The 65,474-nt window shown below is 44.7% G+C and overlaps 2 protein-coding genes across 3 annotated transcripts in view; both read right to left on the bottom strand.

Moving 5' to 3' along the window:
- Positions 1 to 5,666: 5,666 nt before the first annotated feature.
- LOC130107250 (arf-GAP with GTPase, ANK repeat and PH domain-containing protein 1-like) lies at positions 5,667 to 51,806 on the bottom strand. The gene is made up of 20 exons (XM_056273760.1): positions 50,678 to 51,806; positions 39,514 to 39,572; positions 39,254 to 39,341; positions 39,058 to 39,143; positions 38,298 to 38,439; positions 38,079 to 38,213; positions 37,832 to 37,953; positions 37,523 to 37,684; positions 28,874 to 28,957; positions 28,487 to 28,591; positions 28,213 to 28,367; positions 27,200 to 27,204; positions 26,726 to 26,851; positions 26,498 to 26,635; positions 26,120 to 26,179; positions 21,784 to 21,935; positions 20,274 to 20,364; positions 7,144 to 7,366; positions 6,581 to 6,887; positions 5,667 to 5,951 (listed from the first exon to the last, which is right to left on the bottom strand). The coding sequence occupies exons 1-20, from the start codon at positions 51,804 to 51,806 to the stop codon at positions 5,667 to 5,669; spliced, it is 3,654 nt and encodes a 1,217-aa protein (XP_056129735.1).
- A 7,993-nt stretch (positions 51,807 to 59,799) lies between these two features.
- Positions 59,800 to 65,474, bottom strand: part of cdk4 (cyclin dependent kinase 4) — a 27,466-nt gene continuing 21,791 nt past the window's right edge. Inside the window, exons 6-9 of one of the 2 annotated variants that reach the window (XM_056273043.1) lie at positions 63,502 to 63,552; positions 62,239 to 62,374; positions 61,130 to 61,273; positions 59,800 to 60,171 (exon numbers count right to left, since the gene is read on the bottom strand). In XM_056273043.1, coding sequence (XP_056129018.1) covers positions 61,175 to 61,273; positions 62,239 to 62,374; positions 63,502 to 63,552 — 286 coding nt within the window. In that variant the 3' untranslated portion in view covers positions 59,800 to 60,171; positions 61,130 to 61,174. Of the gene's footprint in view, positions 60,172 to 60,207; positions 61,274 to 62,238; positions 62,375 to 63,501; positions 63,553 to 65,474 lie in introns of those variants that run through there. The other variant, XM_056273042.1, reaches the window with a different exon arrangement.

The following is a 65,474-nucleotide window of genomic DNA, read 5'->3' as shown; positions in this document are numbered from 1 at the left end:
CCTTCATTGTTCTTGGCAGAACAAGCAGCAACTGTGGTGAACACAGTAAGATATCTGGCTCACATCATCAGGAATGATCTATGTGATGACGATGATGTGCAGCGCCAGTGTTGCAGACTGTATGCACAAGCCAATATGCTGGCACGCACGTGTCATATGTGTACAGATGATGTTAAAACTGCTCTTTTGAGGGCCTACTGTACCGCACTCTATACTGCCCACTTGTGGTGCAGTTCTAGCAAAGCAACAATGAGGAAGCTGCAGGTAGCACATAATGATGCCTTCAGAGTCTTGCTCAAGCTTCCAAGATGGACAAGTGCAGGTCATGTGTTTGTGACTAGTAATGTTCCCACTTTTCATGCTGTGTTGAGGAATTTATGCTCAAATTCATGTGCCGATTAATTGATTCCAAGAACGTAATGATAATGCTGTTACACTGTGGGCTTGTGAGCTGCTGTTGGCTATGTTATTGTTTGTTGTCCTGTGTTGTGTTTTTGTTTGTTTTTGTTGTTTTTTTTAATATGGACCTACCAATGTGTCTGAATAAAGTAAGATTTGACATGAGTCAAGAAACCGTGTCTACAGTCATCTCGAATCAGACAGAATTAACCTCCATTTTTACAGAAATAGTTGATGCACGTGTACATCGGCAAGGAATTGGTCTTTTGCAATAGAAAGCGAAAGTTATATTTGTGAATGCTGGGAGAGACCCGTCACCCCCCACCCCACACACACACACACACACACAATCTACAAAAAAAATGCACCACGTGTTGGACAGTAGCCTAATTCTTTTAATAACCAATGCTCAGTGAATCACTGTATGGGTAAAAAAATACAAATGGAAGGATGTGCTCACATCACAGACATGTACAACCAGTGGAAGTTTTCAAGTTAAAACAATGATTAAAAAATACTGCAGGGGTTGCCAGGTCTTTCAGGCTCGATTCTGCAAAACCATCACGTAGCTCGTCTTCATATTAAAACACATTTGTGACATGTGTATGGATGTTGTCATCACAAAGCCAAATGTAGAAGAAGTCTCACAAGTCTGAGAGCTCTTGGGTTCATCTATGACTAGTTCGCTTGTAAAAGTGGAATAACGTTAGTATGGTGAAATGATCAGGCGACGCACCAAATCTGTGTTAGCAGGACTTCAGATTGTACACCTTAACATCTGAGGAAACACGTGTTTTACAGCTCCTCGTGGGAAACATTCATTCAAAATCAAGGCGTTTCATTTGTCGGTTTCCATGACAGCATATTTGCGAGGACAAAAGCTGAGCCCAGACTGCTTAAACTACAAACTGCAGTCGTTGATGTCGAGACTTTAACCAACAGAAACCGAGCAGTTGTAAAACTCTGAGCAGGTTTACCCTTAGTACTGTCTGCAGAACCTCCTGTACAGTTCAGATCATACAACCATCGTGAAGATGGAGTTTTCTATTTCTGCAGTTGTATTACTAGTATTTCACCAACGCGTTTCTATACAATCATGTTTGATTATTTATTAAAATATCACGCCACCCCCACACATATCCCCATGGGGGGGGGGGGTGTTAAAAAGACTAACAGCATCTTTTCAGCGTGGATCTCTGGCCCGGTGACTGTTTGTGCTAGATAAAACACACTTTATACATTCTACATGTTCAGTAAAAGAGACAAACTGTCTTTGACAATTAGATTCAAAGGACTTCGAGACAGACTGAGACTGACAGAAGACAGAAACTACCTGTTATGTATCTAGTAGTCAGTGTTTCCCCTGGGATGTTGTCCAGCAGCAGTGCTGTTGAGCCACCGAGTGTCCACCAGCACACCACGCCAGCCCTTATCCACACGCCTCACAATAGCTTCACATTTCAGCATTTTTCCTAGGATTGTGTGCACGTATTTGGCATGGGCTTGGAGGTCCTCCCCCAAGAACATTTTATGTTTTTCATTAAAAAATATGCGATTTCACATCATTTCAGACCATTATTATTTCTGTGTACAAAAAGTTGGAAAATCTAGAGCAAATAATAAATAAACAACACCCAAAAAGCTCTAAGACAAAACTTGCTAGAGAAGTCCAGTGGAGATCAACTCATTAGATGTGGGTAAAGTCATTTGATGCTCTCCACATTGATTTTACATTCATTCAGCTTAGGTGGTGCCCAAAACGGCTTGGGTGCTGCGCTTTAAGCTTGATTTATGTGACAAAGTGGGTGAGAATACAACCATTTGTCCCATCATCTCAGCTGGTACCAGGTGTTGGCTTTCCTTGCCACAGTGGTGCAGCCTAAACTCAGGTGCTGCTGATCAACTCAAGGAGTATTTAAGCAGTAGCTTTGGAGTTGTTAGTGGGCGGCAGGATGTCAGGGTGTAGATGTGTGCATGAGATGTTCCAATCATTATGATCACTCCGGTCAGGCTTCCCCACATTTGGTGGCAGCAGTGGGATCCAGGCCAGTAGGAAGCAGTGAAGGAAGTGCCAGCTGGAGAGAGGAGACTTCAGGTGGCTAGTGTGCCTGGGGTTCATGGTATCCTTGACCAGCACGGGGCAAGAGTCAACTGCCAGATCAACCAGGTTGTGCTGAACTGTCCAGTCTTTGGCGACCTGGTGCAGAAGCAGTCTGACAGGGGTGCCAGGATGGAGCAGGAAGGCAAGCAGCAGGAGCAGAGGTGGAATCAAGTCCAGCAGCAGTGTGCCCAGCTTCAGCAGGGGGTGCAGGAGGACCATCAGGAGTGTCCACAGCTGTTGGAAGGTGCAGCAACCATTTCTAACTCCTCCGCCAAGTTCAAGGCAGAAGACTCGAACAACCAGGCTGTTCAGGAGAGGCCTGATGCCCAACCATTGGGGGTGTCCAGTGGGGAACATTTCAGTCAGGTGAGGCTCCTTTACTGGAGAGGTCAAAGGATTCAGGATGTTGTTGACTTTGTCCCGTGACTCTGAGGAGTAACGGTCTTGGGGGGGGGGGGGGGGGGTGAAAGTGTGGGGAAGCCTGGCCTGAGTGGTCATAACAATTGGAACATCTCATGCACACATCTACACCCTGACATCCTGCCACCCACTAACAACTCCAAAGCTACTGCTTAAATACTCCTTGAGTTGATCAGCAGCACCTGAGTTTAGGCTGCAGCACTGTGGCAAGGAAAGCCAACACCTGGTACCAGCTGAGATGATGGGACAAATGGTTGTGTTCTCAGCCACGTTGTCACAATTTATCCCTCTGTGTAGAGCCTATGCAAGTGGCCTACACCGTTGTGAGCATTCATACTTGTGCGCTGGTGTGTCTGCGTTGCTCTGCAATTACACCACCAAAACGCTAGTTGACGGTGGGGTTTCTATGCAACCGTGAGTTTCTTAGAGAGTAGAAGTTTCTTTGTGTACTTCAAACAATGGTGACTGAAACTGAACGGATCATGTTGCCGTTCGAGCTAATAAATATTGAACAACGGTTACTTTTACTGAAATTCATGCAACGCAGAAAAGACAGAAGACGTAGGAGGAGATGGCGTGTACGACCATTGAACCAACTGAGGCAGACTGAAAGGGAATTTTCTGTGCTTGTCCGGCCACTGAGAGACCTGGACGAGGAAATGCGATTCTTTTTTTTTTCTCTCTAATTGTACTTGGCCAATTAGCCCAGTCTTCCGTGCTGTCCAGTCGCTGCTCCACCCCCTCTGCCAATCCAGGGGAGGGCTGCAGACTACCACATGCCTCCTCGGATACATGTGGAGTCACCAGCCGCTTCTTTTCACCTGACAGTGAGGAGTTTCACCAGGGGACGTAGCGCGTGGAAGGATCACGCTATTCCCCCCAGTCCCCCCTCCCTCCTGAACAGGCGCTCCAACCGACCAGAGGAGGCGCTAGTGCAACGACCAGGACACACCCACATCCAGCTTCCCACCCATAGACACGGCCAATTTTGTCTGTAGGGACGCCCGACCAAGCCGGAGGTTACACAGGATTCCAACCACCAATCCCCATGTTGGTAGGCAACAGAATAGACCGCCACGCCACCTGGATGCCTGGAAATGCAATTCTACCACGTGGACCAATCACAGTTGTTGCAGTCTGCGTCGCTGCCACGTGTAGTTACATTTCCGGGTAGGGTACGCGGCTACGCCTTGCAAAAGCAGTACCTACGGCATAGATTCTACGCCTAAGGACAGATTGGCCTCTACTGTACTTTTACTGTCAGACACACTGTAGCCTCTACTGTACTTTTACTGTCAGACACACTGTAGCCTCTAGTGTACTTTTACTGTGAGGCACACTGTAGCCTCTACTGTACTTTTACTGTCAGACACACTGTAGCCTCTAGTGTACTTTTACTGTCAGACACATTGTAGCCTCTACTGCACTTTCACTGTCAGACCCACTGTAGCCTCTACTGTACTTTTACTGCGAACCCTTTCCTCTGCTCCGCTCGCATTCACCGTCACGTTTCTGCCACTCGCTCAACCACACACTTTCCACACCACCCTGTTCCTTAGAGGAGCTACGTAACTCTGATAACAGCACCTTTCACGCAGATGTCCTGTGAAGAATGAGGAGCGGGAGGATTCTGGGATTTGAAATGCTAGTCAATGACTCATAATTCCACGCTAACGTATAGGGTATTATCGTGTTTGCAGAATGTGCGAGTTAATGATCGTGTGAATTTTTTTGTTGTTGATTTTTTTTTTCCTCCTCAATTGTAACCCTCCATTTACCCCATTCTCTTGAGCTGTCCAGTTGCTGCTCCACCCCATCTGCTGATCCGGGGAGGGCTGCAGACTACCACATGCCTCCTCCCATACATGTGGAGTCACCAGCCGCTTCTTTTCACCTGACAGTGAGGAGTTTCACCAGGGGGACGTAGCGTGTGGGAGGATCACGCTATTCCCCCCAGTCCCCCCTCCGCCCCGCCCCGAACCGAACCGAACAGAACAGGCGCCCTAAGGAGGTGCTAGTGCAGAGACCATGACACATACCCACATCCGGCTTTACCACCCGCAGACACGGCCAATTGTGTCTGTAGGGACGCCCGAACAAGCTGGAGGTAACACGGGGATTTGAACCGCCGATCCCCATGTTGGCAGGCAACGGAATAGACCGCTACGTCACCCGGACGCCCCCAGTCGTGTGAAATTTTAGCAGCGGCGCTCATAATTCTGCAGCGGGGGAAACACTGAATAGTAAATTATTGCAGTCGTTTCCTCAGTTGTATGTGGAACATGAATCCTCATCACGCAGTGTGAAGAGCAGCTCGTGGCTCGTGGACGTGGCCGCTGGAGCATCTTGGTGTAAATCTATTTGTCCGTTTCACTGTCTGTTTATAAAGTCAAAAAAACAGGGAAAAGAAACACTTTTTTTCTTTTCTTGGAACGACGTACTCAGATCTGTGGTTAGCCTTCGCCATTTGCAGTAGGGACTTGCTAACCTGCTGGCCAACCTCCACCCTGACACAAACTGTCAAAACTGTACCCCAGCAGCAGCTTGCTCTCGTCGGTCCTGTGGTCTACAAGACACCAGTTTATCGATAATATTTCAGTGAACACTGCGGGGGCGAAGCCACATGCTCTGTACTGGCGTGCATGCGCGCGCACACACACACACACACACACACACACACACACAGACACAAACACAGAGACACACACACACACACAGACACACACTGCACCACACCATACTGTGATTATGACACTGCCCTTCTAGTGCAGCTACTGTGACTGGAGCCGGAGGCACTACTCTTGTGCGAGATCTTGAGGGTGGTAGAAACTGATGGGCCCGGTGTCATGGCAACTGAGAGGCTGGGTGTCGCAGTTACCGAGAAGCTGGGTGTTTTGGCGAGGAAGGGGGCTGGTTCATTTGGGCATCCATATTGGAGCATAATGTCAACACACTCCTGGCTGCCGGCGCTGCGGGCCGCCGCCAGGGCCGTCTGTCCCAGCGCATCACGATGCCGAACATCACAACCGTACTGCGTTTGATGACAGGAAGACAGGAAGACAGACATGGGGAGGAGAGGGAGAAACAAGGAGGTCATATCCACTTCCTGTATTACTGTTACATTTACTCATTTAGCAGATGCTTTATGCTTTTTTTCCCTCCCTTTCCCTCCCCAATTGTATCAAGCCAATTACTCCACTCTTCTGAGCTGTCCCGGTCGCTGCTCCACCCCCTCTGCTGATCCGGGGAGGGCTGCAGACTACCACATGCCTCCTCCCATACATGTGGAGTCACAAGCCGCTTCTCTTCACCTGACAGTGAGGAGTTTCACCAGGGGCACATAGCGATCACACTATTCCCCCTCCCCCTCAAACAGGCGCCCCAATCGACCAGAGGAGGCGCTAGTGCAGTGACCAGGACACATACCCACATCCGGCTTCCCACCTGCAGACACGGTCAATTGTGTTTGTAGGGACGCCCGACCAAGCCGGAGGTAACACTGGGATTCGAACCGGCGATCCCTGTGTTGGTAGGCAACGGAATAGACCGCCACACTACCCGGACTCCCCACTTTTATGCTTTTTCAGACGCTATCTAATAATAAATGGATGAGACCTCCGGTAAGATCAGCAAATGCGGAGAAGTGGGATGAAAACTTACCCAAACAAGAAGCTGTGTCATAACCACGTCGGCCAGCATACAAGCAGCGTGCAGGGCCGTGCCTGGGAGTCTGGCTGACATGGGGGATGTGGCGGTGAAGGCCAGGTTGGCTGGCGGAGTATTGATATCCTCCTTGGTGCAGTGGGCCAGGAGGAGGAGCAGTTTCGGCAGATTTCGCTCCATCACAGCCAAGAGCAAATGGCCAGATAGTGTAATGTCCGACCTTTCGCTCGGTGAAAGAGGAGGCAGCTGGGCCACAAACAACTTCTGCACATATTTAGCTCGGATCCATGACTCTCGTTCCTCTCTGGGCCAAGAACAACAACAACAACAACAAAAAACAGTAATAAAATGAGGGTGAGTTTGGGTGGAGCAGGAGGCTGTAAAAAGGGACAAGCTATACAATAGGAGATTTTTACAGTTACTCCTCCATTTTGTGCTGCCGTTGAAGCAGAAGGTCTATGCACTGTACGTGACTAATACCTATGTGAAAGTTCACAAAAGCAGTGTCACCCACAAGGTCATCGCAATACTGTCCCTCTTAGCTGACCCTGTTCCCTTACCGTGTGGCATCAGGTGTTGGTTTATGGTGACCTAGTGTGCGCCCCTCCCAGATACTGTTGACCATGTGGTTGCCAATGGCACTGAGAACCAACGTGAGCTCTCGTGGAAGGTCATCCAAGTCAAGGGAACGAACACGTGACAGGTGGGTGCCCAAGTTCCTGTGGATCCCAGAGCACTCAATGCATATGAGGGCTCCGAGGTTCAGGCTGGCCCATGTAGGATCTGGTAGGAAGAGGACATGATAGCGCCAGGGTTAAGTCTGTTTCTATTTGAAATGACCTCAGGGGAGATTTACTGAGAATTTTCCTTTTCTTTTCAAGATGCCAGCGAGTGAAGATGGGAACACATTGGGTGGTTTAAAGTTCGATTATAACACCAATTTGGATATTGCAACTGATTTTCAAGCTCATGGAGCATCCGCACCAATTTGCACAAAATAGGTCAGTTCTCTATGGACAATCGGCACACATTATCTGGTAATGTGCAGCGGTTTTAAGATTCAAACCACTCGCCTCTCTTTCAAGACCTCAACTGTTTGGAGTCGTCACAACGATGTCAAGCATTTGATTTTTACAACCGAAATCTGGACAAGACCAAGCTCATCTCTGATGGCAGTCAGAACAAATGTGTCTGCCTATGAATGTAATCTGGGAAAGTCAGTTATCAGATGTGTGACACCAAGTCTGTTCCCAGTGGTTTGGGACTTTAAAAGTCTCTAATGTATTCCCAGCTTTAAAAGTCGTCTGTTCGGACTCAGTGCTGCAGTGCACCTTTGTTCAGAAGACAACTGCATATGAATCTGACGTATGAAGTGAAACAGTGAAATTCTCTCTGCATGTCATCCAAGCAGGCCTACATACACTAGGTCCTGCAGAATGAATTCGGTCTTCCCCAAAACCTCTGGCCCCCAAAAATGTTGCGTTGAAATTAAAAACTCACCATTCAATCTATTTATATATTCAATTTAACAACATCTAAGACGGTGAGGGAAAATGTCTCAATGAAAGACATTATAAACATCTTGATCATGAAAATAACAAGTCATCAATGTTGTTAAATATCATTCTACTTAAATTAAACATTGACAGAACATCCGGCTACGCCAGGGCTTAAGCTGATGTGTGAATACCCAGCTCTGCCAGACCCATAACTAAAATAGCCTAAAACAGAGATACAGTCAATACAGTCTACTACTACTACTGCTTTCGGATGCTCCCCTTAGAGGGCGCCACAGCGGATCATCCGTTTCCATCTCTTCCTGTCCTCTGCATCTTCCTCTGTCATACCAGCCACTTGCATGTCCTCCCTCGCCACATCCATAAACCTTCCTCTTCTCCTCTTCCCTGGCAGATCCATATTCAGCATCCTTCTCCCAATATACCCAGCATCTCTCCTCCACACATGTCCACACCACCTTAACCCACCTCCACCTTCCCACTTGCCTGGTCTTAACCATCCCTGTGTCCACAGCTTCCGTGAAAAGAACGTTCTCAGTACTGAAAAGGGTAAAACGTACAGAAGAAGCAGCACTGGACAGGCTCGTCTGTCAGCCTTGGCTTTAGTCTCAGTTGAGAAAGAACTTCTTATGGAGTTGAGGTCAAAGGACAAACTGTATGACCCAGCAATTGCACCCTTTGTTAAAAAGGGTCGCAGGATGGACTTTATTTTCAAGTGATCTTCATTTGGCGAGTACGCAGCTTTTTCAATAATTGGCTGGTTTTCTATTTCTATTCTATCTCCAAATTATGCCACTTTTGCTGGTATCTGCGTTTTTATTTGTAAGGAAAAGTTTCAAAACGCGACTCGACCCCGGAGAGGCAGCTGATGATGAGATGAGTTTGCTTTTTCTGTTTTTAAGACAATCTGCAGGACAACTAAAAGTTCCCCGTTGCTTACTGCAATGTCTAATATTTAAGGTTCAATCATTTATTTGTTCTTAACATTCAGCGTTCTTCGGCAAACATGTTTATAAAGATGAAAAACACTTGGATTTAAATTTATACATGGCAAAATTATAAGGTATGGCATAAACCAAAACATAAGAACTCTTGCAGGATTGATAGTTAATTTAACAGTATCAGGATATGAACACACTGAACGTTATTAGTTCTTATATCCGTAAAGAGGAAGAAAATTATTAATCCGTTAAAAAGACAGAATTGTTCAGTAGCATTACTTCTGGAGACCCATTTGAATGACAAGGAACACAAGAAGCTGAGAAGGAATGGGTGGGGCAGGTTTTAAAGTGCATCATATGAAAATGGAAAAAAGAGGGGTCGCAGTTTTGTGTCAAAGATCATCAGGTCTTCTCCCAGAGAAAGTACACGAAGAAAAAAAGAGGCGGCATATCATGGCTGTAGGTATAATTGGGAATATAAGTATAACTATTTTCAATTTATATGCGCCGACTGAAGATGATCCAGGATTCCTCAAAGAAACTGCAGCACTTCTAGCACAGTATGCAAAGGGAGAAATAACAGTGGGAGGGGATTTCAATTGTATTGTGAATCAACGCCCATCTGAACGAGGATCTCACATGCAAAAAGCTTAAGTACTACACAGTATGATAGGGAGCTTGTGCTTGCAGACGTTTGGCGCTTAAAACATCCTAAGGGGAGGAACTTTGCATTTTTCTTAATAGTGCATAATGGCTGCTCCCAAATAGATATTTTCTTTGTTTCGAAATGAGATGCTCATAAAGTTACTGAGTGTCACACTGAACCCATAACCATTTCAGATCACGGACCAGTGGTAATGTCAATACATTTGGAAACAGAAGGGAGTGTCCAGGTGGCGTGGCGGTCTATTCTGTAGCCTATCAACATGGGAATCACTAGTGTGAATCCCCGTGTTACCTCCAGCTTGGTCGGACATCCCTACAGACACAATTGGCCGTGTTTGCAGGTGGGAAGCCGGATGTGGGTGTGTCCTAATCGCTACACTAGCGCCTCCTCTGGTCGGTTGGGGTGCCTGTTCAGGGAGGAGGGGGAACTGGGGGGAATAGCATGATCCTCCCACGTGCTGCATCCCCCTGGCGGCACTCCTCACTGTCAGGTGAAAAGAAGCGGCTGGCGACTCCAAATGTATCAGAGGAGGCATGTGGTAGTCTGCAGCCCTCTCTGGAACGGCAGAGGGGGTGGAGCAGCGACCGGGATGGCTCGGAAGAGTGGGGTAATTGGCCGGGTGCAATTGGGGAGAAGAAGGGGGAAAAAATAAAAATAAAACATTTGGAAACAGAAGCATTTTAAACACTGGGGGTTGAATGTTTGGAAATTAAATGATTGCAATGTTTGAAAATAATTATTTGGAACATAATGATAACAAAGAAGTTTTATTATCTACTTTATGGGATGCAGCAAAACTAGTACTTAGGGGGAAAATAACAGCACTCTCACAGGTTGAAAAAAGAACATGACAAGCAACAATTAGATTTAGAAAAATGTATACAAAAATTGGAACGAGAACACAAAAAGACAAATAATGAAACCACTCTGAAATCCCTTGGCCAATACAGATGGATTTAAATGACCTACTGACATACATTACATTACATTACATTACAGTCATTTAGCCAACGCCTTTATCCAAAGCGACTTACAATAAGTGCATTTAACGTAGGAAATCAGGAGAACTACTAGTTATCAGAGGTCATAAGTGCATCTTCTCTCTAAACAAGCATCTAAGAGCAAAACCAGTGCTAAAGTAAAAGCGCAAAAAAGAGATTTTTTTTAAATGAGTGAATACAATAAGTGCTAAGAGCAAGTTAACAGGGTAGTAGTTCTTGCAGAGGTTTGTTTTCAACCTGCGCCGAAAGATGGGCAGCGACTCTGCTGTCCTGACATCAGTGGGGAGTTCATTCCACCACTGTGGGGCCAAGACAGAAAAGAGCCGGGACCGGGTCAATCGGCAGCAGGGGCCTCTGAGTGACAGGGCAACCAGGCGTCCCGAGGCAGCAGAGCGAAGTGGTCGGGTGGGGGTGTAGGGCTTGACCATGGACTGGAGATAGGAAGGAGCTGTTCCTTTCACTACCCTGTAGGCTAGCACCAGAGTATTAAACTGGATATGAGCAGCTACTGGGAGCCAGTGTAGGGACATGAGAAGGGGAGTTGTGTGGGAGAACTTACGGCGGTTGAACACCAGACGAGCTGCAGCTTTCTGAACAAGCTCCAGAGGTCTGATGGCCGACGCCGGGGTGCCAGCAAGGAGGGAGTTCCCGTAGTCCAGCCAGGAGATGATCAGAACCTGGATGAGGACCTGTGCTGTCTCGTCGGTGAGGAATGGGCGAATCTTCCTGATGTTATAGAGGAGAAATCTGCAGGAGCGAACAACCGATGCAACATTTGCAGCAAATGACAGTTGATCATCCAGGATCACACCCAGATTCCTCGCAGTCCAAGTTGGTGTCACCACGGTGTTGTCAATGGTGATGGCCAAGTCTCTCTTGTCCAGATTGAGCTTCAGGTAGTGTGTCGCCATCCACTCCGAGATGTCAGTCAAGCACGCAGCAATGCGTGTCTCTACTTGTGTGTCAGAGGGAGGAAAGGACAAGATCAGCTGGGTGTCATCGGCACAACAATGGTAAGAGAAGTCATGCGAGCGAATAACAGAACCCAGGGATGTCGTGTCCAAGAAGAAAAGGAGAGGACCCAGAACCGAACCTTGTGGAATGCATATAGTCAGTCTGCCTAAAAAGCTGTGCCTACAAAGTGTAGGTAGAAAAGGAGAGGACCCAGAACCGAACCTTGTGGAACGCCTGCAGTCAGTCTGCCCTACAAAGCTGTGCCTACAAAGCTGAAGGCACACTACGATTTTCTAATCAGAGGTGTTATGAATCAGGAAACAGAGGGCATTTCAGTAATGTAAAGCACAAGCAAGCCAGGTAGTTCCGAAAGTTGTGAGTCCTTGCTCTGAAGAAACAGTGTCTCACCCTAAACATAGTGGAAGCCTTCTCTATTTATTACAAGGCACTCTATGATTCACCTGTGAAAGATGATAAAGCAGAAAAAATAAAACTTTACTTGGAAGAATTAATCTAAGTTAAATGAAAAAGAGTCAAATCATTATAGAACCAATCACAAAAGAGGAAATTGAAAAAGTTATAAAGAATTTGAAAAAGAACAAATCACCGCGGATAGACGGGTACCCAAGGGGATTTTACAAATGTTTAAGGAGGAGATAATACCCCTTCTGCAAAGAGTATTTTATTGTGCTTTTCAAGGAGAAAGATCCTCTTAAAATATGGTCAGAAGCAATATCTCGGTGATTCCCAAAGGGAAAGACCCTACAAACTGTGCTTAGTGAAACTTACTGACCTGTAAGTTTGCTCTGTAGTGATGTAAAGATACTGAGCACAATAATGGTCAAAAGAATCCAGAGGTATATTAATAAATCAATTAAACCAGATCAGACAAGTTTCATACTTGGGAGACAGGGAACAAACATTAGATGAACCATGAATATAATCTCAGCGGCACAAAGAATTAAACAATCTTCAGTGCTTGTCAGCTTAGATGCTTAGAAAGCACTTGATAGAATAGATTGGCTATATTTAGAACATACACTTGAGAAAATGGGATTTCATGCAGACTTATTAAATGGGTTGAATTACTGTATCCTGGGCCACTGTCAAGGGTTCAAGTCAATGGGTACACATCCTAACAATTTAAATTGAAAAGGGGACCAGAAAAGGATGCCCTTCATCCCTATTATTATTCACGATTAGCATAGAGCCGCTAGCAGAAATGATAAGGGAGAATCCTAGAATATATGGAATATCAGATGGAGGAGGATTGCATAAAATATTGCTGTATGTGGATGATGTCATTCTGTATATTAGTGAACCTCTAACCTCTATCCCAACACTTTTAAAATGTTTGAAGGATTTTGGGATAGCGTCAGGTTATAAATTAATGAATCCGAATTGGAGGCTATGATGTTCTGTGGGTAAATGGCCATCTCAGTTCGATAGGGAGGTTTCATTTAAGTGGTCAGCACAAGAATTTAGGGATCTAGGCATCATGTTCACCCCAGAAACATCACAGTTATACAAAGCAAAGTATAGTAAACTGATTGCTCAAACAAAATTAGATTTGGCATAATGGGAGATTCTCCCCCTCTCTGATAAAGATCAAACCATGTCACAAATATAGAAATGCTTACAATTACACATGTCAGGGAATACTCTGGATATAAAAGAAAAATGGGAGCTGGAGATGAGTGTTATTATTGAAAATGAAACATGAAAAGAAATTTGAGAAAAGCCCACTATAGAAAGGATTCAATTGGAAATTAAATATGAGGTATTTTAGAACTCCTTTCATTGTGTCAACAAAATATGACAAGTAAAACAAATTTGTGCCAGGGGGATAGTAAACATATTTGAGATTACACATTTTTTTGGGATTGTCCAAAATTGAAGTCATACTGGGAAAGGATTTGTGGAAATACTTGCCATTTTGAACATTGATCTAGCATTAGACCCATTGTATTATATTACTAGAAGAACCCCGCTACAATGTAGTGGTTTGGTTATCCACCCGTCTAAATCTCCCTCCTCTTCATCCTGCCAGCTCACCGCCTTCCCCCTGCCCCTAAACCCCCCCCCACTCCAACTCCCTCCCCCCAAATGCTCAGAATCATCTGAAATGCCGAAAAAAGTGGTTTACCCCCCCCCAAATGCTCAGAATCATCTGAAATGCCGAGAAAAGTGGTTTTTAGCCATTTTTAGAACATGCATATTTTGCATAATTATGCATAATTATTTTAATTTTCTGCTATTTTTCTGGTCCTCTCTGGAACAATACCTACCACCTCCCAAAAAAATTAGGATCATAAGTGCATTTTTGCAAAAATGCATATATTTTGCATAATGACAAAACATTTCTAAGTCCCAGAAATGTTTTTTTATGTAGGTGAAAAAATCAAAGATGCTCAGAATCATCTGAAATGCCGAGAAAAGTGTTTTTTTTAGCCATTTTTAGAAAAATGCATATTTTGCATATTTATGCATAATTATGCATAATTTCAATTTTCTGGGATTTTTCCCTTACTCTCTGAGACAATACCTACCACCTCCAAAAAGAATTAAGAGCATAAGTAGGGATGGGCATCGTTAGGATTTTATCGATACTACTACTCTTATAGGTACTGCTTATCGGTTCGGTACTTTATCGATACTCTTATCGGTTCTTTTTGATTATTATGCAAGAAAAAAAGACACTTAATTAACGCTTTATTATTCTATTATATAACCTTATATAAATATAAACAAATATTATTTATTCAGCAGCAACAGCAGCAGCAATGTTTTAAATGCGTCTGAATTATAGACTTTATAATCAACATTCAACAACAACAAATAAGATAAAAAATAAAAGTAGATAAAGATAAAGAAAAAAAATATATATATTAAAAATAAATTTTTACAGCAAAAGGCTAACAGAAGTTCAAACAAACAAGAACCTAGAAACTTATCCTAACAGTTCTTCTGCAGAAAAATCAACATATCTGTCTTCTCCGGCAGGAATCGTGATCTCTCCTGACTTATAGTGTCCCCGGCTATTAGCCTAGCTAACTCCGTATCTATGGCTTATATATTTGTAGCTAAACAATTAGCTAAGCAATTATATTTTATTTATTGGCCTATTCGTAATAATTCGTTATTAGCCTAGCTAACTCCGTATCTATGGCTTATATATTTGTAGCTAAACAATTAGCTAAGCACGTATATTTTATTTATTGGCCTATTCGTAATAATTCGTTATTAGCCTAGCTAACTCCGTATCTATGGCTCATACGGCTTACCTGCAGTGGACGTGGATGGAACACTACGAGCAAAGCAGTCGAAAACTCCGCATTTCTGCAGATTAATACCATGTTTCGACAAAAGATGTTTCGACAGATTGCTTGTATTGCCACCCTTACTGGCAAATGATTTGTTGCACTTGTGGCAACGAGCGTTGTTGTCATCGACTTTTGAAAAATATACCCAAACTTTTGAACGTTTAGTTCTCTCCGCCATGATGAGCACTTGAGCAGAGCTGTCTATGCGTGTGTGAGCGAGTGTGTGGAGCACAGCACAGCCCCGCCCCTCGCGCAGTAAGAGAGAGAGACAGAGAGATGGAGAAAACGGCAAACAAGATTATGTTCGCGACGTTTAAATTCCTCGAAAAACACAATTGCCACAATATAAATCTCACTCCATGATTTCTCGAGTACCTACCAACTACCGATAGCAGAACCGAAAACGTCGGATCTTAAAAATGCTCCAGTTTTTACTAATTTAGAACAGGTTCCCGTTTAGAACCGGGTTTCGGGGAGCATCCCTAATCATAAGTCCTTTAGTTTTCGGTCCCGCTATCTACACTAACACACACACACACACATTACGAAAATATAAGTAGATAGGTGCATTCCTTGATGGCGCCATGGATAAGAGAAAGGTTTACTTGCTGCATATTCTTGTATTGGTGACAGAAAAATTATAACTTCATCTTGACTCAAACCACTGCCACCCACTCAACATCAATGGCAAGACAGGTTAATGAAAGTTTACTCAATGAAAAAAACAACAGCACACTCCATGTACAGACAGTTAGGTTTTTAAATCAGTGGGTTCCTGTAATTGCTTTTTTTAGATTAATAATGTGATAAGATGCTGTACTGACTTAATTGGGAATTTGGCCAAGATTAACATTTGTTTCTTACAAGGTATTGTTACTTTATTATATTTATTTATTTTTTATATACTATACATTTTTGGACATTCCTTTCTATGTGGATGCACATAACACCAATTTACATTTCTTTGTTTGTTTGCTGAACTGTAAATAGGTTTCATGTTTTCCTGACAAAGTAGCTGTGTATAATTCAATTGTTCATAAGTATAAATAACCATTTTGTTAAAGAAAATAAAAAAATGACAGTTTATTGGTCATATCACCCCCACCCCCGCCCGCAGCCACATATACCCAAAGGTTTGGGTCAACTTGTAGAAACAGTTCATGCAGGGCTCTTTCTTTTTGTAAATTGAGGAGGTTTTAATGTGTTTGCAAGATTTTGAAATGATAGAGGGGGATTGGTAGATATTTTCCTTAAGAATAATAAAAAGTTAAAAGAGTTATTTTGCCATTGCCTGCATATGTGCTGCATTTTGAGGTGCAGATCTCTAGTTACTCTGTCTGATCTCTGTCCTTAATAAACACCTCAGTAACTTTGTTTTTAACTAACATCCACTTTAGAAACTATATTGGATAAAGTTCATCCATCCATTAACCAAGCCGCTTATCATGCTCTCAGGGTCACGGGATGCTGGAGCCTATCCCAGCAGTCACTGGGCGGCAGGCGGGGAGACACCCTGGACAGGCCACTAGGCCATCACAGGACAACAACTCTGTGTGTGTGTGTGTGTGTGTGTGTGTGTGTGTGTGTGTGTGTGTGTGTGTGTGTGTGTGTGTGTGTGTTGTCAACCCTGTGTGTTGTTCGTCATATAAATCCGTCTAGAGTTCCTGTATAAAGACTGTTTTCTAGAAGTTGGTTACACTTTCTGTTACAGAATGAACCCAACCAGTCCTACAAAGATCAGGGAAATGTAACTCAACGCTGACCATATTCACAGAAGGTTGATTCAGATCACCTGGACACAACGTTTCATCACTCAACTGTCAAACCCATGTGTCAATCAATGTTGTGTCATCTGTCAAACCCATCTGTCAATCAACGTTGTGTCCAGATGAACTGGTTCAACCTTCTTTGATTTTCTCACCTGGATTACTGAGCATGCATCAAGACATCCTGACCATATTGTTCACCTTATCCACCTTATCTCATATTTCATCTCTTTTTACTATTTCATCTCTCTTTCTTTCTGGATTCTGTCACTCATAGTGTCACTTGAACAGTGTCATCAAAACTTAACCAACACAGTTAACTTTCCACTTCACAAACTAAATCCATTCTTATTCTAATTTTGCAGACTTAGTGAAGCATTTATGTTTTTATGTGCTACTATGTGTTGATATAATTGCTATAATATGTTGATATAATTGCTATAATATGTTGATATAATTGCAATAATGTTGATATAATTGCTATAATATGTTGATATAATTGCTATAATGTGTTGATATAATTGCTATAATATGTTGATATAATTGCTATAATGTGTTGATATAATTGCTATAATATGTTGATATAATTGCTATAATATGTTGATATAATTGCTATAATATGTTGATATAATTGCTATAATATGTTGATAAAATTGCAATAATATATTGATATAATTGCTATAATGTGTTGATATATTGCTATGAGTTGATATAATTGCTATAATATGTTGATATAATTGCTATAATGTGTTGATATAAGTGCTATAATGTGTTGATATAATTGCTATAATATGTTGATATAATTGCTATAATGTGTTGATATAATTGCTATATGTCGATATAATTGCTATATGTTGATAAAATTGCAATAATATATTGATATAATTGCTATAATGTGTTGATATATTGCTATGAGTTGATATAATTGCTATAATATGTTGATATAATTGCTATAATGTGTTGATATAATTGCTATGTGTTGATATAATTGCTATAATGTGTTGATATAATTGCTATAATGTGTTTATATAATTGCTATAATATGTTGATATAATTGCTATAATATGTTGATAAAATTGCAATAATATATTGATATAATTGCTATAATGTGTTGATATATTGCTATGAGTTGATATAATTGCTATAATATGTTGATATAATTGCTATAATGTGTTGATATAAGTGCTATAATGTGTTGATATAATTGCTATAATATGTTGATATAATTGCTATAATGTGTTGATATAATTGCTATATGTTGATATAATTGCTATAATATGTTGATAAAATTGCAATAATATATTGATATAATTGCTATAATGTGTTGATATATTGCTATGAGTTGATATAATTGCTATAATATGTTGATATAATTGCTATGTGTTGATATAATTGCTATAATGTGTTGATATAATTGCTATAATGTGTTGATATACAGTGGTGTGAAAAAGTGTTTGCCCCCTTCCTGATTTATTTTTTTGCATGTTTGTCACACTTAAATGTTTCAGATCATCAAACTAATTTAAATATTAGACAAAGACAACACAAGTAAAAACAAAATGCAGTTTTTTAATGAAGGTTTTTATTATTAAGGGAAAAGAAAAATCCAAACCTACATGGCCCTGTGTGAAAAAGTGATTGCCCCCCCCCCCCTGTTAAAATATAAATTAAGTGTGGTTTATCACATCTTTGGAAAGCTGAGTTCAATTTCTCTAGCCATACCCAGGCCTGATTACTACCACATCTCTTCTCAATCAAGAAATCACTTAAATAGGACCTGCCTGACAAAGTGAAGTAGACCAAAAGATTCTCAAAAGCTAGACATCATGCTGCAATCCAAAGAAATTCAGGAACAAATGAGAAACAAAGTAATTGAAATCTATCAGTCTGGAAAAGGTTATAAATCCATTTCTAAAGCTTTGGGACTCCAGCGAACCACAGTGAGAGCCATTATCCACAAATGGCGAAAACATGGAACAGTGGTGAACCTTCCCAGGAGTGGCCGGCCGACCAATTTACCCCAAGAGCGCAGCGACGACTCATCCAAGAGGTCACAAAAGACCCCACAACAACATCCAAAGAACTGCAGGCCTCACTTGCCTTAGTTAAGGTCAGTGTTCATGACTCCACCATAAGAAAGAGACTGGGTAAAAATGGCCTGCATGGCAGAGTTCCAAGACGAAAACCACCGCTGAGCAAAAAGAACATAAAGGCTCATCTCAGTTTTGCCAGAAAACATCTTGATGATCCCCAAGACTTTTGGGAAAATACTCTGTGGACTGACGAGACAAAAGTTGAACTTTTTGGAAGGTGTGTGTCCCATTACATCTGGCGTAAAAATAACACCGCATTTCAGAAAAGGAACATCATACCAACAGTAAAATATGGTGGTGGTAGTGTGATGGTCTGGGGCTGTTTTGCTGCTTCAGGACCTGGAAGACTTGCTGTGGTAAATGGAACCATGAATTCTGCTGTCTACCAAAAAATCCTGGAGGAGATTGTCCGGCCATCTGTTCGCGACCTCAAGCTGAAGCGCACTTGGGTTCTGCAGCAGGACAATGATCCAAAACACACCAGCAAGTCCACCTCTGAATGGCTTAAGAAAAACAAAATAAAGACTTTGGAGTGGCCTAGTCAAAGTCCTGACCTGAATCCGATTGAGATGCTGTGGCATAACCTTAAAAAGGCGGTTCATGCTCAAAAACCCTCCAATGTGGCTGAATTACAACAATTCTGCAAAGATGAGTGGGCCAAAATTCCTCCACAGCGCTGTAAAAGACTCACTGCCAGTTATCGCAAACGCTTGATTGCAGTTGTTGCTGCTAAGGGTGGCCCAACCAGTTATTAGGTTTAGGGGGCAATCACTTTTTCCACACAGGACCATGTAGCTTTGGATTTTTTTTCCCCCTTAATAATAAAAACCTTCATTTAAAAACTGCATTTTGTGTTAACTTGTGTTATCTTTGTCTAATATTTAAATTTGTTTGATGATCTGAAACATTTAAGTGTGACAAACATGCAAAAAAATAAGAAATCAGGAAGGGGGCAAACACTTTTTCACACCACTGTAAGTGCTATAATGTGTTGATATAATTGCTATAATGTGTTGATATAATTGCTATAATATGTTGATATAATTGCTATAATATGTTGATAAAATTGCAATAATATGTTGATATAATTGCTATAATGTGTTGATATATTGCTATGAGTTGATTTAATTGCTATAATGTGTTGCTTGTTTTGTGCAAGAAGCAGCTGCTTTCTTTAAATTGAACATTAACTGTTTAAGTAGAAATATTCATATTTAATTCAGTAATTCAGATATTAAAGCGACACCCTTTGAAAAGGAACAAATGAAAGCTGGTGGGCAAGGCAAGGCTAGCTTGACTTGCTGCAGCATAAGAGGATGGAAACAACAACCGCCAAGTTTCACATGAAGAGCAGAAAATGGAGACGTACATGACCAGGCATGATGAACTGGAAGTAAACACAAACTGAAGGTGAAATGTGTTACTGACTTGGAGCATCACAGTCAACGCAGCTGTTGTTGCCCTTTGCGTTACGGATGGCCTGCAGAGCCACTGCTTCACTTTGGCTGTTCTTCCGAGCCTGTGGAGTGCACAGTACAGTACATCACGACAAAACCAGCGACAGGACCTCCGTGATGTCACCTGTCATTTTTATAGGGATAACTATGGGACTGTCTGCTGGGAGGGTTTGGATCCACTCGTCTCCACAAGGGTACGAGACATGGGCGCCTCCATAGCCAAATGGTTACAGCACATACCATATGACCTTCGTTGCATAGCATACCTCGCTCTCTCTCTCCCATTTTCTGTCTGCCTATCAATATCACTATAAAAAAATGCCAACAAAAAAACAAACCATCGAGACAGAAATGCATCATGGGATTGAGGTAATAACATTGTAGCCATTTTTATGGGCTAGCTGAAGGCTAAGCACACTCATGATGTACTTGGTCTTAGTCTCCCTTCTTCTTCTTTCGGCTTGTTCCCTGTTTCTCAGGGGTCACCACAGCAGATTTTATAGTTTCCATCGGTACCCTGTGAGGGCACAGCACCGATGGTGGCTGGGCCTCGACTGTTCCTGTAGGGAGCCTTGACCAGTCCGGTATGGTCTTGTCAATCTGCATAATGATTTGGCAAAATCTTATGTGGGATGCCCTTGCTGACACAACCACTATCCCTTTGAACTGGGGCACAGGTAAAGCGCTGGATGCCATCCCAGTGCACATGGACTTGGCCCATGCCTGTTGCCAGGGTCTTACTATTCTCATCAGTCTACCTATTCTCATTCCTCATTCCATTTCCCAACCACTCTGATCCTCAAACCTCGGTCTTTTATCCATCCCTCACTCCCACTGCAAAACAAAAGGTGACCACGCCTTTGCAGTTTTAGCCCCAAGCCTCCGGAACAATCTTCCTCGATCCATCAGATTTGCTGAATCTTTGGACTCTTTTAAGCGGCTTCTAAAAACCGTCTTTTCAGGCAAGCCTTTTATAGAGTCCCACCCCTGACTTCTGTTTTGTTTTCATTTTTAGCTTGGTCTGTTACTCCCTATGCCATGTTTTTATAGTCATTCAATTTATTTTATGTATTTATTTGTATTTTGTGTATGGAGTGTAAAGCACTTTGTAACTGTATGTTTTTAAAAGTGCTATATAAATAAACTTCTGCTTGCTATTCTCCCCAAAATGTTGATACCGAGCCACTCCATTAAGGTAAAGACCTCATTTAAAACTTTATTCTACCAAGCTACACGAGGAGATGTAGGGATGTAGTCAATGAATTTGTATCAACTTATTATCAATAATATGAATTTGAACCTCCCCATGGGGACGGTATACATGTTGTTCTTTCATTTTGACTTGAATATGTACACACACTCCTACTTACACTCCTACATGTTCTAAAAATGTAAAAGAGAGATTTTTTTCAGGAAGGGCTTGTAACTGCAAACAGAAGTCTGTATCATGTGTGTAGAAGGTCTCCATCGTGTTTTCTTACCTTGTTTTTGCTGCTCTCACAAAGCTGCAGGCTGGCCAGAATCTGACTCTCGATGGCCTGAACCCAGGAGTCCCTCTCCTCCACACTCTGGGCTTCAAAGTGCCACGTCTGTCCCGTGCTCGACACTATCAGGAAGTCAAAGTTATCCTCATCTAATGGAGAAGAACAAACACAGGCCGGCATCGAACCAAACATATGATCCAGGCAGTTTAAATGAACATCTCCTGCAGTGAATTTGCAAGAAGTACTTAAAGTTCACAACTACCAACAAATCTTATTTATGTAAACAGCAGACTTCTGAAATGATCAGCAGTCCAAAACAGGTCCAATGTAAATCATATAAAAACTTATTTAGAAAATGTCGGCAGATACATAGCCAACACCAGTGTACAATCTGCACTATGGACCAGACTGGGGGTCGATGGCAGTACTTCTGCTCAGAAGGAGTCGGAAGTTCAAAAGTATGAATTAAGAAATGCCTTGTTAACAGGTTTTACTAAAAAAGAATTTTTATGTCATTGTTGTAAGTAAAAAGAAAATGTAACATGACCAGGCATTTGCTTTTAATTTTTTGTAAACATTCATCATTGAAATATTTAGCTGGAAGGCAAACAAGAATCTTGAAATCACCAATATTATAACCAACGTCTACCTGGCCATAATTGAAGATGATGGACCTGGTGATGGAGGCTGAGTGCTCATGAATGACATTTTTCCACAATAAGGTATTGCTTATTATAGAAATAAAATCTTTTAACTGTGGTTTATTGAAGCCACAGTTAAAAAAAAAAAGATTTCTTGTATAAATGTTATCATCATCCCCTCTGAGAATCGCCCCCTTAATGTGGTGGAGGGGTTTGTGTGTCCCAGTGATCCTGGGAGCCACCATGTTCGAACATAAGGTAATTCATAAGTGTACTTGGTACCAGAACACCTTAGGCTAAAGATCAATGATAGACTTTGTGGTCGTATCATCAGATCTGCGGCCATATGCTTTGGACACTCAGGTGAAGAGAGGAGCAGAGCTGTCAACTGATCACCACCTGGTGGTGAGTTGGATCAGATGGAGGGGAAGGCTGCCGGACAGACCTGGCAAACCCAAACGTGCAGTGAGGGGGAACTGGGAACGTCTGGCAGAGGCCCCTGTCCATGAGGTCTTCAACACCCACCTCCAGAAGAAGTTCTCGTGTATCCCGTGGGAGGCTGGAGACATGGAATCTGAGTGGGCCATGTTCAAAGCCTCTATTGTAGATGCAGCAGGCAGGAGCTGTGGTCATAGGGTCATCGGTGCCTGTTGAGGCAGCAACCTAAGAACCCACTGGTGGACACCTTGGCGGTGAGGGAAACCGTCAGGCTGAAGAAGGAGGCCTTTCGGGCTTAGTTGGCCCGGGGTTCTCTTGAAGCAGCAGAGAGGTATCAGGAGGCCAGAAGGGCTGCAGCTTCAGCGGTCGCGGAAGCAAAAACTCAGGTGTGGGAGGAGTTCGGCGAGGCTATGGAGGAGGACTTTCGGTTGGCCTCAAGGAAGTTCTGGCAAACCATCCCGCGACTCAGGAAGGGGAAACAGGGCTTGACTCAGGCTGTGTTCAGCCAGGGAGGGGATCTGTTGACCCGGACTCGGGATGTTATCAGGCGGTGGAAAGAACATTTTGAGGAGCTCCTGAACCCAGCTAACACGTCCTAAGTGGAGGAGGTAGAGTCTGAAGATTCAGGGGAAGCACCACCCATATCCCTGGCAGAGGTCCCTGAGGAAGTTAAAAAGCTCCTCGGTGGCAAGGCGCCGGGTGTGGATGAGATTCACCCTGAGATGCTGAAGGCTCTGGACACTGTTGGGCTGTCTTGGCTGACATGCCTCTTCAGTGTCATGTGGAGGTCGGGGACAGTACCTGTGGAGTGGCAGACTGGGGTAGTGGTTCCCATATTTAAAAAGGGGGACTGGAGGGTGTGTTCCAATTATCGGGGCATCACATTGCTCAGCCTCCCTGGGAAAGTCTACTCTAGGATGCTGGAAAGGAGGCTCTGACTGATTGTCGAACCTTGGATCCGGAAGGAACAATGTGGATTCCGTCCTGGCTGTGAAACAATGGACCAACTCTTTACCTTTGCAGAAGTGCTGAGAGGCACATGGGAGTTTGACCAGCCAGTCTACATGTGTTTTGTGGACTTGGAGAAGGCTTATGACAGTGTACCCAGGGGCACACTGTGGGGGGTACTGTGGGAGTATGGGGTACCAGGGCAGTTGCTACAAGCCATCCGGTTCTTGTATAACCAATGTGAGAGCTGTGTCCACATTCTCGGCACAAAGTCAAACACATTTTCAGTTTATGTCGGACTCCACCAAAGTTGTCCCTTGTCTCCACTTCTGTTTGTGATATTCATGGACAGGATCTCAAGGTGCAGCCAAGGTGAGGAGTGTGTCCATTTTGGGTTCTTTGCAGATGATGTGGTTTTGTTGGCTTCATCAGAACGCGACCTCCAGTGTGCACTGGGACAGTTTGCAGCTGAGAGTGAAATAGCCGGGATGAGAGTCAGCACCTCCAAATCTGAGGCCATGGTTCTCTTCCCGGAAAATGGTGGATTGCTCCCTCTGGGTTGGGGATGAGTTGTTGCCTCAAGTGAAGGAGTTCAAGTATCTTTGGGTCTTGTTCACGAGTGAGGGTAGGATGGAGCGGGAGATTGACAGGCGGATTGGTGCAGCATCAGCAGTAATGCGGACGTTGTACCGGACCATTGTGGTGAAGAGGGAGCTGAGCTGGAAGGCAAAGTTCTCAATTTACCAGTCAATCTTCGTTCCAACCCTCACCTATGGTCATGAGCTTTGGGTAGTGACTGAAAGGGTGAGATCGCAGATACAAGTGGCTGAAATGAGTTTCCTTCATAAGGTGTCTGGGCTCAGCCTTAGAGATAGGGTGAGGAGCTCAGATATCCGGAGGGATCTCGGAGTAAAGCCGCTGCTCCTTCCCGTCGAAAGAAGAGAGTTGAGGTGGTTCGGGCATCTGATTAGGATGCCTCCTGGGCACCTTCCTTCGGAGGTTTTTTGGGCATGGTCAACTGGGAGGAGACCCCAGGGTAGACCCAGAACTCGCTGGAGGGACTACATGTCCAATCTGGCCTGGGAATGCCTTGGGATCCCCCAGGAGGAGCTGGAGGGCTTTGCTGGGGAGAGGTTAGGTCTGGAGTGCCCTACTTAGCTTGCTGCCACCGTGACCCGACCCCGGAGAAGCAGCTGAAGATAAATGAATGAATGTTATCATCATCTCCTGGACCAATCTGGAAAACAAGTTAAATGTCCTTAGAGTAAAAACCGATTTTTGAGAAACTCATTATGGTGCAAATCCAATATGGTGTAAATGAATGGTCCAGGAGGCAAACTGTTATGGCAAACATGAAAGGATGGATAGGTGTGGGAAATGTCTTGTCACTTAAATAAGCAGTGAGAAATAAGACTGGTTATTAAATATTTGACCTTTCAATCACAGCACCCCCTTGGGCCGGTCCGTTTCATTTTAGAAACGCTCATACACAGTGGTACTGTGATACTGGTGACCAGTCTGAAAATGGATCACTCCCAGAAGTTTTTTTTTTAATTCAGTCAGCCGTGTATGAGATATCATGCATGACATGTTTACAAAGAAGCAACTGATGGTGCCCCTACTTTGACAAAGGAGTTTAATTCTGAAAACGGGTGAAGAAATGGAGAGAAGAACATTCCCCCAGCATGTTTCAAACCCAGTCTGGGGTGTTTGAACCATCATGTATGACTACTGGCCAAGCACCTCAACAAGCTGACTCGCAACTAAATAAAGATGTGGAGACACACCCATTGCCCACCACATCCTCCCACTTTTCTCTCATTTTTTAAAGGGGGGTGGGGGGTGGGGTTGGGATCTACATAATGAGGACTGCTGCAGTGAAGGTTCCCAGGAGAGCAAGTTGAAAATACAGTCAAACATCATATTCTAGTAATGGCAGCATGTGGCTGAGATGAAATGCTCACAGGCGCTGAGAAAGACCATGTACACTGAGTAAAGATCAAAATAATAAATACACTGAGTAAAGATCAAAACAATAAATACACTGAGTAAAGATCAAAACAATAAATACACAGAGTAAAGATCAAAACAATAAATACACTGAGTAAAGATCAAAATAATAAATATGTGTGGACAGCAGTCAGTCAGCCGATGGACAGACATGGTTTAGCCATGCTATAACAAACCCACAATATTTTAGAATGCAATTTTTTGCGATGATGCCAGAAGCAAACCGGGTGACAGACAGACGGGCTGACGCCTGCATGGGACGCGAGGGCTGCAGGCTGAGAGAACAGCGTTAGTACCTGTCTTGTTTATGTTCCTCAAGCTACCAAAGCTTTTCAGTTTCCACATTCTGCGCTTGGCTATGGGGCACAACAGCACACGTCCAGGAAATGAAAAGAAGGGAGAAAAAAGAACAGTGGTAGACTGAGGGAAAAGGATACAAGCGATACACTCCATCATCCATCCATCCATCCACTCATCCATCCATCCGTCCGTCCATCTATCCAGCCACCCATCCATCATCCATATATCCATCCACCCATCCATCCATCCATCCATCCACTCATCCATCCACCCATCCATCCATCCATCCTGCTTTCTCTACTTAGATGTTATCGTTATCATGAAGTACACTGTGTAACACCGTCACATGTTCAGGAAACCAGACAAATCTTTACCATCTGCTTGACCGATGGTTGCATCCCATTTCTGGTTCATGCTCTTCTTCCTTCTGTGTTTTTTCCTATCAGTTGTCGGAGAAGAAGGACCTACGTCTTTAGTTGAGGAAGAGCTGGACACGCCCTCAACTGCAGAGTCTAGTAACACAAATCACACAAAGCACAGAGTTAACTAATGCTGTGTAATGACCACGGAGCACAGTGTCCACCTTTAGTCTCTTCTCTCACCGATGCTTGGGGGATTGGTACTGATTGTGGAATGACACCGCTGAACTGTTTTAGTTCCCCTTAAGAACAGTGCACCACCGAGTCCTTCCATTTTCTCCACCTGCAGGAGGCCGGCGCTCACGGGGACTAGGAAAGTAAAGGAAGAACATGCTAACCATGGTGCACAGCATAAAGGAAAAGCACTAAAAACAAACAACCGAGCCACCATGGTTGTGACTGACATACAATACTTAATGGCAGAAGTAAATCTGGTCGCCTATGAGGACGAAAGATGGCAAAAACAGACAAAACAAAGTCGTAAAGGGACACAGCGATTACCACTTTTCTTTCACCAACCCTTGAAAAACATCTGACCTCCCACACAGTGGTTTTATCCTCTCTGAGGGTACTTCACTTTCCCTTGAAAAAAATCATTCTGTCATAAAATGTGTCCTCTTCTCGAAGTCCTCAGAAAGCCAGAGAAGCGTGTGCAGCCAGGCCTACTGGGCTGCGGCTCAAACTGCGCCACACTGCCCTGAAACATGACAGCTGTCACTACCTGCTTCTAATTCTAAGAGTTCTGACCCAAAATGTCATGACACACTATCCATCCACCCATTACCCACCCTGCTTACCCTGCTCTCACGGTTGCGGGGATGCTGGAGCCTACCCTAGCAGTCACTGGGCAGCAGGTGGGGAGACACCCTGGACAGGCCGCCAGTCATGAGACACTGTCTTATTAAAATAGAACAAGCTTCCTCACCTAAACCCTTAAGTGTCTCTTTTGAGGGGTTTATATGCCAAATCACGGCTTTTCTTCTTCTTTTTTTTTAACCCCCTCCCCCCCTTTTTTTCTCCCCAGTTGTATCCGGCCAATTACCCCACTCTTCCGAGCCGTCCCGGTCGCTGCTCCACCCCCTCTGCCGATCCGGGGAGGGCTGCAGACTACCACATGCCTCCTCCCATACATGTGGAGTCACCAGCCACTTCTTTTCACCTGACAGTGAGGAATTTCACCAGGGGGACGTAGCGCGTGGGAGGATCACGCTATTCCCCCCAGCTCCCCCCCCGAACAGATGCCCCGACCGACCAGAGGAGGCGCTAGTTCAGCGACCAGGACACATACCCACATCCGGCTTCCCACACACAGACCCGGCCAATTGTGTCTGTAGAGACGCCCGACCAAGCCAGAGGTAACACGGGGATTCGAACCAGTGATCCCCATGTTGGAAAGCAACGGAATAGACCGCCATGCTACCCAGACACCCCAACAATTGTCTTTTAAACAGGTGTAACATGTAACATGTATAACATTTAGGAACAGCCTATTTCTAAATGGGCCTGGCGTTGTAAAACTCTCGTGAGAAAGCTCGTTCTGTTCTGTATGAATGGGAAAGCAGGTATTTGGGAGGGAACGTGCATGTGCAAGTTAAAGTCCTCATATCCTGTCATGGTGTTGAATACAACCCGCAGGGTGGTTATTCTTTGACCTGGACTGACATCCCCACCTTCCCCCCTTAGGTACCTGTAGATCTTTGACCCTACCATTGAGCCCAACTGGAGGACCACAGGCAGGTACAGCACGTGGTGGCCGCTTCCCTGGCACCTTCACAGTTACCCGGACCAGGTCTATCTCCTTCCTGGGGGCATTCTGCATGTAGTCCTGAAAAGCCAATCATCAGCAATCACAACCGACCACTCAGTGACTGGCCCTGATTTTTGAAGGCATTTCACAGAGAGCAGCTGGCCTGTATGTGGACAGATGTTACTGCACTGACTCACATTTACACTGGAATGATAGGACAGCATGCCATCACTGGACAGTGTGACATATTTCTTCTTCCACTCTTTGTTGATCGAGTTCCCGCTGCGCTTCAGTAAGATACTCTGGTGGAGGTGATGGAAGATAGGAGAAGTGCTCTTTTACTAATTTCCTGTACAGCCATCTCAAAATATTTTGGCCATCTGATTAGAAAAGCCAGCATACCCTTGCCTTGCCAAAAGAAGTACGATCTACTCATCTGGCCAGTATCAGAGAGCCTAACCCTTCATCTCTTTACAAAATTAACTTGTCTGTACACATCTAACCTACGGTCTATGTGGGACGCTCTCCGAGACAGGAGACCACACATATCATGTGCCTTTCTGAAGGTCATTCACCTACTCTACCTGTTTTATGGGGATGGCACGTCCGCTGCCCATATCCCCCTTAGCATCTGCGCTCCTTCTGTTTGAATCACTACCTCTGCGGCTCTGGGCAAAAAGCAGAGAAACAATAATCAATAAAGAGCAGCCATTGTAGTGAGCTTGCTGACATCTACTAGTTAAAACCATGTAAAGTTTAAAAGCAGGGCAGGCTGGTCTTGGTACTCTGTGATCTTAGCATAGCAGGTTAAACACAGTAGATAATGATGCAGTACATAATAATAACATTAGTAATGGATCTGTTTGATGAACCAGCACTGACAGTACTACTGACAAATATTAGTGCTGGCTCTGTCTGTCTGTCTGTCAATGCAATCTAACAGAGTCGTTAATAAGGTTATTAGCTGCAGCTGTGTTTATCCTGCTATGCTTAGATCACAGACAGGGTATCTGCAGGTTTCAGTACGTTGAATTTAAGACTTTTTAAGACCTTTTTAATGCCACTTGGAACGGAATTTAAGACCAAAATCTACAACAAAATATATACATATGGTTGGTAAGACCTAACGCCCAACAGCTGAATATTTAAACATTTGATTGGCGCGAGTGCAGTTTTATCGAAATGGTTAAACAAATGTATATTTTGTGACACGCTGATGTTGTAACCGCATTTCTTGACGTTCAGACCGAATATTTAAACATTTGATTCGCCGAATTTCGCGCGATTGCAATCAGATAAGCTGAAGTCCTCCTCCATGTTGAAAAAGCTGCCAGAAACTACACGCTGCTGTGATTGGTTGGTTTGCTGTGAGCATTGGATGACAAAACAACGAATCACAGCAGAGCGCGCAGCGGAGGTCCCTCCCCCCTCCCTCCGGACGATCCATTCTAACATCAACCTTTCTTCTTCTCTCGGCGGCCATTTTGCCACGACTTAGTTAGCGTTTGTCCGCCAAATTCTATATAGTCCATGGGCCAGAGCCCAAAATTTCCTATTTCGGTACACTCAAGGTGGCAAAACTTACTTATAATTTTTGAAAGGATCCATGTCTGTAGATGATAGCTGATAACTGTATCACAGTTATCAGCTCATGAAGTTAACCACCCCCTAAAGTAAATTGCATTTTAGACGCTGGTGCATATCCTGGTTTAGCCTCATGGTCAGGACATTTTTCAATGTTCTATAATATTGTCTTTGGTATCATTTTAAAGGGACCTTCTTAGCTTTCATTCAAGCCCTGTTGTGGATATTTCTCACAAATATAGAGGTCACTTGAGCTCTTCAACCCGTCAATAACACACATCTTTCTGCAATGTTCGCCTAAACTATATACTTTCTTTTAGCCCTGTGGCATCTAGGAATATCAGGGACACAAAACACAAAAACTGGAATACTCACAGGACTGTAAAGATTCAGGAAATGTATAATATACCCATACTATTTCATTGTGTGAGGTGATTGTGAACCTTAAATTAGAAGGGCATTATTACTAAGAAACTAACTAGACCAAAGCCAGTTAGTCCATGGGTCAGACCAGATATCGATATCACCCAAGGTGACACAACTTCACTGGTGCCATTTTATTTGGTACACTAACGGAAGTAAAATAATACATGATAACCTTTCCAAATGAGCAGCTATTTCATTTTTCTTTCAGGAAACCTGTTTCTGTGCCTCTCACAACTGTGTATTTGCCCAGATTTTTACAAATATAGCATTTCAACACCCCTGGTACTGATTAGCCTAGCTTAAACTCTGGGACAGTTCTTAGTTGGCCAACAACCAAGGATAACCAGTACTGTGTACTTCCATTCATTGTGCTAAGCTAGGCTAACGTGCAGCCAGATAGCTTTCTACTAAACACATATAGAGGAAACTGGTATCTATCTTCTTGTCTCACTCTGGAGAAGATTGTAAGCTAATTTCCCATAATGTTAGCATGTTCTTTTAATGTATATGTTAATATGATTAGTTAAAGTGGCTACTTTCATCTTGTGTTGATTTTAGCGGCCTCATGTGGACAAAATACAGCTGTTGCATAGCAACTAGGTAATGTATCTATTTGTGGCTATGTAAGATAAATAATGGTAATATGACACTGGTGAAGCAAAGTAAACTTTGTTTTAGTAGTGTTCATACACCTAAGTTACATGTATTTGTTTGTATGTGGCAGGTGAAAACTGACTGAATATGGTCACTGGTGAACAAGCAAGTTTTTACCCAATACCAAAGCGCCCACGGGTGGAGTGCATTATCCACTGTTCTGATGATACAGATAAGCTGGTTTCACTACAAAGTGTCGACTCATGGAGAACTCTGCTCAGGGCAGCTCAGATACGAAATCATGCACCAGTTTTGAAACTGGCAAAAGACATTCCTGAGGGACAGATTCCAGCAATCTACTACCACAGAAAGTGTCGCAGTATCTTCACTATGAAGCAAATTCTTGATGGCCTCCTTGCAAAAGAAAAGAAAAGTTGTGTCTCTGCTGAAGAGAAACAATCTAAGAGAGTAGCTCGACATGCTCCAAGTACATCTAGGACTTATGATGCAGAGTGCATATTTTGTCAGAAAAACAGCAAATATTCCAAGAGACAGAATACGAGAGAAGTACTGGTGCAGTGTCGAGAACTGCGAGCTGATGCAAAGATCAGGAGTGCAGCCACAAAGAAAAGGGACAGCAGAATCCTTGCCATTGTGAGTAGAGACCTTGTAGCAGCTGAAGGGCACTACCACAGGTCATGCTATAGACTTTACACCAAAGAAGAGGTTTCCAAAGGAGAGGTTGCCAGCAATGAAGATGATGATGCTGCAGCCCAGTATGAAGCTGCTGTGAATAAGGCATACAATGAGCTGTTCCTCTTCATCAGGATGGAGCTTTTTGGCAATCCTCAAGTGATGACAATGACTGATCTCTCTTCTAGACTGGTAGCTTCAATGAACTCCCAAGGCATTGCCCAAGTCAAGGAATCAACCAAGAAGCACATAAGGCGAAACCTGGAGAGTGAGTTTGCTGGAGCCTTGCAGATATTCCCTGATGAGAAAGGAAAATTCCTCCTCTATCCCGATAACTTGTCCATGAGGGAACTTGCCAAAGAAAATCAGTCTCTCAAAAGGGAGCTGCAGACCCTGAAAAGTGTCAGTGCACAAGATGTTATAGCCAAAGCAGCCATCAAATTGAGAGCAGACATTAAAAGTCAAGATGTTCCTCAAACCTGGCCGCCTGAAGTCAAACCAGAAGCAGAATGTCCTACCATTCCAGAGTCGCTCATTATCTTCCTGTACTCTCTACTCACAGGCTCAAATGATCCTGATCATGCATCCCAGAGAGTGCAGTGCCTTCTGCAGTCATTTGGCCATGACATAGTATATGCAGTGACATGTGGAAATACCAAGCCTTCCAAGCACATTGTTCTGCCATTCAGTGTCAAATCGTTGACAGGAAATGTAGAGTTGATAAACATCCTCAACCGACTTGGTCACAGTGTGTTCTATTCACAGATGGAAGAGATCAACACTGCCCTGTGTCTCCAGAAACTCTCATCATCAGGGAGTGGCATTGCCCTTCCAGCTAACATCCATCCTGGCATATTCACAACTTTAGCCTGGGACAATATCGACCGTCTTGAAGAAACTGTCAGTGGTGAGGGAACATCTCACAGAGTCAATGGGATTGCTGTGCAAGCAAAGCCAGTCAACCCACTTCCTGTCCAACCCATGCCCACTGTTCCCAAAACAAAGAAGAGAAGCATTGATGGACCCCCACCAATGTTACCAACTTACAATGCTGGACAACGGGTAGGGCCACCACAAAGCAAAAAGTCAGATGCCGATACTGCAGCCAATACTAAGCTTGCCAGAGAGAAAAACCTTCTTTGGGTCCTAGCACGCATGTCACAACAAGAAGAACAGTCAGTCAGCAGCTGGACAGGCTTCAACATCCTGACTCGAGGAAAGATGACGGTCATCCCCGACAATATAGGCCATCTCCCTACCATCAATGCTCCAGCGACACAAATGTCTACTGTCAACGAGGTGCTTAACCAGTCACTGAGCATCATGCAGTGCTTAGGCCTGAGGAAGATTGTCTGTGTCTTTGACCAAGCCCTGTATGTGAAGGCTGTCGAGATCACATGGAAACACCATGACAAGTTCCATGATATCATCGTTAGGCTTGGGGTATTCCACACCATCTGCACACTGCTGGCAATAATAGGAAAGCGTTTCCAAGATGCTGGACTCAAAGACCTCTGCATTGAGTCTGGCATGATTGCAGAAGGCTCAATTGCTGGTGTTATGGATGGCCGCAAGTACAACAGGGCAGTGCGACTACACAAGCTCCTGTATGAGGCTCTCATGCGACTGACCTTGAATGGTTTCCTGTCCTGGTTGGAAGAAACTCACAGGAATGACATGGTTCACCTGAATGAGACACTGAAGACCATTGACAGCCTTGGGAAAGAAGTCTCACAACATGCTTTGAAGGAGGTCCTCGAGAACAGCTCTTGTACACGCATCATGGATCTATTTGAAGTCTACCGTGAGTTCCTTAGAGGTGGAAACGGCAGCCTCTCGAACTTCTGGATGTCCTATTTGGACATGGTTGAAATCTTGTTGGGGCTCATCCGAGCATCCAGAGAGGGAGACTGGATGCTACACTTGGCTAGCATTCGAGCAATGATCCCATGGTGCTTTGCTTATGACAGGATGAATTATGCACGCTACCTCCCCTACTACTACGCCCAGATGTCTGAGCTGCCCATCACACACCCAGATGTGTACACAGAATTCATGGAAGGAGGCTTCTCAGTCCAACTGGGCTCCACCAATCCCTTTGGCCGAATCCCTGTTGACCAAGCTATAGAAGAAACGGTGAACAAAGACACCCAAACAGCTGGAGGGACAAAGGGATTTAGCTTGAAGCCAGGAGCTGTGACCAAATATTATCTCACAGCTGAGTATAGAAGCATGTACCTCAGACAGCTGAGAGACCTGACAGGTCAAGGCAGGTGCAAATGGTCTCATCCAGATCTACAGAGTCCAAGGATCAAGAGAGATGAAGCAGATGTCCAGTCTCTCATGGACCTTATGAAGAATAACTGGCTCAATCCTATGTCCCCTGATGAGATTGATTTGGTTAGCCTCTCCACTGGCAACATGGCTCCACCTGATGTGACCATAGATCTCTTGAGAGCTCTTGAGAAAGGAGAAGAGGCCTACCAAGCATTCCAGCAAACAAGGTTAGATGCAGACCCACCACCTGTGAAATTCCACGACAAGATGACCAAGCAAAGTCTGAAAACATTCTCCAATGTCAGCACAAAACAAGCTCATGGAAAGAAAGCACAGGATGTGGTTCTGAAGGCAGATGGAAACCTTTTCAGTCACATTATCCTGGTGGCTGAAAGCAGGAAGGTGAATCTGAAGGATGTCCTTGCCTACCCATTGGGCCCACTACCATAGGCACTGGCAAATGCTGATGGGTCCTTACGAAAAACAAACAAGGCTGCACTTGCCAGAGAGCTTGAAAAGAATGTATCTCCTGCAGAAGACATCCCAATCCCATCTACTTCCATCATTGATGGGATGAGCCTGGTCCAAAAAATGAATGGCAACAACAAAACCTTTGCACAGGTGGCAGAGTCAGCCTTGACCCAGGTCCTCCATGAGGGAGCACAGAGTGGGAGGATTGATGTTGTTTTTGATGTCTATCACCAGACTTCGATCAAAGATGCTGAACGACTGAACCGGGGTGGAGACATCACTCTCCAGTACAAGAATCTTGCAGGGGGACACCACGTCCAGCAGTGGAGAAAATTTCTGTGCAGTTCCTCCAACAAGACCAGTCTCATCAAGTTTCTGGTGGAAGAGTGGAAACTCCCACGATACAGAGCTATGCTGCATGGCAAGGTGTTGTACATGACCTGTGAGGAAACCTGCTACAAGTTGACAGAAGATGGGTGTGAGGAAGCAGCAGAACTGCACTCCACACATGAAGAAGCTGACACCCGTCTGCTCCTGCATGCATTGCATGTAGCAAATGCGGGCTCAAAGTCAGTTATCATCACAGCTGAGGACACTGATGTCATGGTGCTTTGTCTTGGCTTCCAGAAGGACATCACCTGTCCCATCTACCAGAAGTGTGGGACTCAGAACCGCACACGGTTTGTCGACATCACCAAACTGGCAAGTTCACTTGGAGACAGCATCTGTGACAGCCTAATTGGCTTACATGCCTTCACAGGCTGCGGCACTGTCAGTGCATTCGCTGGTCGAGGGAAGCTGAATGCCCTGAAGATAGTGAGAAAGCACACTTCCTGCCAAGAGACTTTTAGTCAACTGGGACAGACATGGAATGTGAGTGATGAGCTGTTCCAGAAAATTGAGCAGTTCACCTGTCGGATGTATGTTGCTAATAGCAGCACTGCTGAGGTGAACAAACTGCGTTACCAGCTCTTCTGCACCAAAAGGGGAGAGGTTGAGTCCAGCCAGCTGCCACCATGTAGAGACTGTCTCTTTATGCATGTTCAACGAGCCAACTATCAGGCAGCAATATGGAAGTGCTGTCTGCAGGCTAACCCTGTGGTGCCAAGCCCTACTGAGTATGGATGGACAGACGATGAAGGCAAGCTGGCCATTTACTGGATGCGCTCCCCACCTGCACCAGATGTGGTCTTGGAAATGCTAACATGCAAGTGTGTGCATTCATGCAAAATGCCAAGCTGCATGTGCCTGTCAAATGGACTTCCATGCACAGACATGTGCAGGTTACAGACCTGCAGTAACCAAAAACAGCAGGATGGTCCAGAACTGGACTTTGAACTTGGGGAGTCAGATGATGAGAGAAACGAGCAGCTTGATGAATGACAGTGTGATGATTCTGATGGTATTACTGTGGTAGTAGTCTATTGATGCACAGGATGTTGATTCTGGACTTGGTTACCCAGAGCTTGATAACAATAATGTAACCATATTCACATATACCCATTACCCTACCCATTACCATTACATATACCCACTAATGATATGGGATTACATGTATCATTGACTAAGTATATGTAAATGTCAATGTTGTTTAAAATATTAAAATAGTTCATTACCTCACTATGGTATTCCTTTTTATCATGTATTTTGATTGTGTATTTAAACAAATGTATAGAGACCAGTTTGTGACCTAACTGGCTTTGGTCTAGTTCTCATTTAAGGCTCACAATCACCTCACACAATGAAATAGTATGGGTATATTATACATTTCCTGAATCTTTACAGTCCTGTGAGTATTCCAGTTTTTGTGTTTTGTGTCCCTGATATTCCTAGATGCCACAGGGCTAAAAGAAAGTATATAGTTTAGGCGAACATTGCAGAAAGATGTGTGTTATTGACGGGTTGAAGAGCTCAAGTGACCTCTATATTTGTGAGAAATATCCACAACAGGGCTTGAATGAAAGCTAAGAAGGTCCCCTTTAAAATGATACCAAAGACAATATTATAGAACATTGAAAAATGTCCTGACCATGAGGCTAAACCAGGATATGCACCAGCGTCTAAAATGCAATTTAGTTTAGCGGGTGGTTAACTTCATGAGCTGATAACTGTGATAGAGCTGCCACTCAGGAATGGTTATCATACCAAAATATCATCTACAGACATGGATCCTTTCAAAAATTATAAGTAAGTTTTGCCACCTTGAGTGTACCGAAATATCGTCTGGCCCATGGACTAATATAGGCTATACCATTTAGCAATTAACCGCTCAGTAAAACCAACATCGGTATTCTTTTCGATAACTAGTTGCATTAATATTACCTACAACCGTGAGTTGCAGGTAATATTGCCATGGTATCGCATCATCCAGGTCATTTATTTGTCTATGGGGTTACATATTTGTTTTAATTACAGGGAATAGCATGCTATAGCTAACAGGTGCGGCTGATACGAACCTGGAATTCATGAAAATAGCACGTGGTGGAATGAATAAGTACCGTATAAGTGTCAAATATTATCTTATGTCAGTTTAGGTGTTCAATAGATTTCTCGTTCGTTTTAAAAGGCGTTATTTTATTATTTTTGCGGAGCTGCCGGAACGTGACTTACCACTGCTCAGAATTTTCCTCTCTGCTGTGGATTTCCGGTTTCCAGAGGCTTCTGTAAGCGATTCTATCTGACCAATAGACGTCACTGGCTGAACACGTTTATGCATTGCACCATAGAACGGTCTATTTACAACCTCACATTAGCTGCAGCGGGAAAAGCAGCCAACTCTGGTCACGACTGCAAGTAGTCACCAGAATGACTCGCGCTCTGTTCGCAACCCAAGCTACATTCATCTTTGCACAACACAAACGAAGAAGAAGAAATAGTCCTCTCCAGGACAGTTCTTTTTTAAGACCTTTGAGTAATGAATTTAATACAATTTTCCGACATTTTTAATGAATTTAAGACATTTTAAGGCCTTTGATTTAGATACATGAATTTAAGACTTTTTAAGGATCCGCGGACACCCTGCACAGAGTACCAAGACCAGCCTGCCATGTTTTTAACCTCTACATGGTTTCTAACCAGTAGATGTCAGCAAACTCACTACAACGGTCTAGGATTGGTTCATCTGTAAAACAGAGCAGTCAGAGGAACATGTTAAGAATGGGAGGGGGTAGTAACAGAACCGTGTGTACTGCAAAGCGGGTGGTCCGTCTCCGTGAAGAGCCGCGGACAGAGCCAGGGGTGGCACCATCTTGTCTCTCCCCTTTGGTCATTCTGGAGATCTCCTTATGAGTGATCACAGGGGTGGAGGGCAGAGAGGAGGAATAGTCGCTACTCTGACCTCCATTACTGGCCTGCAGAGAGGAAAGGGTGGGTGTGAGCAGGGGATGGGGTGGGGACAGGTGGTAACAGGTGACCAGAACAGAGAAACAGCCACGCATGTGATGGACGGTACGTCAGAAATACGGACGACAGGGACGCAACCGTGTGGTTTGTGGTACCTGTCCGGTGAAGACTCCTGACACGGGGGTGGAGCCTCCAGAGTGACTGGGAGAGTTAGGCAGGGATTTACAGGAAGCCAGGAGAGCCGCCTGCTTTTTGGCTGCCATTATTTTCTGTGCGGCTACGGAGGAAGAATAAGACAAGAGCCTCAAATAAAAACGCTGCTTCTCCGTGTCTTCTCCTCTATCTTGAGGTTGTCACTTCTACTGCCGGGTTTGGCTTTGAAAGGCATGCAGAGAAACGCACCGTCATTGAAGACTCGGTTCACGTTGAGGCCGTAGGTAGCACAGGTTTCATAGTAAGTGCAGCGCTGCACATCTGAGCAAAGCTGTCTGGCCCTGGCGTCGTCTATCACCCGAGGGTTGCTGCTGTTGATCTTATCTAGACCATTCACAGCAAAGTCAACCGGGCGCTCCCTCTGCTAACAAGCCTTCGAAATAAAGCGTGTGTGTGTGTATGTGTTACCTTGAGTGCCCACCACGATGAAAGGTATTTCAGTAATGGGGCGGTGAATACTCAGCTGGTGATAGTGTCTGTAGACTTCCTGGAAGCTGACTTCGTTCTCCAAACTGAAAACCAGGACGACTGCATCCACCCAGTTTGCAAACTAAAGCGACGGAGGACAGGAGGACAGGAGAGCCCTGAAAAAGTCTGCCAGATGAATGAATGCAGTTGTGACAAACTCTTTTCTTCTTTGGGATTCCCCCCCCTTTTTCTCCTCAATTTATCCGGCCAATTACTCCACTCTTCCGAGCCGTCCCGGTCGCTGCTCCACCCCCTCTGCCGATCCGGGGAGGGCTGCAGACTACCACATGCCTCCTCGGATACATGTGGAGTCACCAGCCGCTTCTCTTCACCTGACAGTGAGGAGTTTCACCAGGGCACGTAGCGCGTGGAAGGATCACGCTATTACCCCCAACCCCCCCCCCCCCCCAACAGGTGCCCCGACCGACCAGAGGAGGCACTAGTGCAGCGACCAGGACACATACCCACATCCGGCTTCCCACACACAGACATGGCCAATTGTGTCTGTAGGGACGCCCGACCAAGCCGGAGGTAACACAGGGATTCGAACCAGTGATCCCCGTGTTGGCAGGCAACGGAATAGACCGCCACGCTACCCGGACGCCCCTAGTCATGACAAACTCAACCCTGTGATCCGTCGTGGGGATTTGTAGTTTAGTTGCACACATCATTCAGTTTCCTCACTCACTTCTAAACCCACCTCAGCATCCGGGAGTCCAACTTCCTCTCTGATGACTAGCAGGTGGCTCTGTCCATCCACTAACACCTCCTTTATAAACTGTCGTCCTGCCAGACACAGAAACAGAACGAAGGCGTTACAAGCAACTGCCACACTGATGATGTCGAGAAGAAAACAAACCTGTGGACATAAAGTGACGAGACGTCTTCAAACCAACCCTCAGGATTCTCTTGGGGCAAATAACTTCCTGTTATGTGTCTATGAACCAGAGCAGACTTCCCACTGCAAAGACCTCCCAGGACACCCTGGAGAAAACACACACACACACACACACACACACACACACACACACACACACACACACACACACACACACACACACACACACACACAAAGAGCAAGGATGAACAATACAATATGCAGATATCAATAAACTGCTGTGAGCATGTGCAGCAGCAGCACGGTGTGTCCTCTTACCAGGTGAAGCTCTTGTACAGTCTGACTGAAGGTCCACTCTGGACTACTGACACATGCTGCTGGATCCAACACACATTGCAAGAAAGAAGAGGAGGAAGAAAAAGAAATTAAACAACAGAATAGATTCGTTAACGTCTATCTGCCTGGGTAAAGTGCATACTGTGCTGTCCAGACAGGCCTCCTCATCCAGGGCAGTGAGGATAAAGTAAAGCTTGGCAAACTTATTGATAATCAGTAAACAATTACAGTAGTTTCAAATGTGACAGTGATGGAGAAGAGTAAGTAGCTTTTATTTAAATCACAAAGATTTTATTTCATTCAGCTGATTAAATTTAAGACTATATTTTTATATCTTTGCATTTACATGACTGCTGTTGGCTATATGTTTTTGTTACTGCCATTTAGTCTCTTTTGGCTTTATTTGCATACAATGTGGTGTTCAGAAGTTCTGATGTGATCTGTAAAGATCTATAGTGACATTCCAAACCCAATATAAGCTCTAAATGCATTATTTGATCCTCCATGTCCACACACACCAAACCAAATCCACAACTCAATTTTGACTAACACAGGATTCTGAAATTCATCTGATCTTGGACTTGCCCCCGTCTCACCCCATAACACTTCATCCCCCACCACTAAATTCAGTTCTGGACCTGTATTACAAATTCAACGTAACTCAAAGGGTTAAAGTTATTTTGCTGCATCTACCAAGTTAATGCCAGATGAATAAAATGTCATGGAATGAACGCCAAATGTAGTATGACAGGCCGTGACCCTTCAGCAGATTACTGCATCATGTAACATCATGTGACTACATGTAACATCATGTGACATCATCTAACATCATGTAACATCATGTGACTACATGTAATATCATGTAACATCATGTGATTATATGTAACATCGTGTAACATCAGGTAACATCGTGTGACTACGTGTAACATCATGTGACTAGATGTAACATGTAGTCATCATGTGACTACATGTGACATCATGTAACATCATGTGACTACATCTAACATCATGTGACTCAAGTAACATTATGTGACTACATGTATGTAACATAATGTAACATCATGTGACTACATGTAACATCATGTGACTAATGTGACATCATGTAACATCTTGTGACTACATGTGACATAATGTAACATCATGTGACTACATGTATCATCATGTGACTACATGTGACATCATGTGACTACATGTCTGTAACATCATGTAACATCATGTGACTACATGTGACATCATGTGACTACATGCATGTAACATCATGTAACATCATGTGACTACATGTATGTAACATCATATGACTACATGTAACACCGTGTAACATCATGTGACTACATGTGTCATGCGATTACATGTACCATCATGTGACCACATGTATGTAACATCATGTAACATCATGTGACTACATGTAACATTATATGACTACATATAACATAATGTGGCTACATGTGACATCATGTGACATGTGATTACATGTAACATCATAACTACATGTAACATCATGTGACTACATGTATGCATTTTAATTTCTGGAGTGATTCAGAATTGTTGGTTCATCTAGAATAGAGTAAGTATCATCTATCTTGCTTATCAAGTTGCTATTAGTCTTATTCCAGCTGCTTGAGTATTAGTCCTTTTCTCTATAGGTCTGCTGCTGGTTCCTAGTGGGAACTAGTGGGATCGTATTCTTGCCGTAGCTGTCTTATTCGAGCTGTAGCTGTTTTTCACCTGGTGTGTCCTTAAATATTTCTTGTAGCCTAGCTGTTTTGACTTAGTTATCCTTTTATCTTATAAATATATTCCTTGGTAACTTGCTGTTTGCAGTTTTAATAGTTTTGTGTGAGGTCTGATAGCGTTTTACATAAGTGACCAGTTTCTGGGCAACAGGCCTACTTTCAGTTTACCTCTTTGGCCAATTGGGTGTTAAGTGGCCAGGGTGTGGCCTGCACTCATGGCAGACAATTAGCAATCAGTGTTCTTTAAATCACTGCTGCTACTGGGAAGGGTCAGCTTCCAAGTGACAGGCAAACAAGCTGAGGGAAAACAGGTCTAGGTCTAAAGAATGCTAGAGTGAACAAAGGCAAGCATGAATTTTTCAAGCCAAGACTTCGTCAAGCAATGACTGCCCTTTTTAGATCCGGTCAGTCATCTGCATTGTGTGTACCTAGTATAGACTATGTGTTTCCTTCACATTCCTGTCCTTTCCTCTTCCCGGGGCTGGCATAGACATTGGGTCACTCCTAGGCGCTGTGGCCCTAACAATCTCATCTATCCCACTCTCTCTACTCACGTTGAGCAAGTGGTGACGGGAGGGCTCTGGAATTGCCAGTCTGTGGTGTTGAACGCTGAGTTTATCTCTGGCTACGCATCCTTGCTCTCCCTCAACTTTCTTGCTCTAACTGAGACCTGGACCACGCCAGAAAACACTACCACACCCGCAGCTCTGTCAGATGTGTACTCTTTTTCTCACACTCCCAGAGCTGGGAGGCGAGGTGGTGGTACTGGCCTGCTAATCTCCCCGAAATTGAAATACTCTCATTTCCATTCCAAAATTTTCTCCGCCCTCTTTTGAATTTCATGCTGTTACTGTCTCTTATCCAGTCAAACTCACCATTGTGGTTGTGTACCGCCCACCAGGCCCCCTTGGTGAGTTTCTGGAGGAGCTTGACACACTTGTCTCGCACTTCCCTGTTGATGACTCTGCATTTATCCTTCTCGGTGACTTCAACATCCACACTACCAAGCTAGATCCTCTTCTCTCTTTCCTCTCCTCTTTTGACCTTCACCTCTCACCCTCTCCTCTTACCCACAAGGCCAGCAACCAGCTGGACCTTATCTTTAATAGACACTGCCCTATTTCCAATCTCTGTTACTCCCCTCCAGCTCTCTGACCACTATTTCATGTCCTACTCTCTCTCCCTCTCTTCACCCCCTCAGCCCCTCCCCCTACCCAGATGGTTTCCACCTGTAGACACCTCCGTTTTCTCTCCGCCACTGATCTTTCCTCCTGTTACCTCTATCCTCCCTACACCTGAATCTTTCTCTCTCCTACCCCCTGACACTGCTACTGATCTACTCTCTACCCTCTTCTCTGGACAATCTCTGTCCCCTCACCTCCAGGCCTGCATGCCCAACTCCCCATGCCCAACTCCACCTGCCCCTTGGCTGTCCGACTCAGTACATACTGACAGACGGAGCCCAAGAGTGGCAGAGCGCAAATGGAGAAAAGGCAAACTCTTAGAGGACCTTCGCAACTTCCAATCTCTTCTTTCCACTTTCTCCTCCTCCTTTTCTGCTGCGAAGGCTGCCTTCTATCACTCTAAAATCCTATCCTCTGCCTCTAATCCTAAGAAACTCTTTGAAACCTTATCTATACTTCAACCCCCACCTCTTCCTCCTACTCCCTCCCTTCTCTCTGATGACTACACCAATTTCTTTGACAAGAAGGTAAACAACATCAGATCCTCCTTTTCTCACCACCTGGTTAGCCCTCCTTGCAGTAGCCCACCCTCTGCACCCTCCCTCACCTCTCCCCTGACAAGGTCCTCAACCTCATCACATCCAGTCGTCCCACCACATGCTCCCTTGACCTGGTCCCCTCCCCTCTTCTTCAGTCTATAGCACTTGAACTCCTTCCCTTTCTAACCCACCTCGTCAACACCTCCTTCCAGGCAGGATGCTTTCCATCTGCCTTCAAGACTGCTAGAGTCATGCCCCTTCTCAAGAAACCATCACTTAACCCCTCTGACGTCATAAACTACAGAGCGGTTTCCCTTCTACCCTTTCTATCCAAAACTTTCAAACGTGCCGTCTTTAACCAACTTTCTTTGTACCTCCACCAGAACAACCCCCTGGACCCCAACCAGTCTGGGTTCAAGGTGGGTCACTCGACAGAGACAGCCCTTCTTGCAATGACAGAATCACTGCACTCTGCGAGAGCAAACTCTCTCTCTTCTGTCCTGATACTCCTGGACCTGTCGGCTGCGTTCGACACAGTGAACCACCAGATCCTCCTCTCTATACTTGAGGGGCTGGGTGTCACAGGCTCTGCACTCAATGTTTGCATCCTACCTGACGGGTCGCTCCTACCAGGTGACATGGAGGGGATCTGTGTCGGAGCCTCGTACACTGATTACAAGTGTTCCAACAAGGTTTGGTTCTGGGTCCTCTCCTTTTCTCCCTGTTCAAGACATCCCTGGGTTCTGTTATTCGCTCGCATGACTTCTCTTACCATTGTTATGCCGATGACACCCAGCTGATCTTGTCCGTCCCTCCCTCTGACACACAAGTAGAGACACGCATTGCTGCGTGCTTGATTGGCATCTCAGAATGGATGGCGACACACCACCTGAAGCTCAATCTAGACAAGACTGAGCTGATGTTCCTCCTGGGGAAAGGTTGCCCACACCGAGACCTGGCCATCACCATTGACAACACCGTGGTGACACCAACTTGGACTGCGAGGAATCTGGGTATGATCCTGGACGACCAACTGTCGTTTGCTGCAAATGTTGCATCGGTTGTTCGCTCCTGCAGATTTCTCCTCTATAACATCAGGAGGATTCGCCCATTCCTCACCGACGAGACGGCACAGGTTCTCATCCAGGCTCTGGTCATCTCCCGGCTGGACAATGGCAACTCCCTCCTTGCTGGCGCCCCGGCGTCAGCCATCAGACCTCTGGAGCTTGTTCAGGAAGCTGCAGCTCGTCTGGTGTTCAACCGCCGTAAGTTCTCCCACACAACTCCCCTTCTCATGTCCCTACACTGGCTCCCAGTAGCTGCTCGCATCCAGTTTAAGACTCTGGTGCTAGCCTACAGGGCAGTGAAAGGAACAGCTCCTTCCTATCTCCAGGCCATGGTCAAGCCCTACACCCCTGCCCGACCACTTCGCTCTGCTGCCTCGGAACGCCTGGTTGCCCCGTCGCTCAAAGGCCCTTGCTGCTGATCGCCCCGGTCACGGCTCTTTTCTGTCCTGGCCCCACAGTGGTGGAATGAAATCCCCACTGATGTCAGGACAGCAGAGTCGCTGCCCATCTTTCGGCGCAGGTTGAAAACTCACCTCTTTAAGAACTACTACCCTGTTACTTGTTCTTAGCACTTATTGTATTCACTCATTTAAAAAAGAAAATCTCTTTCTTGCGCTTTTACTTTAGCACTGGTTTTGCTCTTAGATGCTTGTTTAGAGAGAAGATGCACTTATGACCTCTGATGACTAGTAGTTCTCCTGATTTCCTACGTTAAATGATGCACTTATTCTAAGTCGCTTCGGATAAAAGCGTTGGCAAAATGACTGTAATGTATGTAACATCATGTGACTAACATGTACCACCATGTGACATAATGTAACATCATGTGACATAATGTAACATCATGTGACTACACATTTCCTCCAACAGTGGATGATGTACAGAGCAGGTATGTTCGCCAGCTGTGCTGTACATGTTATGTAAGCTGCTGACATATCTGGTCCAGCATCCCAGCACTCTGCATAATTGTCTTCCTGTGTCTGTTCTGTGTAAGAACATGCAGAGCAATGAAGGAACTGGAGTCACATCCCTGGTGTGTGTAGGCCTGCACACACTCGGCCAACTAAACCCGATTCTGATTCTGAAGTGACATATTCGCAGGTAGGTCACAATCTACACCTTGAGGCTAAGTTTTCATCAATCCATTATAGACATGTTTAAGTCTAGCACAGCAATCTTTGACAGTTCTGTAATTCTTAGCAGCAAGTTCAAGTGCAAACGTGTGCCAAACCCCATGGTTACTGGATGCAGAGGATGCAGCGGATGGGAGTAGCATCCTGTGTCCCACATACATCCTACAGACTTATGGAGTGTGTTCACACTGGAAAACCGACCAAATGAAGTACTTCAAAATTCAAACATGTGAACAAAATTGGCTTGACATTTGAGTGTGCAGATGGTGGCCATTAATGTCCCATAATTCAACACTTTTCGAAGCTTGAACTTTCTCTTATGAAATGGCAGATGGTGACGTGACCTGGGGCCAAGCAGCAGAAAGTGATGTGCGGTTCAGGACAAGAACAGTGTGAAGATAACTCACTGGAGCAAGTAAACACCCCAACTGTCCTCTATGGGGCGTCTCTGCCGTCTCGAAGAACAGTATGAAGAACAATCAATGAAAACATCCATCCATCCATAATCCAAGCTGCTTATCCCAGTCGGGGTCGTGGGATGCTAGAGCCTATCCCAGCAGTCATTGGGCGGCAGGTGGGGAGACACCCTGGACAGACCGCCAGGCCATCACAGGGCCCACACATGGTCCTTCCCATGTGCCAATTCCACATAATAAGGAAACAAACACTTAGGCAGGCAAAGACATCCACCCTCAGACTGCCCCATATTATTTGCATGTGTACATCCATCCTTCCTTAGCCAGGCTGATCTGTCTATCTGAGCAGCACGGGTCTGCAATGAAGACATAAAACTAATGAATCCAAAGCACCTTTTAACAACTGCTTTTGTTTGAAATTTGCTGATGTGTCTTTGTTGCAGTTCTGTTGGTGCATGTGTTGTGTCGTTCCGTTAGTACAAAATGGTTCGTGTGTGTGTATAGTGTTGGTGTGTAGGATGGATGTGGGTCACAGCCAGTCTTGGGAGCTAGTCAGACTCCAGGCTTCATTATGTGGTAGCACAGCCTCATGCCAGTGAAGGAAAGGCCATGATGTAATTTATTTTATGGCACAACTGAACGTTGTGGCTGTAGCATCACTGGTTTTAAATGACTGTGAAGACGTCTTGATGGAGCCACATACAAGAAAACACACACAGGCTTACTGGGACTACAGATGTAGATGTCCTGATGGAGCCACATACAATAAAACACACACACAGGCTTACTGGGACTACAGATGTAGATGTCCTGATGGAGCCACATACAATAAAACACACACACAGGCTTACTGGGACTACAGAAGTAGATGCAGAAGTGAACATGATGCGCACAATAAATCTCCTCAGAGCTGAGATGTAAACAAACAGCCTCCACGCCGGCACACTCCCTGGGTGGGGCTGAACGCCTCCAGATAAACAAACAACACAGTGAACACACACTATACACCCTGGTTCACGTAGCGAGCATGCAGGCGAGTCCACGAGCGTTCACACCCCCCCCCTCCCGGTTCAGCACACACTACATCAGGTTTTTCAAATCAAGACCTTCTGAGGGACAGAAGTCAGGATGCTGTCATACAATGAGCCTATTCAGTCCTGCTGGTGGCCGGCTGGACTCTGAGGTCGGCCCGCATCCCTACACCACTGACCGAACCACTGCCCCACTCCTCTCCCCGGCAAGATGGATCCCAGGTTTAAGCCCCTGCCACCCTTCCTCATCCCCATCTTTGGGCAATCCCCACGCCCACATGCCCCTCCATCAGCAGCGTCACACCACAGACCAAACAGCATCTCTCTCGGCTTGCTGTTGCCATGGCAACTCAATTTTCTAGAAACCTGCTGCCTGGTTCTCAATACACAAAATGGTCTCATGGTTACAGCTGTGTGTGTGTGTGTGTGTGTGTGTGTGTGTGTGTGACAGAGTGCACCCACAGTGCTAAGAATGTTAAAGTGAATGTTCCGCGCTACATAATGGAGCCTCAACTTTTCTTTTTTTTTTTGCTCAACTGAACTTAACATTCAGCCATATAAATTTGTGATTAAATTCTGATAAGCTGTCAGAATTATGCAAAAACTTCCTTGATAAGAAATAAAAAAACCCTTCATCTTCCTCAGGAAAACGATTAGACTGAATATATCCATATTGCCCTGTGTAGTTTGCTGATGACCTCACACAGTGTAGCTGAGTGGATGAATAGGCTCCATCCGGAGGCTCATTAACTCCACGCACAGAGCAGGAAGCGGCCCTTCCCTCCTTCCTTTGGTCCTCCCTCATCACCCCATTCCAGCCCTCAGAAGAACACGGCTCTGTGTATCCCCGGCCTTAATTATTCATGTCCCACTTACCCCCGACAAACTCTGCAGGGCTACAACAACCCCACATCCTCTACTACATCCCCACATTGATGGAGAAAACAGGCATTCTGATTGGCTGATAGTAGAGGTGTTTTTCCAACACACCACAGCTAAGCACAGTGGCGTTCCCAGGTTCTCTATTCTCTCTCATGAGAACCCACAGCTCCTATTGTTGTTATGGTCACAAGACACGTTTCACAGTTTTTTTGTTGCATAACAGCATCTCCTGTCTATTCCGTTGCCTACCAACACGGGGATCTCGGTTCGAATCCCCGTGTTACCTCCAACTTGGTCGGGCGTCCCTACAGACACAATTGGCCGTGTCTGCAGGCGGGAAGCTGGATGTGGATATGTGTCCTGGTCGCTGCACTAGCGCCTTCTCTGGTCGGTCTGGGCGCCTGTTCGGGGAGGGGGAACTGGGGGGAATAGCATGCTCCTTCCACGCGTTACGTCCCCCTGGTGAAACTCCTCACTGTCAGGTGAAAAGAAGCAGCTGGTGACTCCACATGTATGGGAGGAGACATGTGGTAGTCTGCAGCCCTCCCCGGATCAGCAGAGGGGGTGGAGCAGAGACCGGGACGGCTCAGAAGAGTGGTTTTGCTGGCTTCATGAGAACACGACCTCCAGCGCGCACTGGGGCAGTTTGCAGCTGAGTGTGAAATGGCCGGGATGAGAGTCAGCACCTCCAAGACTGAGGCCATGGTTCTCTGCCGGAAAATAGTGGGTTGCTCCTTCCGGGTTGGGGAGGAGTTGTTGCCTCAAATGAAGGAGTTCAAGTATCTCGGTGTCTTGTTCACGAGTGAGGGTAGGATGAAGCGGGAGATTGACAGGTGGATTGGTGCAGCATCAGCAGTAATGCGGACGTTGTACCGGACCGTTGTGGTGAAGAGGGAGCTGAGCCGGAAGGCAAAGCTCTCAATTTATCAGTCAGTCTTCATTCCAACCCTCACCTATGGTCATGAGCTTTGGGTAGTGACCGAAAGGGTGAGATCGCGGATACAAGCGGCTGAAATTAGTTTCCTCCGTAGGGTGTCTGGGCTCAGCCTTAGAGATAGGGTGAGGAGCTCGGACATCCGGAGGGAGCTGGGAGTAGAGCCACTGCTCCTTCGTGTCGAAAGGAGCCAGTTGAGGTGGTTCAGGCATCTGACTAGGATGCCTCCTGGGCGCCTTCCTTTGGAGGTTTTCTGGGCACAGCCAACTAGGAGGGGACCCTCGGGTAGACCCAGAACTCGCTGGAGGGACTACATGTTCAATCTGGTCTGGGAATGCCTTGGGATCCCCCAGGAGGAGCTGGAGGGTGTTGCTGGGGAGAGGGACACTTGGAGTGCCCTCCTTAGTTTGCTGCCACCATGACCTGACCCCGAAGAAGCGGTGACGAGATGAGATGCTCCCATCTTACAGTCATATACCCAGACAAGGGCCAAAGCTTACAGCACACACACTGGATGAAAATTACAACAGCAAATTTTGAACTAAAATGAGCATAAAATCATTGCGCTTTTTTTTTTTTTGGGGCAATGGATGAATAATTCAAACAGCTGCTTGCCAAAATGAAGGATGCCCATAGCCATTTCAAGGGCAATTTAAAACTGCCACCAGTTTCATGGCACTCTGCATAATTATCTTCATCCTATGAAAACTCAACAAACATTTTCCAACCTAGCTGGAACTCTGAAACACGTTTTTTGTAAGGCCCTCCACCCAACATCACACGGCAAAGGTTTCCCAGGAGGAATCTTGTTGTATGTCTTCTGTCAAGGTTCAGAGTACGGAGGCGGGTGATGTTATCTGCATAATGACCTCTAATCCCCCTGTTTCCCTTATTTTACTAATGACCCGTTACTCTGTGGCTCTGCATTATTCAGACCATCTTCATCTATGTAACAACATCTGAATGAGCCATTTATGGGACTAAAACTCTGAATGAAATCTATGATGTCCTGACCCGCTGGACCTACTGCTCACCTAACCTTTTTTGGTGAGTAGAACCTTTCTCGGCATTCAGAAACAGAATTATTTTTCAATTTGCCAAATTAGTTTAAACATATGGCAGCTTGAAAGAGCAATAAAGGAATTCAGGAAAAAGAGTGGGAGGGATCCTCTAGATCAGTGGTTCTCAACCTTTTTGGGGTCCTGGACCCCCTGCGTATTTTTGATCTACCCTGAGGACCCCTCCACCTGATCTTGGGGGAGGGGGGTTGCAATTTGATAGAAACAGTAGAAACTGCATTTTAAATCGCATTATAGCATTTATTCACTCTTTGGGGCAAAAATAAGAGCTTTCAGTTGTAACTTAGATATAGTTAACAAAACAGAATTCTTATGCAGTAACTTTCAGATATATGTAACAAAATAGAATATGTATTCAGTAACTTTCAGATATATGTAACAACAGAATTTTTATGCAGTAACTTTTAACAATGCAAACAGGAGCGAGATCTCTTATTAAAATACAATAAATTACACTTGTGAAACAGATGTAATTAGAGAAAAAAGTCCTGTTACCCTTTATAGTTTAGGTAGATAAAGGTCTCAGTCACATTTGAGTAAAATAATCCTATTTCTATAAATGTCATAGGATCTTTTTTTTAAAGATATTTTATTTTCACGGACCCCTTGCAATTACACCACGGACCACTAGGGGTCCGCGGACCCCCGGTTGAGAAACACTGCTCTAGATTGTGCAAAAAGTAAATAAATCGTCAATACATTTCTTTGTATGTTCAAGGTGTTATCGAAGGTTTACAAACAGGAAAACACCGAGACGGTGGGTCCCCACCACATAGTATTCATATGTGAGAGTAATGCATCGGTAAGAAACAGAGCAAGCTATACGGCTGTAGGGAATACTGTGCAGAGCGAGTGCTCTGCATACAGTTCAACCTACACGACTTCGCTGTACCACCACACAGCCATTCAGCTGGGTGAGGTTATGTCAGTGCTCACGCTGTGAGAGTGGCTGTCTCGTGCTCGGATTAAATGACTGTTTCACATCCATCCCATGCTGACGCCTTTATGACGTTTTTAGACAAATGGCCAATACTGTCCCTACGGTGGGATTTATAGAAACGAACTGAATATAAAGTCAGCTGGCCCACAGGTTACGCATGTGTTGGTCTGTGTGTATGTGTGTGTAACATGGCAACAGGGGATCTTACCTTCCTCCTTGTTACATTCATGCTCCACAGATGTATACAGAGTGGACACGGCGTTGGCGTTGGGTAGTCCGGCGGTGCTCTTGGTAAAAATTCCGCTGATGAACTTGAGCATCTTACGGTCACGAGCAGGAGCCCGCTGGACTGTTACTTCTCTCCCTTTCTTCAGGTCCTCAGAAAGTAAGTGCAGGTCACTGTTGTCCAGGGTGCGGCTCTTGCCTTTACGTTGCGGCTTGGACACCTGTGGGAAGGGCGGCGTGGGCAGGGAGACGGAAACCATGGTAAGCCTCTCCCCTCCGGGACCATCCCTTGGCATCATTCCTGTATAGCCCCTACCGATGGGAGCCCCAGGGCGAATGAGTGTTCCCCTGCCATCGCTGTCTGCCCAGGACGCTCTGTAGGGCCCTAAAGTCGTGGCCGCCATCACAGGGGACTGGTCCTCCAGCTGGGTCTCCCTGCAGTCCAAGGTCTTGGTGGTGCCGAGTTTACTCTGACCCATCTCCCTCATTTCCCACCAACATGCAGGGTCACCCCTGGCATGTGACCTCAGGACTTCGGGCCGCTGGCTGGCCTGCTGGGGGACGGAGATGGGGAGGCTGCAGCGTGAGCGGCTGCTGCTGAAGTCCCCTACATCCTCGCCCTTCAAAAACAGCTTGGGTGGCTCCCTATACAGCTCGGTCTTAGGGCGCAAGCTGTCCGAGCGGGGTCCCTTTCCTCGTATCCCTCCATCCAATGAAACACCTCCATGCAGTTTTACCAAGTCTCTAACAGGTGGCTGTAGCACAGGAGACTCTTTGCTTTTACCCACAAAGGTGCTCTCCTTCACCCATCCACGAGTGTCTCTCCGCTCAGGCTTTGCCCTGTTCTGGAAAGGACTGCTGTACTTGACCTGCACCGCTTCCACTTCCTCCGACTCGCCATGTTCTTCTACCACGTCAGCATAGGCAGGTCCTTCCTCTTTTTTAATGGCCCTAATCACCTTCTCCTCCTTCCCAGGACCCTCTTCTCTCTCTTGGAGAGGTGTCTTCTGTACCGGGGACACCTCTGCATCTTCAGGCAAAGCCTCAACCTTCACCAGTGTGAGGGAGATGAGGTAGGTGGTGCGTTTCTGTGGCTTGGCTGCGTTGCTCATTGGGGCAGCAGACTTCAGCACAGCAGCACCTGCTCTCTAACCAAGCTTAAACTGTGGACCATACTCACTGAAAGCAGAAAAGAAGGCTATAGCAAAAGAGACAGAAAGCAAATTTGTCAATTAAAATACAGACAGACGACCGAATCCTGCAAAACTGATCACATCTGATGTGAGAAATCATATCTTCTCATAAATTCTGTTCTCTTCGGGCTATTAAAGGCCTTGATGAGGAAATCATCAACAAGAGGCTGTTTCCAGCGGACGATGCCTTAACAGAACATATTCATAAGACTGACACATTCGTGAACCAAGTCTAGACTGTTGCATTTTTTTAATGCCTCCATTAGTCCTAGTCTAGCCACAGTTCTACTACTGGTCTCTACCACTCATTCATAAGCCTTTCCTCCTCACCCTTGCCTTCCTCTCTTGTAACATCAGGTATTCTATAAGATGCCATTCTGGAGATCAGAGGTTTCACTGTTGACATGTAGGAGTCATCTTGGAATTATGCAACAGTAAAGAAATGAGGCTGATCCATTTTGTGATAAAGACTGCTCACTATATGAAAGAGTCTGTCTGAATCGAGCCTCCTTACTACATCCCTTGGCTTTGCCTCAGATCATACCTTCGTTTTCTCTGGAGAGTAGTCATTGTACATCTTCTGTTACATCTGGTTCGCGTCCAAACGAAGATTTCCCTTGTGCGATCGGATTCTTGTGGAAATCAAACAGCATATAAGACAATGCAGACAAAAAAGAGTGGTGGTCTGTCAGTGTAGGAAAGATACAGGTGACAGTGTAGAAGGAGAGAGAAAAAAAATCAAAATGGAAATCCTTCACTTGTCACGAAGCGTCTGGCAGCTGGAGTCTCCATTCGACAGCATGTGAGGCAAAGACATGGTAATGTCATGTACGGCTCATGCGTGCGCGGTGTCAGGGTCATTGAGAACTGCTGTAAAACATCTGTTGTTGTTCCCTGAGAGAAGAAAAAGAAATGTGGCAGGTGGATCGGTGCAACATCACCAGCAACGCTTCCTTGAGCCTGTACCCTTCCTCTCTGAAGAACCTCCTCTCGGTCACCGCATCCTCTCCTCCGAGTGTCTCATCCAATTAGCAAGTCAATAAAAATGTGTCTGTGAGGCAGAGGGAGCCCACCAGCTCGGCTCAGCCCCTCCTCCTTTTTTCCCCTGCTCGTTTCCAGAGCCCTGTACTGCCACATTTTGTATCCCCGACACCGTGCGTACCCCATTGCCATGGCGTCGTGTGAATGCGCATGCATTAAGCAGACCTTGGTTATCATATTTCCACGTCACGCGAGGGAAGAAAAACTAGACACGTGAGGATTGTTAAATTGAAATGTTTTTAGAGGCTCAACGTGGTATGCTACAAACAGCAGCATGCGGACAGCACAGGCATGTTTCCTGTTGCAGTTTGCCTGCTTTCAGAATGCTAATCAGTAAAAGTGTGTTGATAATCTGAAATTACCAACGAAAACATAGTGTAAAAATGTGTTTTCCATACATGCTGGGTGTAGTGGGAACAGCAGGGAACATATTATATGGGGATACAAAATTCAGCACCACAGGTGTGCTAGCCCGCCACACAGCCAGCGCTAAAGCCCTCTAGCAAACACAGAAAAGGTGGTGAATGAAGCTCAGCGGGAGGGAGACGGAGAGAGAGAGAGAGGGAGAGAGAGAGAACGAGCGAGAGACAGACAGAGAGAGAGAGAGAGAGAGAGAGAGGGAGAGAGAGACAGGGAAAGAGATAGATGGTCCATTGTAACGGTGTTACAATGCATCTGTGGCCAACAAAAAAATAAGCTCCTGCTTCTCTCGCCCATATTGACAGCCTCCCTTGCTTTCTCCCTCTTTCAAGGCTGACTGGGCTGTACCCTCACCACCACCACCCACCTTCCCCCCCTTGAGCGCGGGAGCGATGATGGATTGGAGGAGAGAAGGAAAACTCCAGATAAATGAAAGAAAAAAATAAAGTAAGGCGGAGCAGGACCAATCATGCGTAACACAATTTAAAGTGGTCAAACGGGAGGACAAACAAACGACAATGACGGGAATGAGATGAAAAGAAAGGGCAGTTGATTAATAAGTAAGAATGTAAAACAGAGAAAAATAGGCCTCAAAACATTAAGCATCAATTTATACACACACACACACACACACACACACACGTGTGTGTGTGTGTGTGTGTGTGTAAACTCTAGCTTTACCACTACAGCATGCAGTGGCGGCTCCTGCCAAAGCCCCCGGGGGGGGGCTAAGGTGACCCGTTCAATGGGTAAATTAAACTAAGTCAGCTAGCTAACTTGACATTGTCACATTGCATTGTACAATGTTTTTTCGGTTCACCTCACGTAGCAATACCACCCGTAACCACTAGAGGTCAACATAAGACAATTATTGTTCCTTAGGTTATTTGTGAACAGCTATATCCAGGAGCTCATTGTAAACGTCTTGAATAAAATTATTTTGGCTCTACAATGACTGAGCAATCCAGTGTGATCATAAACGTCATAAATACCTTTGAATGTGACGAGGGAGACTACTTTACCATTAATCAAATAAGATTGTGTAAGGTCTTCACTCTCACAATAACCTGATTCAGTCTTCATAAGTCTTCACTAAACTTCACACAGTCGATAGGATGGCCTAGAATGTGGCAGTTCTTGCTCATTACATTATATTATACTATACATATATTATAACTTTGTTAAAAGAAACACTCACCGATAAGGGAAGTGCTCAACAAATAAGGAGCTGATGATTGATTATGGCATGAAACAGGCTTGTACTGTTTCATAAAGAATTTACTTGAATCACTGGATTACATATACTATATATATATATAAAATAGGCCCTGTGATGGTCTGGTGGCCTATCCAGGGTGTCTCCCCGCCTGCTGCCCGATGACTGCTGGGATAGGCTCAAGCATCCCCGCAACCCTGAGAGCAGGATAAGCGGTTTGAATAATGGATGGATGGGATATACATGCATACATACATACATACACACACACATATATGTATATATACATATACATATATATGTGTCTGTGTGTGTGTGGATATATATACACTACCGTTCAAAAGTTTGGGATCACCCAAACAATTTTGTGTTTTCCATGAAAAGTCACACTTATTCACCACCATATGTTGTGAAATGAATAGAAAATAGAGTCAAGGCATTGACAAGGTTAGAAATAATGATTTGTATTTGAAATAAGATTTTTTTTACATCAAACTTTGCTTTCGTCAAAGAATCCTCCATTTGCAGCAATTACAGCATTGCAGACCTTTGGCATTCTAGCTGTTAATTTGTTGAGGTAATCTGGAGAAATTGCACCCCACGCTTCCAGAAGCAGCTCCCACAAGTTGGATTGGTTGGATGGGCACTTCTTTGAGCAGATTGAGTTTCTGGAGCATCACATTTGTGGGGTCAATTAAACGCTCAAAATGGCCAGAAAAAGAGAAGTTTCATCTGAAACTCGACAGTCTATTCTTGTTCTTAGAAATGAAGGCTATTCCATGCGAGAAATTGCTAAGAAATTGAAGATTTCCTACACCGGTGTGTACTACTCCCTTCAGAGGACAGCGCAAACAGGCTCTAACCAGAGTAGAAAAAGAAGTGGGAGGCCGCGTTGCACAACTGAGCAAGAAGATAAGTACATTAGAGTCTCTAGTTTGAGAAACAGACGCCTCACAGGTCCCCAACTGGCATCTTCATTAAATAGTACCTGTTAGAGCCTGTTTGTGCTGTCCTCTGAAGGGAGTAGTACACACCGGTGTAGGAAATCTTCAATTTCTTAGCAATTTCTCGCATGGAATAGCCTTCATTTCTAAGAACAAGAATAGACTGTCGAGTTTCAGATGAAAGTTCTCTTTTTCTGGCCATTTTGAGCGTTTAATTGACCCCACAAATGTGATGCTCCAGAAACTCAATCTGCTCAAAGAAGTGCCCATCCAACCAATCCAACTTGTGGGAGCTGCTTCTGGAAGCGTGGGGTGCAATTTCTCCAGATTACCTCAACAAATTAACAGCTAGAATGCCAAAGGTCTGCAATGCTGTAATTGCTGCAAATGGAGGATTCTTTGACGAAAGCAAAGTTTGATGTAAAAAAAATCTTATTTCAAATACAAATCATTATTTCTAACCTTGTCAATGTCTTGACTCTATTTTCTATTCATTTCACAACATATGGTGGTGAATAAGTGTGACTTTTCATGGAAAACACGAAATTGTTTGGGTGATCCCAAACTTTTGAACGGTAGTGTATATATATACAGTGCATCCGGAAAGTATTCACACCCCTTCAATTTCCACACATTTTGTTATGTTACAGCCTTATTCCAAAATGGATTAAATTCCTTTTTTCTCTCATCAATCTACACACAATACCCCATAATGACAAAGCGAAAAAGGTTTTGTAGAAATTTTTGCAAATTTATTAAAAATAAAAAACTGAAATATTGCATGTACATAACTATTCACACCCTTTACTCAGTACTTGGTTGAGGCACCCTTGGCAGCGATTACAGCCTCAAGTCTCCTTGGGTATGAAGCTACAAGCTTGGCACACCTATATTTGGGGTATTTCTCCCATTCTTCTCTGCAGATCCTCTCGAGCTCTGTAAGGTTAGATGGGGAGCGTCGCTGCACAGCTATTTTCAGGTCTTTCCAGGGATGTTCAATGGGGTTCAAGTCTGGGCTCTGGCTGGGCCACTCAAGGACATTCACAGACTTGTCCCGAAGCCACTCCTTCGTTGTCTTGGCTGTGTGCTTAGGGTCGTTGTCGTGTTGAACGGTAAACCTTCGCCCCAGTCTGAGGTCCTGAGCGCTCTGGAGCAGGTTTTCATCAAGGATCTCTCTGTACTTTGCTCCATTCATGTTTCCCTCGATCCTGACTAGTCTCCCAGTTCCTGCCGCTGGAGAACATCCCCACAGCATGATGCTGCCACCACCATGCTTCACTGTAGGGATGGTATTAGCAAGGTGATGAGAGGTGCCTGGTTTCCTCCTAACGTGACGTTTGGCATTAAGGCCAAAGAGTTCAATCTTGGTTTCATCAGACCAGAGAATCTTGTTTCTCATGGTCTGAGAGTCCTTTAGGTGCTTTCTGGCAAACTCCAAGCGGGCTGTCATGTGCCTTTTACTGAGCAGAGGCTTCTGTCTGGCCACTCTACCATAAAGGCCTGATTGGTGGAGTGCTGCAGAGATGGTTGTCCTTCTGGAAGGTTCTCCCATCTCCACAGAGGAACGCTGGAGCTCTGTCAGAGTGACCATCAGGTTCTTGGTCACCTCCCTGACCAAGGCTCTTCTCCCCCGATTGCTCAGTTTGGCTGGGCGGCCAGCTCTAGGAAGAGTCCTGGTGGATCCAAACTTCTTCCATTTACGAATGATGGAGACCACTGTGCTCTTCGGGACCTTCAAAGCTGTAGAAATGTTTTTTGTACCCTTCCCCAGATCTGTGCCTTGATACAATCCTGTCTCGGAGGTCTACAGACAATTCCTTGACTTCATGGCTTGGTTTCTGCTCTGACATGCACTGTCAACAGTGGGACCTTATATAGACAGGTGTGCGCCTTTCCAAATCATGTCCGATCAATTGAATTTACTAGAGGTGGACTCCAATGAAGATGTAGAAACATCTCAAGGATGATCAGTGGAAACAGGATGAACCTGAGCTCAATTTTGAGTGTCATAGCAAAGGGTGTGAATACTTATGTACATGCAATATTTGTTTTTTATTTTTAATAAATTTGCAAAAATTTTCTACAAAACCTTTTTCACTTTGTCATTATGGGGTATTGTGTGTAGATATGAGGAAAAAAAAGGAATTTAATCAATTTTGGAATAAGGCTGTAACATAACAAAATGTGGGGAAAGTGAAGGGGTGTGAATACTTTCTGGATGCACTGTGTGTGTGTGTGTGTGTGTGTGTGCGCGTGTGTGTGTGTGTGTGCATACATACATATATAAATACAGCTATCCTGTAGCTCTCATCCAACAGTGTGGCATTACAGACTCATGAAAGCTGAAAGTTTCAGGCAACTAACTGTCCATACGCATGTTCGACGTGTTATGCTTCTTCTTCACCTTCTCTGAGAGACGATGCATGTCGGTGACACCCATCGTTGTCCAAGCAACCAGGCGGCTTTGCAACAATATAATCGATATACAAGTCCACATTTTTACATCTTCTACACTTTGACCGCCCATGGTCGTTTTGGGTCGGAGTGAAAGCCCGGTCGTTCTAGTGTTAAGAAACGGGTTATGCATTTTAACGCAACATCAAACTATATCGACATAGACGGTACCGTCTCGTCCTATACCTTGTTTGAAAACAGCTATATAAGGTAAAAAGTGCCGGTACCGCCCAGCTCAGCCCTACTGGAGAGTTCTGCTGAATCCTTGTTTGAAACCGAGACTGACAATGACGTGAGGAAAACCGTAACAGGGGCTGACACATAGGAGCATCACGTTAGCAGGTACCTACCACTTAGCTAGCGTTGGCTAGTACAAAACATGCTAGGTGCTAACATTAGGCATCAGGATCTTACCTTCGTAATTGTGGACGTAGCTTGAAATGTAAAGTTTGAAGCCCTTCTCCTTTCGGTAACGGACGTACGGCATGCTTCTTGGATGGAGATTGCATTTATATGTAACTAACGCCGTCAATCGTGAGTTTGAGTAGCTCTTGACGAGACCGAACGAAAAATGCTTCGCTGTTGTTAGTTGTCCGTGTCACTTCCGGCGCTGCCCGGAAATGATCGAGCTGGCCGAGTCGGAATGCGGAAGAGTGTGTATTATTAGCCCATTTGCCAGCTACAACTGGGGAGAAAAAGGGGGGAAATTAAACAAACAAACAAAAAAACATTGGTAAAATTAGACATAGAACTATCGTCAGCCTCTTCAAAACAGGTGCTCCTGGTATCGCTGACGGTTCCCTGGGAAGACTGGATTGAGGAGGCAAATGAGCGGAAGCGGTCAAAGTACCAGGAGGTGGCGGATCGGTGCCGGAGGAGAGGTTGGAAGGCATGCTGTGAACCCATTGAAGTGGGGTGTAGAGGCTTTGCTGGCCGCTCACTGTGCAAGCAAGCTCTACACTCTACTTGGCATCACTGGGGCTGCTAAAAGGAAAGCCATCAAGTCTTCCATGGAGGCTGCAGAGAGGGCCTCCAGATGGCTTTGGATCAGGAGTGATCAGTGGGCCAATGCTGCTGGGACACAAGCCAGGGCCTGGTTAACCCTGGCTGGGTCACCTGGGCGAGGGTGTATGATGTTTAAAGACCCGAAAACCCCGAGGACCTCAGGAAACATCACTGATGATGTGTCCCAGTGCATCCTGGGATGTGTCTTCAAATCATTCATGACGCACTTTTCTTACTTGGCAGAGGTGCGTTCACACACACACACACACACACACACACACACACACACACACACACACACACACATATATATATATATAAAGTTTCATCACATCATAAGAGAATTGCAATTACAAGTCTGATTTATTGGGCAGAAGTTCCACCGCTCAGGGTTTCCTGAGCGCCGCGTCATTGAGACAGCTTTCTGCGAATACACGAGAGATGCTGACAGATCAGCATGTGACGTCATGTCCCTGAGCTTTATATGATCACATGCCGGTTAGAGACACGGTGAGGGTCAGGGCTGGAGTTGGGGTTCAGGTTTGCTCAGCTCGGCATGCTGGTGTGTGAACGTCTCTCACCTGCAGAAGCTGGGCTGTGCTGACTGAGAGACCAACACTGAGGCACAACTTCTTATCGCATGTTGAGAGAAGTTGTGTTCTCTCTGAGCCTTGCCCAGGACTTCTCTAAAGGATACAAAAATCTTAATGTGGGGAAAAGTAGAAAAAAACCTGAGCAAACTTCAGCGTCGGACACCGGAGCAGATGTTAGTCCATGCATTAGCAAACAACCGTTTAATTTAAAAGTCTCTTTATTTTCATTCCCTCACTTAAAAGTTAAACAATCCCATCCACTGAACATGCATGTAAATATTTTCACCTCTCAAGTTTTTTGCAACGGCCATCGTGACAAGATCCTAAATGCGTGGTGACATTATCTACACACCATAACTTTCTTCACTTCTTCTACCAAAAGTCAGCTTACTGGGGACGTGCTCCCTGGACAGAAGCACCTGCAGGGGTCTTTCACCAGCTCACGTGACAGGGCAGATAATCAAGACTCATGCTGCTGGTACTCTGAAGTCTGGTTTTGTTATCCCTTCAGTGGGTCTTCCAGATCCACGGGAGTCTACTGAGAAGACCTCGCGTCAGCGGTCTGCAGGTGCACGTGTTCCGAGAGTGAAGGCGTGGGTGTGTGTGCGGTTCTGCTCGACATACAAACACACAAATAACACTGCGATTAAAACAGCTTTTATTGATCTTTGCAGTGATGGTTTGTTGCAGGAACGGAGGAAAAACAATCACAACAACATTTTACTCACAAGTCCATTCATCAAATCAATACATCTGCACATTCCACTCTGTGTTGTCTGTCCACATTTTCTCAGTTACACTTCCCACGTCAGACCACTTTCACATCGTCCATACTCTCTTTTGTTCATTTACATCCACATTAATCCTTTCAATACAACTCACTGTTTTATGTAGTGGAAAAGATTATAATAAAATGAAAGGCACCCAGGTGACTCGACCAGTTAGCGCTGCACCAGATGCCCGCAGTGTCCTACAAGTTTCAGTCCGGGCTGCGCTTCGTTCCCACCCTCTACGTCAAGTCTTTACAGTCCTATGTCAAAAGAAACGACCCCTGCAGCAGGTCGACATCAACTGCAGAGGTGTTGTCTGAGACGCTGCGTGGCCTGCTGCTTATTACACCCTGCTACCGCTAGGTGCCCCCCCCCTCCACACACAGCAGGCTAGCAGTACAGAAGGACTATTTTCAGACACCACACGCTTACTGATGCCATTCAGCACGAACATGGCTACGGACAGTTCAACGACGACAGACTGGAATAAGAGTTTGACATTAACGCAGATCGAGGCAGGATTAACACGAGAAAACAGACCTACAGGAAGGAACGACAACACTACTGCTCCTCTAGGATACAACAAATAACGGCATCTGACGCTGTGCCGACGGAGCTTTCCAATCAATCCCCCTTTGTTCAATTTCATATTCAAGAAACAAGGACTCCATCAGGTGAGAGGATCTGCAAGGGTTATACGTAACAAAATAAAATAGCCCGATATCCCGCGGCATGACCCCAAGTCTCAGACGCCTTGAGAGGCAACGCACCAAATGAAAGAAAAAAACAAATCATTTACATTAGGTCAGGTTCAGACTTAGATGACATATCTCATCACTGCATCTCAGCTGTTCATCTGAGGCACGTCCTCCTCTTTGAAATACGGGTGCTGAAGGGCATTCAGGGCAGATATTCTCCTCGAAGGGTCAAAGGTCAGCATTTCCTGTGAACAAAACATGAACGGTAGACAACGGCTTTATCAGTAAAGGTGCAAAAATTAAAATCCACATAACTGACACTGATATTATATGTGCACTGGAGATACAACTGGTTGTCAGTCTTTAATTTTCTAAATAAATTCAGCTTACAGTGTACTTTCTATCCATCTGTCAAGTTTTTACAGTAACTCCTAAAGTAGAAAAACAATACAAAGCTAGAAATTACTTCCAAAGTTAGCAATGGCTATGTTATATTGTTATGATATAACATGTTATGTTATATAACATATAACATGTTGTTATATAACATATCTAAACATGTTACATATATATATGTTGTATAACAATATCACATATATATAACATGCTATATTTGTATGTTATTATATAACAAATATAGTGTTATATAATAACATACAACTATAACATGTTATATAACATATACGTTATATATAACACAACATTTTATATTTGTTATTATATAAAGTTATATTTGTTATATAACATACAACTATAGCATGTTATATATACATGTTATAGTTATATTACATTATATATTATATTATATGTATTATATATTATATAACATGTTATATTATAGAACATATTTTATAAGTTATATTATAACATATATAACATAAAACATATATGTTATATATGTTATAAATAATATGTCATATTGTATATTATACATTTACTAGACTATGTTTCATTGCTGGTCCATGAATTTTAACAAATTCATTTCTTCAGTTCTTATAGTCATCATGTAATCTTGTTGCCTTGGCAACAGTCGCCACAAGAATTTCCAGTGTTCACGTCCAACATTCCAGTGGCTAACGTTGATATTCATCAGACAGAGCATGGAGAAAATACTTCATACTTTTGTGACTTAACTCTAATTTCAAGACTCTTGAGTGCTGAAAAGTCTACATGAACGAGATGAACCTTCTCATTATACAACAGTCCTTACCAGCAGCAGTTGTGCCCCCTTCTCATTTATCTCTGGAACAAAGTCTGTGATTGGACGGGGGAACAGAAGGGGGAAGTTCTTCCTTGAAATTGTAACATCAGCTGGCCACTCTTCTTCCGGCGGCAAGCCGATAACTCTGAAATGACGCACAAAGTCCAACCAGATAGACGTCATGATCAACATTCAGGAGCCAGAATCCATCCATCCATCCATTATCCAAACCGCTTATCCAGCTCTCGTGGGGGGTGGGGGTGGGGGGGTGGTGCTGCAGCCTATCCCAGCAGTCATTGGGCAGCAGGCGGGGAGACACCCTGGACAGGCCACCAGGCCATCACCAGAATCCACTACTCTTTAAAGCCAATTAAGTAGGGAAGGGCATCGTTAAGGTTTTAATGGTACTGCTACTATTACCGATACTGCTTATTGATCAGGTACTTTAATGGTACTGTTATTAGTTCATTGTTATTTTTTGAAGAGAAAAAACAAATTAAGAACAGAATTAACATTGCTTTACTTTATGTCTGGACAGAGCGTTACTTTTAACCGTTAAACCATGTGTAGGTAGCTCATCTAGTTAGCTCCATGTGGTGTGGGCTGCAGGCATAACATCCCTGAGGTGGATGAGCTACGAGCTAGGCAGTCCAGCACTGCACCTCTCTGCCTGTATGTGACGCGCTCTCTCTAGATGTTTTGAAATACTGCTTGTGTTTCCTCCCTTACCTGCAAAAGACTTGTTGCACTTGTGGCAACGAGCATTGTCAGTATGGACTCTAGTGAAGTGTATAATATAAAGGGGCGTCCGGGTAGAGTAGCGGTCTATTCCGTCGCCTACCAACATGGGGATTGCCAGCGCGAATCCCTGTGTTACCTCCGGCTTGGTCAGGTGTCCCTACAAACACCATTGGCCGTGTCTGTGGGTGGGAAACTGAATGTGGGTATGTGTCCAGGTCGCTGCACTAGCGCCTCCTTTGGTTGGTCAGGGTGCCTGTTTGGGGGGGAGGGGGAACTGGGGGGGGGGGGGATAGCGTGACCCTCCCACGCGCTACATCCCCCTGGTGAAACTCCTCACTGTCAGGTGAAAAGTGGCTGGCGACTCCACATGTATGGGAGGAGGCATGTGGTAGTCTGCAGCCCTCCCCGGATAGGCAGAGGGGGTGGAGCAGCAACTGAAACGGCTCGGAAGAGTGGGGTAATTGGCCGAATACAATTGGGGAGAAAAGGGGGGGGGGTAGAGATAAGTGTGGAGACATATAGAATACTTACTCAAATATTTTTCCCAACTGGTCCACTTCTGATGCACCACAGAACAAAGGTCTAAACAAAGAGACTTGAGTGAGTTACATGTGTCAGCTGATGGTGACAAGTTGCGCTTTGCTGATCATTGTTTGTTCAGTTTCTATCTGTGCAACTGTCAAGAGAGGTCTGATGACATTCAGATGTGGGGCATTGACTGATCACACACAACATTTCAAACAACCCAGGCTAATAAAAGCTGAAGATGGGCAAATTGTGTGTTTGCCCATCTTCAGCTCATCCAAGTGTAGCAGCAATAATTTCAGCAAGATCTGATGAGCACATCACTCCTATGTTTAGCATCTTTACACTGGCTGCAAGTTAATTTTAGAATTGACCTGAAGATTATAATGATTACTTTCCAGGCTCGGCTGGGGCTAGCCCCCAGCTCCATGAATGACTTTTTAACTCCTAGTGAGCCAAAACGCCCTGAGATCTTCTGATAGGGCCCTCCTCCCAAACCCAGATTAAAGCCCAAGGGGACCGGCGCTCTCTGTAAGGGCCCCAGAGATCTGGAAAGAGATCCAACTATTTTAACATGTGAACCTCCCAGACCTCCTAGGACAACAAACGCTGTTCTGCTGACAGTTCCCACAGTTAAAAACCAAACATGCTGCAGCAGCATCTAGTCAGCATGCAGCTCACAACTGGAACAAGGTACCTGAGGTCAGATTTGGCCCAGGCATGAGTACAATTAACTCCAGGTTAAAACTTTTATGTTCACCACTGCATTTCACTAAATCAGTGTTTCCCAACCCAGTCCTCAAGGAACCCCTATCCTGCAGATTTTCTTTGCAACCCTGAATAGGTACCTGTTTGTAGTTATTCAACCAATCAGCAATGAATTATGTCAGATGTTGCACACCTTGCATAATTAAGTGCCGTGAGATCATTGGTTGAGTAAGTACAAGCAAGGCTATCTATGCAGGGTTACAATGAAAATCTGCAGGATAATGGTTCCTTACACTTTAACTCTGTTTGACTCTTCTTCTTTCAGCTTGTTCCCCGTCTCTCAGGGGTTGCCACAGCAGACTGACAAGACCACACTGGATCATTCGAGTGCCGTTTGATTATTAGGTTTTTTTTATACTCCATTTAGCCATTAATTTCTGTTTATCATTCTTTATATTATTCTTTTAATATTGTTTATTTGTATTTTGCTCCTTTGTCTCTTTTGTGACGTCTTCCTGTGGTTCTCTGTAAAGCACTTTTAACTGCCTTTGTGTATGAAGCGTGCTGTATCAGTTGCCTTGCCTCACGAACTCAATTGCATCGTTTAAATCTCTTAAATCCCACTTTTAGAGAATTACTCGTATTCACTAATGTGGTCTTCAGGTCTGCAGCACCATGTTCTTCATGATTCTATCAGCTTCTCTTGTGCTTTTACTCCTCCGCTTGTCTGGCAACTTTGTTTTGAAAAATACTGCAGTGTTATTACTGCAACTACTACATTTGCCTCTTTTATAATAGTGAACTTGCTTTCTCTGGATCACCATTTAGAAAAGTTTGTCATTGACAGCACTGGGGTTCTCGAACCCTGGGTCACCATGGCCTTCATACAGATGAATGCAATACACTAATCCCACCACTAGATGGCGCGACACTGTAAATGAGGCGTTGTATAGACTGCCGTCTCAGGGATGAAGCTGGACCAATCAGAACGGGCTTCCAGGCATACTTCATGACATTCATGATGTCATGACCGCGCCGGAAAACAGGGAAGTGAACAGTAGAAAGCAGCATGGAAGCCAGCGAGACGGTGGTTAATGTTATATTTTTATATCTTGAACTTCAGTCTCTCTTTCAAATCATACAACTCAACGCAGACTGAACCATGTTCGAGCGCTGCTTGAACGAAGATGGATCGAATTTGTGGCTGAGATGGCACACAAGCTGGCATAAAGTCACCGGCGCGATTTTATGACGCGCTGACAATGGTGCTA

This window comes from Lampris incognitus, chromosome 2, assembly GCF_029633865.1.
Source record: "Lampris incognitus isolate fLamInc1 chromosome 2, fLamInc1.hap2, whole genome shotgun sequence".
Classification (NCBI taxonomy): Eukaryota; Metazoa; Chordata; class Actinopteri; order Lampriformes; family Lampridae; genus Lampris; species Lampris incognitus.
The sequence above is the reverse complement of the archived record's forward strand: the minus strand, read 5'-3'. Positions and strand labels throughout refer to the sequence as shown.

What these genes read in the sequence shown, in the direction of transcription:
- LOC130107250 (XM_056273760.1), bottom strand. Translation starts at nt 51,806, where the DNA reads ATGAGCAACGCAGCCAAGCCACAGAAACGCACCACCTACCTCATCTCC. An exon ending in CAGGAGTCTTCACCGGACAG is followed by an intron (nt 37,685 to 37,831) that starts GTACCACAAACC and finishes TCCTCTCTGCAG; the next exon opens with GCCAGTAATGGAGGTCAGAG. An exon ending in GAGGAACATAAACAAGACAG is followed by an intron (nt 21,936 to 26,119) that starts GTACTAACGCTG and finishes CTTCTCCATTAG; the next exon opens with ATGAGGATAACTTTGACTTC.